Source organism: Carex rostrata, chromosome 27, assembly GCF_964058835.1.
Source record: "Carex rostrata chromosome 27, lpCarRost1.2, whole genome shotgun sequence".
Taxonomy (NCBI): domain Eukaryota; kingdom Viridiplantae; phylum Streptophyta; class Magnoliopsida; order Poales; family Cyperaceae; genus Carex; species Carex rostrata.
Window position 1 is genome coordinate 1,298,570 of NC_135944.1, and position 72,089 is coordinate 1,370,658.

Consider the following 72,089-nt stretch of genomic DNA (forward strand, 5'->3'; position numbering starts at 1 on the left):
TGACAAAATCAAACTCTCTATATAAGAAAAACCAAACAGACAACTCAAATAAGCTTAAAATGTAAGGACTAAAGAGAAAGTTCTTAACAATTAATACGAGTCTTCTTCTAATGAAATAATAGACTGCTAATTCTGAAAATTCTTTTCTGCAGACTGAGTGAGTCTTTGCATTTCTCTCTCAATGTAAGTCTCAGTCTGAGTCTTCATTATACCGATTAGAGGCCTTCTCACTTTCACGCGGGAGATATATGTACGTGGTGGGCCACACTTAATATTGACAAATCAAGTTGCAGCATCTATCAGCATCAAAATTTGACATAGCAAATCAGACCACAAGTGGCTCAGTCCATATGGAGGGGCCGAATAAGGACGTAATGGCTATTACGTCCTTAGTGGGGTACCAAATTATTGCACTGAACATTAGATACGCTACCAATTTTAGACTGAATTATACACCCATTCAGTTGTCAGTTCGAAAATTCTTTTAGTTTTTTAATTTTACTGTTGTGCTTTTTTCTATAATTTTATTAGTACCATTGTCTACAAAATTAAGTTTGATAGAGTATATCCATTATGACATTGGTGTTTAATCTGATCGTAAAAGTAGAATTGAAAGAAATGCTTAGCAAGGAAAAAGAAAATATATATATATATATTTTCCTTGCTAAGCATTTCTTTCAATTCTACTTTTACGATCAGATTAAACACCAATGTCATAATGGATATATTCTATCAAACTTAATTTTGTAAACAATGGTACTTAACACAAGAGTATACTCTATATCCTATGGGAATGTATATTAAAAAAGAAAAATAATCAAACTCTGAATCTTGGTCCAACCGTCTGGTCCAGTTTGAATTAGTTTCGATATGCATTATGTTACAAAATAATAATTAGTTTCTAAAACGCCTCACATATATGAACTAGTATTGTACGTGAGGGGGAAAGAAAGAGAGAGAGTGTGTAACCATTCTCATATAACCTTTCTCTTTTTTCTTTTGTTATAAAATATTTTCGAAAAAAGAGAGATGATTTGAGGTTTGTTATGTGTGTCAAAACCAGACCCTATCTTGGAAATTATTCTAAAACGCGCTCTTTTAATGTTGTTCTTTTTTTTAATAATTTTACTTTTGTAATTTATGCTTCCATTTTAGTTTATATATGTATAATAGCTTTTTGGGCAGATTTATCCGTATTTTCATGATAAGAACAATATCATGATAAATGACAAACTTTCAAATATATATAGGAAAATGTCCAATAAAATATAACAATATGACATATATGAAATGCCGCGCTCTTTATAAATTAGATTATCTTTGAATAATTTCCAACAAATTAATGATAATGTCATGTGACATGACAAATTTAAGTTTTTTAATGTAAATTACTACTGGTTCAGCAGCGGTGATTGTCAAAAGCATTTTTTTTTTCTTTTTTTTCTTTTTTGTGCTGGCCATTAACGGTCGAAAGTAAAAATTTCCGATTTGGTAATCTTTTCAGGGGATGACAAGTTACCTCATCTGACCCGTATTGCATGGAGACAGATCGATGGATCATCCTTATTGGTACTGTAGTTTATTAATTTTTGACATATTTATGCAGACATTTTGTTTGATAAAATGTTAAGATCAATACCGTGCATTTATCGGGTAACATTTTTGACGTATTTTTATTTTTATCTTTGTTTTTTCCTGCAAATTAATCAAGAAGGGTCGAAAGCTATTCCAGCAAATTAATAGTCCTGTCAAAATAGAAAGAATTTTCTATTCAAATTCTTACAAGGAATTTTCAGAATCAGCATTCTTGCTAACATATTGTATATATGATGTTGGCTATAAGTGGCCAAATAAATCTCTCTATATAAGAAAAACCATACAGACAACTGAAAGAATTGTCGTCATCACATAACAATTAGTATGAGTCTTCTTCTAAAGAAATAAGAGACTGGTAGTTCTGAAAATTCTTTTCTGCAGACCGAGTGAGTCAGTCTGTAAGTTCCTCAGTGAAGTTGATGGGGCCCACTAATTAAGGAGGTAATGGCTAGGAGGCATTACCTCCTTAGTGGGCAGATTTATACGTATTTTCATGATAACAACAATATCATGATATATGACAAACTTTCAAATAAATAAAGGAAAATGTCCGATAAAATATATATGACAATATGAAATATAAGAAATGCCGCAGTCTTTACAAATTAGATTATATTTGAATAATTTACCACAAATTAATGATGATGTCATATGACAGGCCATCTTCTGAAAATCTACGTTTTTTAATGTGAAGTACTACTGGTTTGGCAGCGGTGATTGTCAAAAGCATGCATTGTTCTTTTCTTGTGGTGGCCATTAACAGTTGAAAGTAAAGAATTTCCCATTTGGTAATCGTTTCAGGTGATTAAAAGTTACCTCATCTGACCCATATTAAAAGTTACCTCATCATCCTTATTGGTATTGTAGTTGTTTATTATTTTTGACATATATATTTATGCAGATGTTTTGTTTCATAAAGAGTTAAGATCAATACCATGCATCGACAGTGCAATATTTTTGACGTGTTTCTAATTTTATCTTTGTTTTTTTGTTACAAATCAAGCAGGGTCGAAATAGAAAGAATTTCTATTCAATTTCTTAGAAAGAATTTTCAGAATCAGCTGTGTTTGTAACATATTGTATATAGGAAGCGTCTAATTGTCCACAGTCTGTTGTCCACCATTTGTCCACAGTTTTGACTTGTGCGAATACTGTAAAATTACTTCTGCATGCTGTATAATTATACAATATATCACATAAAATATATCAGTTAATCATAAAACATCCAACAACTATTTGAAGTGATCTCATGATAGTTAGAAAAAGATTGCAACGAGAAAAGAAATGTACTTTCAAACTGTACTTTCGGAATTTGCAGTTATTGGAAGTTATTGACAGTTAAAGTTAGTTATTAGCGGTTATTAGCAGTTAGAGTTAGTTATTAGCGTCTGCACTGGGTTGAATCTTGTATACTGTAAAATTGAATCTTGTATACAATAAAATTTTCGATTGAATCTTGTATACTGTAAAATTGAATCTTGTATAAAGTAAAATTTTCAATTGAATCTTGTATACTATAAAATTTTCAAATAATACTGTAAATTTTCAATTGAATCTTGTATACTGTAAAATTTCTAAATCTAAACCATAAAATAATACCATGTATACTGTAAGATAAAATGTAAAAAATGCTACATTTCAGCTTAAACTACAACCTGCAAATAATCATCTATACTGTAAATTTCAAAATATAAACCATAAAATAATACCATGTATACTGTACAATTTCTAAATCTATACATGCATCCATCACCTGTTCAACAAAAATCTGTTCACCACACAAAAAATCTATTCACCACAAACAAAATATGTTCACTGGGTTGAATCTTGAATACAGTAAAATTGAATCTTGTATACTGTAAAACTACAAAGTGAATATTGTAAAATAACTCGATTATGCTCCAGACCGTTCTTCTCTGAGCAAGTTAATGTCGTTGTCAAGGGCCCCTTCGTCCCTCTCTTCCTCTTGCTCCATTGTCGACCGAGTTAGCATCGATTTTTCATTGATTCTTCATATTCGATCTTTCTATTTAGTTTTTAAATTATAAAATATATAATGGTAATAATAATTAAATTAAATAAATTATACGAAAAGAATGGGAAACGTAGAATTGAGCCAATAGATATGGTAATAATGAGCACGAGGCATGAGCATGAGCGTAGAACAAGGACAAAATAAAAACAATTGATATGTTGACTAATTGGACTAGCGCTGACTCACTGGAACTCACTGACTGAGAAAATCAGATGCGATCACCTTAAAACTTGGAAACGTAGTTAGTTATTGCCATCACTGCTGGAGCAGAAGAGAAGAGATCAAGAGAGAGAGAGACAGAGAAGCTACTAGAGGAAAAAAGTAGAGAGACGGAGATTTGGGAGAAAAAAATATCTAATTTATAAAAGGAAGGTAGAGTCCGTTAAAATTAGTTAAATGGGAGCAGATAAGGCTTTGTGGACAAATGGTGGACAAAGATCAGTGGACAAAGACCTTTTCTCTTGTATATATGAAGTTAGCCATAAGTGGTAAAATCAAATTCTATATAAGAAAAACTAAACAGACAACTGAAACAAGCTCAAAATGTAAGGACTAAGGAAAAATTTCCTATGAAGAAATGTCATCACATCACAAATAATAGATTTATAATTATGAAAATTCTCTCCGAAGACCGAGTGAGTCTTTGCATTTCTCTTTCAGTCTGGGTCTTCATTATAACGAGTAATGGCCAACATTGTAACTTTGCCTATAAGGCCCTGTCGTCTTCACCTTTTCTGCACGCATGAGATATATGTACATGGTGGGGACCACTAAAAAGTATGAGTTCCTAGTTCTTTCACTGTAAACCACAAATAAATATGGCGTTGAAGTTTCAGCACAATTATCTAATTAAATTTGTAATAAGTAATGACAAAGACCTCTGTTAGGCTAATTTTTGAGTTAATACACCCATTCATTCTTAAGTTGTAAAATACTTACAAAAATGACAACATTTTTTTTTTCTTTTTAACAGCAAAAAAATTTTGTGCTTTGGAATTTCAAAACAACAAAAAAAAATTGTGATTTGGGTCAATTTTGAAATAATGCAAACACGGATGGAAAATAACCTTATCTGACCTTTATTACTATATCCCGCTAGCTCAGTTCTTTTTTCCCTCCATTCTGCATTTTTAACTGAGGAGGGTTCAAATGCCTCCATTTTTTGTGCATTCATCATGCCTCCAATTTTTAAAACTTAAATAACTCAAAATTTAAAACTTAAATGTCAAAATGAAACCGTTGGATGTGATCTATGTTATTTTCTCTATGTGCCCATAAAAAATTATTATATTTTGATTTTGCTTTTATGTAAATCAATAAGTTAAAAAATTAACGTCTATAAATTATCTACATTAGTATACATTTTTACAAGCTCAAGATGACAACCAAAACAAAGTTGAAATAATATAATTTTTTACACATGCATAGATAAAATGATGTAGTTCATATCCAACTATTTTATTTTGAATTTTAAGATTTGAATTTTGAATTATTAAAGTTTTTAAAAGTGGAGGCATAAAAAATGGAGGCATTTGAACCCTCCTCTTTTTAAATTGATCTTTTTTTTCATTTACAAATGAAGCAGGGTCGAAAGCAGTTTTGGCAAACAGTTCTGTCAAGATAGAAATAATTTTCTATTCAAATGAATACCGAGTAGGTCTTTGCATGTCACTCTCAAAGTCTAAGTCTTTGTTATAACGATTAGAGGCTGACTATGTACATGGTAGGGCCGACTATGGAGTGAAAAATCAATTTTCAGCATCCTTTGGCATCAAAATTGACATAGGAGTTAATGCAACCTAAAAACATAATAAAAAATCCTATTAAATATTGCAGCGAACATTCTTGCACGCCTATCTAATTAAATTATTGCAGCGAACATTATGTTTGACTAAGACCTCAACCCAAATCTATGACTGAATACACAGACAAAATTATTAGAATAGTATAACAGAGAACACAATCACTCCCGTGATGCTCCCTTCTCTTTCTTTGTTTTATTATTCAGAATAAAATTATAGAGTATTTTTGTATTACTTTTTTTGGACATCATATCATCATATGCAAATCTGATTGCTAATTTATCCTGCCTTAATTCATCTTTCCTAACCAATACATATTTCATTTTCCTCACTATTTTCTTAATCTAAGATTGCCTAATATTACATTGAAGCTAGGTAAGCAAATCTTTTGCAATCTTTTACCTTGTTCGCTACTCTTATCTGATTTCATATGACACACGTAAACATGTCAAGGTGTATATTCCAACACACCCATTCATTCTTGAGTTCTAAAATACTTTTTGTTGGAAAAACATAAGAAAATGTCCAGAAAATTATAACAATGTGACATATAAGAAATGCCGTACGTGTTCTTTTAGAAAATCGAATATCTTTGAATAATTTCCAACAAATGGTAATGTCATATGAAGGGACAATTTTTTGAATATTTAAGATTTTTAATGTAAAAAGCTGGTTTGTTGGTAATGATTGTCATAAAGCATTTTCTTTGGGATGACAATTAACAGTCAAAAGATATCATTTTGGTTTTGGTAATTATCTTAACATGTGACAATTAATAAGCTATATATGGGAAAAGAAAATTCTTAACAAGTTAAGATATTACGTAAATAAAACTATATTGAACAAACAAAGACAACGTGCCGCCCATATTGGAACCTGCTCAATTCTGTGTTCTCTCCATTCTCTATTTCTCGTCTCCCATTTGGTTCTCTAGGTTTTGCTCTCCTCACATGGCTCCACTCACACATATTCTTGCAATCACACTCTTAATCCCCTATTACACTTCTACAATACTTGTGATTGGAAAACAAACTAATTTGAAAGATTGTCTCCCATTAAGATGCAGCAAGCATGGACCCATAGTCAGATACCCGTTACGGCTTGACACCCATGCACCTCACTGTGGCTATGATACCCTCGTCCTCTCTTGCGCAGGTGACAACACGGTGTTAAGCCTCCCCTATTCTGGTGACTACAACGTGACGGCAATAGATTACAAAAACTCAATGCTTGCGATAACAAGATACTCGTGGACCCTTAATTGTTCATGGTCTCAAATTTCCCAGCCCAATGTAACCGACTCTCTCTTCTTTAGTCCTTCGTCAGTAGATCTCAGTTGGTTTGATTGCTCAGACTATCTCACCTATTTCTCAGAATATGAGTATTTAGCCGGTCCTATCTCGTGCCTCGGGTCTCAAGACCACTTCATATATGTGGCCTGGGCTGGAACCGACAATGAAGAGATTCCTTCAACCTGCACCAAGACTAGAAACAACACCTTCTTTACTGGGCCCCAAGTACCACTACAGCTCAATACTTTCACAAATGATTGGTACTACTACCCTTCATCATTATCTGAATTTCAACACATGATTGGAGATTTTGCAGAAAGACCAGTCATTGCACTCTATTGGCACCATGAGATGATCAACTGCAGCATGTGTGAAAAGAAATGGTGGTGTCGCTGTGAATTCGACATGGAAACAAAAAAATCATTCTGTCGAGGTGACCTTCTAAGTTGATATTTCTTCTAATACTTTGATTCTTTAATTTCTTCCGATGACTGTGGGAGTTACATTGTTTATCATATCATGTATCTTGAATTGAAGAAAATGACCATTTTGGCTATCACCATTTTGGTATCCTATTTGTTATATTTGGAATCTGGACAACCTATATATTATGGAGTGCAAATTATATGACACCAAGTACTTCTCAAATGTGTGACCCTAGGTCCTCACCGCTTGTTTCGATCTTAAGTTTTAAAATCTTAGTATCTGTTTAACATCAAAATGTCCCACTGTGCCATTCAGTCATTTCTTTGATCTTCAAGCAAACAGTTGGAAGAAAATCTCAAATTTACTTTGCTTTTTTAGGTTTTGTAACCATAATATGCCTGCTAATTACATGCAAAACTAATTTCTTCATTTAATTTTAAATTAGTTTATAAGAGAACTAAAATTAACTTGCCCTGGATACTAACATATAAACATTTTTCTTTTTTCTTTTCAGATTCACATATGGTGCTGAAAGCCAGTATGATTCCTCAACAACTTAATTTTTCTATTTTATGCTCATGGATAAGAGTAAACAACATTATTTAACTTATGATCCTAACTTTTTTAAATTTTCTGTTAGGTATATCCGTAGGCACAATATCCCTTCTCCTTTTGGGAGGCTTTGTTCTTTTCTACGTACATCGTCAGTCGAAGAAAAAGAAAACTGTTCGTCAGAAAATTGAAAACTTCCTGAGAAGCTACAGAGTGATGAATTCAACACGGTATACATATGACGACCTCAAAAAGATAACAAATAGGTTCAAGAAAAGAATAGGCACTGGGGCATTTGGGACGGTATATAAAGGGGAGTTACCTAATGGAATTCCAGTAGCCATTAAGATGCTACATAGCTCAGCTGGGAGCGGAGAACAATTTGTAAATGAAGTAGCCACCATTGGAAGAATTCACCATGTCCATGTTGTTCGCCTACTGGGGTTTTGCTCTGAAGGAACAAAGCAAGCACTAGTATATGAATTCATGGAAAATGGATCACTAGATAAGTACATATTTTCCACAAGATGGAGAAATCGCCAATTTAGTATGGAAGAGATGATTGCAGTTGCTACGGGCATTGCAGAGGGTATCGAATATTTACACCAGGGCTGCGACCAGCGCATTCTTCACTTTGATATCAAGCCTCACAATATTTTGCTTGACCATAATTTAGTTCCTAAGATCTCCGATTTCGGTCTCTCCAAGCTCTGTCCCAAGGATCAGAGTTACTTGACCATAAGTGCTGCTCGGGGTACAATGGGTTATCTTGCTCCAGAAATGTACTCCAGAAACTTTGGAGCAGTCTCTTACAAATCAGATGTTTATAGTTTTGGTATGTTGATTTTAGAGATGATAAGTGGAAGAAAGAATATCGACCCATTAAGAGAGGGGAGTATTCGGAGTGAAGATGTATACTTCCCAGAGTGGATTTACGAACAAGTAGCTCAAGAAAAAGACTTGTTTCTAGTTCTTGATGTGGGTGACAATGAAGAAATTGCAAAAAAACTGGCTATTGTGGCATTATGGTGCATCCAATGGACGCCGGAAGATCGTCCTTCCATGACGAGAATTGTTCAAATATTGGGGGAGAATTTGCAAAACTTGCAATTGCCCCCAAAGCCTGTAATGTCTTCTTATTGTGTTGCTACTTCTGGCCAAGGTCTCTAGGTATTAGTCATACATGCATGCTTTGTATTATCTTTTTCTTTTATCTTTTTTTTTTTTTTCCTTTGAAAAGGAGGGTTCTTTGCCCAAATTGTTACTTGGTATTGTCTGGAAATAAATAACAATATATGAAGTTATTTTGATGAACCGTGAAATTAGTTAAAATTTAATTGATTAAGTTCTTTTAAGCTTTGTCTGCTATTTGGCATTTTTGTCTTCTGAACAATTTGGGGTTGAAACATTTAATTCACTTAACTAAATTATCAGAAATAGCTCCTATCTAGAATCTTTTAAAAACAAAAAAACTAAACCATCAGAAACTGAAATCAGAAAAGTAAACAAATCGAAATCCAGTACTTTGTAGAACGGTCATTGCTAAATCTCAATGTGTTATACTGTTTGCACATTTAACTGTACGTATTAATTATGCTAGAATAGGAATGAAAGTCTAATGACTCAAAATTAGATAAAATTTGCATGTGCATTTTGTTTGTAATTTATCCCAGTTTTTATCATGGCTCGGAAAATCGGTCGATTTCTAGTTGACTCGGCTGAGTCAGATCGGAATTGGCCCAGATACACAGTGGGCGAGTTTTGTGGTGAAAATTGGTAGAATCGGTGTAATTAGAACAATTCAACCGAGTTTCTTTTTTTCAAATAAGGACAGTTCTCATAATTTTTGTGAAAAACAATATTCTTTTGCATCTCTATTCAAGGAAGGTAATGGTGCTCCAAGAAATTGCAAATGGCTTGAATTGGAAGGAAGAATGTTTAATTAACATACTTTTGAATTGACTTGGTGCATTTATTTTTACTATACTAAATTTTAAGTTCTTGAATAACCTTCACCATTTTATATTTGAACCCAATAAATTGTTTTGGTTGTGCTGGTGAATTAATATGTGGTTAAGTGTGAGGTTGACTCATTCACTAATAATCGCACTTCTGAACAAGCTTATAAATCTTATTCATAACTATCAAGTTTTGTTTCTTTTTTATTCTTTTCCTCATGTTACTTCTCTTATCTATTTTTATGTTAATTGGACATCTCCATTTCACTCTTCATTTTTTAATTTTTAATTTGTATTTAATAATTTTCTTTTGTTTTTGTTATTTTTTTCCTTTATTTTCTCGTAAATAAACTTTAAGCATATAGCATTCCAGTAGTCCAATTTTTTTTTTCAGCACCTTTCATTTTGGACAAATTATATTTTATCAATCTCTGACAACAAAAAAAAATATGAGTTTCCGAGCTGATTCGGTAGATTCCTACTAATTCACCCGATTTCAGTTCTATGCATAGTAGGAAATATTGGTATCGAGATCGGGATCGGTCCTGGCCGATACAGATCCGGGATCGGGGTATCGGCCGGTATCGGCCAATTCGGATTGGAAAATCGGACTTTTTGGCCAAAAGCTTGTTTTACACTAAAAAATACGAAAAAATTGATAAAAAATTAATTTGTCAATAATTTATGTTTAGATAAATAATTACAATCAAATAATCCACTAATACAATATAATACAATCATTACAACTATAAACACACTATTTCACTGCCAGAAACTATGTCGTGCTGGCTAGATCACTTCATCGTCGTTTGTATTATAATAAAAATGGGTATATTGTTGTCTGGAACAAAAAAAAAAAGACATTGTAGAACCAAATGAAAGATTGTTAACTTCTTTAATCACGGGTTCATATTTCTCTATTTCAGCATAATTGATACTTTATACTCTGTTTAATCAATGAATGTGATGAGTTTTCAGCATGTGCATAGTTTATACTCTATTTAATCAATCACAGGTTCAAGTTTTCAGACGAATAATGACCAAAATCAGACCGAAATAGCAGAATTTGGACGAAAAACACAAAATCTGAGAATATCGGCAAGGTATCGGATTGGTGTCGGCCGATACCGATACATATCGGCTGATCAGGATCGGTAGCAGCCGATATTTCCTACTATGGTTCTACGGTCAACTTATACCGATTCCGATACCAATTTCCAAAGCCTTGGTTATTACTCAATAGTTTGTTTGTTGGATGCTTCTTTTCTTTTCTTTTTATTATATTTTTAGACACTTTTTGGTGATTAGGCATATTAGTTCTTAGTAATAGTTCATTATTATTGTAATAGTTCTTCGCTCCGTAATAAATTGATTTTCTTTATGTGTTGGAAATTTAGCAAATAAATGTAAAGGAATTTTTTTTTAGAACTGTTCCCTAGAGGTCACATCAAGCTTTTAGTAAATTTCTTTAGAACAACTCCCAAAATATCTTTTGTAGTCTGAAATAATATGCACATCAGCATCAAGGAAAATTCTCAGATTGATAATTATTTGACCTCATTTTCATTGATTCTTCCTCATCATTTACATCATCTATATAGAGCATTTATTCAGCTGGCTCATATTATAACCAATAACAAAAAAATAAGAGCCATGAAATTCATAAACTTGCTCATTTTTCTCTTCCTCTTTTACAATTTTGAATGTTCCAGTTCTTCTTCATTTGGAGAGCTTCATAACATCACTTATCCTTATCATCTTCCTGGAGCATGCAAGTGGAAGGCCTATGAGTTGCAGTGTGATGGCAATGACACCGTCTTATACATCGGGGCCACCAAGTATCTTGTAAAAGATATGTCGGTGGAAAACAAGACACTTAGGATTGTTGATCCTGACTTGGCAGCAGGGGGTTGCCGCTTACCAAAGCAGACTCTTTCTTTGAACAAATACCCTAATTTAGATAATTGGTATAGCATTAAAGAGTTTGCGCTCTATGATAATTGGTATTATTATAGATCAGTCCACTTCTTCAATTGTACCGAAGAAGTAGAAGACAATAAAATGTACAAGCTAATAGATTGTATGGATGGTCCTCGTTCAAGAGTTTATGCAGCATATTCCCATGATGCTGGCAGCACCCCCAAATCATGTAGGTATGTAGGAGGCACTGTATCCAATTATGAGGTGTACAAGCATTGGAATGACAGTAATGGTGTCGATATGATGAAGATGCTGAGAGGTGGATTTGTGGTAAGCTGGAACAGAACAGAGTTTGCTATTATTGCTCCAGAACTTGGGGTCAACAACAATAAGATGTGTTCTGGTTTGGAATTTTGCTGGAGTATTACAAAAAGGTAAATAAAATTATCTATCTTTTCTCCTAAATGGCCTTGCAGCTATTATGGTCAGATATTAAGATGACTAATTTTAAATGGTAATGGTTTTAAATAGGGCTGGCAACGAGCCGGCTCGGTCCGAGCTAGACCAAGCTCATGGCTCGCTCGTTTTAGCAACGAGCGAGTCATGAGCGAGCCAACATTCAAATCCGAGCTGAAAAAGTGGCTCGTGGCTTGCTTGTTTTGACAACAAGCGAGCCGAGCCAGCTCATGAAAGCTCGTGGGCCAAAAGCCCAAATATATTAGATAATGTAATATAAAGTTCACTATCATAAATTAAGTTTGTAATTAAATTCATACATACTAAAATACTAAATTTCCAAATTCATACAAACATAGTTCATAAAATAAATTCATACATACTAAATTCACATAAATTCATATCATTTTACAAATTCATACTTAGACCGAGCTAGGCCCCAGCTCAAACTTGTTAATTTTGGATCGAGCTAGTAATGAGCTGGCTCGTTAATAGCTCGGTCCACTAACGAACGAGTTGTTAGCAGGCGAGCCAGATGCGAGTCACGAACGGTCCACGACCTACGAGCTTTCTTGCCACCCCTAGTTTTAAACATGGTTTGGAAAATCGCCCAGTCTGAGTCAGACCAGAAATAGTCAGGGGCTTCCAATTTTCACACAATTTACATGCCTAGACAATTTTTGCACTAAAACTCGGTCAAATTGGTGTTTACAAAAATCTTATTTAACTGGACAAGTTTTGTAAGGAAACTCAATGCAATCGCAGTAATCCATGGAAATTTTCTGATTTTTAACAGATCCATAATTTTTGGTATATAGGGAGGAGTTAGAACTGAGAAACTGATCAGAATAGAACAAAATGAAACAAAAGTGGGACTATAATTGAGATGGTTCAAATTAATGGGCCAATTTTTATGGGCTTTTTTCTTAGTTATTGTTACTTCATGATTTAAGTCTTGAATTCTGCTGTGTTCAGGTAAGATTCGGTTAGAATAATTTAATTTATTAAATCTATTTTTATTTTCATTTACCCATAAACTAGTGCGAGGGTATATAAAATAATCTAGTATAGCATTTTACGTTTTAGACTCAAAAATTCTATGCTATACAAACCTTATTTTTCTTCTAAAATAGCCCAAAAAATGTTTTACTATCTATAGAATTTGTAATTAATTCCGACAGTTTTTTTCTTATTATTTTGTTACATTAGTATTTTTCTACAATAGTTTATTACATAAATGAATATATATTTTTTCCTTAACATAATTTTGAACATTTTTTTTATTGTTTTTTTATCTTGTATTTGTAGCACGAGAAACAAATCAGTTTCCTAAAATACCAGTTTTTTTATCCGAATTATAGCAACAGCATACCAAGTCACCTGATTCCTATACCGGAGACAACATGACAATTACAATTTCGATTAATTTTGAGTTTTTCAAACATGCACAAATGCCAAATATGAATGTGGGATTAGATAGCCTTCTCCAATTTATTTATAAATCTGTCTCCGTCTCACGAATCATATTAATTTTAACAATCCTTCTAAAAAAAGGTTTTTACTTTCTTTTAATGTACGTATACTTATCATCTACCCGATTGATGTATATACTTCAGAAACACCATTTGAACTGTCGCTCGTAAAAAAATTACTTGAGAATCATCTAAGATTACTTTAATAGTGACAATCAGCTAAGAAATAAATCAACAAATAACCTTTTCTTTTCCCATTTTTTTGGTTGTCAATTCAGTGGCTTGATGATGAGAGATCCTATTCGCTACAAACTCCTTGAACTTGTTTTCCTTCAGACAATATTTTTGGATTGCATTTATGAACCGTCAGAACTTGGAACATACACTACTTCGCACGTGCTTTTTGGTTTCATGCTCATATTGGTTGTTATTTTGGAAATTCTACTCGTTTTATTGGGTAAGCAACCTTTCTAAATGAAACTCTCTTCCGGACAAAACCACACATGTTATATAAATCTACTTTATGTTATAGTTACTGGTCATAAAAATAGTGGAATCTCCATATTTACACCACTTCAATTTCAAAATTAACAAGGATTTGAAAATTAAGTTTTATGTCTGTTCTATTTGAAACTGTGTTGTGGTTTTAGTCCACTGTTTGGCTGTTGATATTAATTAAAAGCTTTGGGCCCATAATTACAGTCAATTGATTTTCGCACTGTCCTCTGGAAAAAACAAAAAAAAAAAGGAAACAAAATGATCTCCGAATCGTGGTCTCCTTCTACCTATACTTGACTTTGCTACTGCTAATTTCAAGTTTGGTAAGAAAAGGCAAAAAAATAAAAACAGTCCCTTTATTGTATTCATCACTCATTTTGAGTGCATTTCATTTGTATATTCATGATCCTTTTTCAAACTATTTTGCAGCACTACGGCTTACATTACTTCCACTAGCAACGTTATTGTTTCTTCTTCACAAGTACAAGCGAGTATCTCTATCAATGAACTCTATTGAAAAGTTTTTGCGGAAACATGAGATGCTTTCCGTTAGACGGTATGATTTCATAGAGATCTCTATAATGACAAATCACTTCAGAGAAAAGCTTGGGCAAGGTGGGTTTGGATCAGTTTACAAAGGTAAACTCTTCAATGGTTGTGAGGTTGCTGTGAAAATATTGACCAATTCACTGGGCGATGGCGATGATTTCATGAGCGAAGTGGCAACAATTGGTAGGATTCACCATGCAAACATAGTGCGTCTTATTGGATTTTGCTCGGAGGGTTCAAACAGGGCACTCGTGTATCCTTATATGTCAAAGAGTTCACTTGACAAGTATATCTTCTCTTCTGGGAACAGTTCTTTTTCCATAGAGAAAAAAAGAGAGATAGCCCTAGGAATTGCACGAGGTATAGACTACCTTCATCGCGGGTGTCAGATGCAGATATTGCACTTCGACATTAAGCCACACAATATCCTACTGGATCATGATTTGACCCCAAAAATTTCCGACTTTGGACTTGCGAAATTATACTCTAGAGAATTCAATTTGGTGACACTCAACACGGCACGGGGTACAGTTGGATATATAGCTCCTGAGCTAATATCTAGGGCCTTTGGTGTGATTTCATACAAAGCCGATGTTTATAGTTTTGGGATGCTACTGATGGAGATGGCAAGCGGAAGAAGAAACGTCGATAATCATGCAGAGAGCTCGAACCAAGTCTATTATCCGTCATGGATTTATGACCAACTCAACCAGGCAAATGAGACACATAATTATAATTTGAACAATAGTGTTGCACAATTTGGTGAAACAGAAGGAATCCTATATAAGGTTGCCTTGTGGTGCATTCAAATGAGGGCATCTAATCGTCCTTCCATGAGCAGAGTGATTGAGATGCTGCAGTGTGGGGAAGATAGCTTGGAGATGCCGCCAAGACCTTTCATGACATGCTCGCCTGAGAATGTTTCAATGAGATGCTCTCAAGTTGATTCATGTAGCATTAAGATGTCAGAGATTTCAGAGGAAATTAGTTTGCTTTAATTAAGCAAAGTAAATAAATAAACATGTGTTGTATCTTGAAGTATCTATGTAGCTAATGTAACTAGATTAATGAAAGCCACCTTGCTGCTTTTTAGTTAATATAAGGCAGAGATTTAATAATTTAAAAGTATTTTCTTACATTCATTTCTTATAAAATTAAATTATTCAAATTTTGTTAGGTATTATTAAAGATATATAGCTGAATTTAAAATTGCAGGGGCTTATGTGGAAAAATTTCCTTCTACCTAGTACGTATGAAGTATGAACAGTAGAGAGCGCGGTACAGGAGATGGCTACAAGCGAAAAAATAGGAGATGTTAAAGCAAGTGCACGTTTCAGTACTCTTCTATAAATTTGGTCCTTGAACCCCACTCCATTTTCTAATATGCAGGATCAGATTTGAATAGCCGGGATGTGCTTTTCCTTTGATCCAAGGGCTGAGATCCGCAGGATCAGTTTTTTCTATGAACCACACGAGTTTTGCTTCCTAGTTAACGCAATTATTACATAATTTCTAATTGGGAAAAGGTGCTGAACTTTTTCCCACTAGTGGAGACTGGAGAAACACTAATTTGGATCGGTTTTTACAAATAACCGATCCTAATTCAAACTTTTAGTATCGCCTACATGTTTAACTGATTCATATTAGTTTCACATTTATATTGCCTGGATCAGGATTGCCTCTAGATCCAATCCTAATGTGCGTGAATAACCGATCCAGATTAGCATTTTTCCACTAGTGTATCCAGATTATCATTTTTCCACTAGTGTCCTATGATCCCTATATATTTATAATTTTATAACAAATTTGAAACCCGCCTGCCTTACGTGTGATGTATCTACATGTGAAATTTTTAGACATTCGAATTAATTTAGTATAAAGTCAAGCGGTCAAAATTAGAAGGTTAATAAATTAATTTTAGTGCATTCATTTTTTTAACGTTTTTTGACTGCTTGACTTTATACTAAATTAATTCGAATGTTTAAAGATTTCACATGTAGATGCATCACACGTAAGGTAGGCGGGTTTCAACGGTTCGGATTCGTCATTTGAAATTGATTTAATGAGTTTTAGAGTTAAACTCACCAAAACTTTGATGAGCTTAAGAGCACCCTAGTTCTACTCAGAAAACAGAGTATTGATTGTTATTATTATTTATAAAACTTTTGAAATAATTACAAAAAAAAAATATTTTTGTTAGTAAGAAGACCCAAATTAAATTCAACCCGATAAGAAGAAAAACAGAGGAGGACAGCTGAGTAGTTTAATTCAGAATAATTCAGGAATATATTTAAAGGGAGCCCAGGGATGACTAAATTAGTAATTGCATCTGCTAAATGTGTTGTTGTAATTTAGTGATTAGAACTTCACTTTATAACTGTAAAGACTTGAGCTTAAATTTTAATTGTCACACATTATGCATTTTTTTTTTTAATTCAGCTCCCTAATTTTAATTTTGAATTATGTGGTTCGTTTTCAAACAATGAGAGATGACTTGGTGACTAGTATTGCTGCTTTTGATGCGTAAACTTCCAAATCAATGCAGGTATCAATTAGTACTGTTCCAATTACCAATTGGTCAGCACTATTTTCTTGCTTCTCCTTCATTATTCATTATTTTATACCTATCTATTAATTATCTACTATATGTGACAGTATAATGATCTGGACGTAAAGAGAGATGAAATACAAGAAAATAAAAGAAAACTGAACGGCATGCTATAATCTAATTTTTCAAATATAATAATGGAAATATTAAAAAACTATTGCATATCATATTTTAATCATGTACGATATGTATAATATAATTAAATATGGTAAAATTAAACTTATTTTTGCATATGAAAAAAATACATTCTTCCAATAATTAAAAAAGTAAAATTAAAATTAAACTTATTTGTACGATATATAACTGCTGAATCTGAATGATTGAGAATCCGTCTTGTCTATTATAGAAATAGGTGACAAATTACAAATGAGCAGGTATGGGCCGGCACAAATTATTTTATTTGCAAGCCACCCAACTATATATATAATATTCACAAAAAAAAAATATATTTTTTTAATTTCAAACCTACAATCTCAAACACATAAAGCATTGTCTTTGCCAGGAGACAAAATACTAGTTCTCAATGGGTCGGCACAAATTATTTGCTTAGCTTCTATTTATTATGAGGGTTCAAATGCCTCTATTTTTTGTGCTTCCATCATACCTCCATTTTTAAAAACTTTAATAACTAAAAATTTAAATCTTAAAATTCAAAATAAAACCGTTGGATATGAACTACATCATTTTATCTATGCACGTGTAAAAAATTATGGCATTTCAACTTTGTTTGGGTTATTATCTTGAGCTTGTAAAAATGTATACTAATGTGGATAATTTCTAGACGTTGATTTTTCAACTTATTTATTCATATAAAAGAAAAATCAAAATGCGGTAATTTTTTATGGACATAGAAAATAACATACATCGCATCTAACAGTTTTATTTTGACGTTTAAGTTTTACACTTTCAGTTATTTAAGTTTTCAAAAATAAAGACATAATGGAGACACAAAAAATGGAGGCATTTAAACCCTCCTCATTTATTATATACTTTATATAAGTTTTTTTAATGTCCTATACTATCATCATTTTTTTTTTAAATTTCATCCGATCATCAGTGGGCCGGTATTCTGATTTTGTCCGATTTTCTCTAAATTTCTAGCTGAGATATTATATGGCGAGAAAAGTGTACTTAAACGTGACCCACCTAAGGATGATAGACCTCATGGGTAACTAAATTTTCTGCTTCGTAAAATTTGTTAAGTTGCTGCTGTATTAAATCAGAGAGGAGGACAGGGAAAACGTGTAATGGCCTGATGGCCACATGCTCCTTTTGGGGCCCACACTGTCTCTATTGGCCAGTACATGCACAAAAGCAGAAGAGAAAAAGATAAATAAAGTATATGTCAGGATCTTTTATGGAGGAGTAAGCATAGCCATCCGTGTTGAAAACAAATAATAATTAATTTTTAAAATTGCAAAAAAAATAGTTAACACTTTTTTGGTGGTACTTTATAGTGGATTAGTATTTACTTATTTTAAACATGTATATCTCTGTATATCGGTTTAAGGTACTAAATATATAGAATATATAGTGTTGAATGTAATGTACCAATCATAACAATTTCATCGTTTGAGTAACATTTGAAGGCATCATTTACGGCGATTTTTATTAATATCCCTAAAACAAATCAAAATTTTAAAAATGCCCCTGCTCGGACCCCAGGGCATATAATTGCTGGATGAATCCATCAGCCTACGTCGTAGGGTCTCGCCATAATGGCCTGTCAGGTAGACTGACGGCATGCCCCATCTCTGGTACCATACGGCATATCTCAGATCCCCGGGACCAGCACCCAACGATGTAGTATCTGGCGGGCTCCATAAGTGCTGCTCCGGATGTCGAGCCCAGTTGTACTGCATGACGAAATGCTGGCTCCAGTCGACTTTAGCCTTAGTGTGCGCCGTTCTGCAAGTGCAATTAATTAGAAAGTAGAGAAACAGTGGATATATTAAAGTTAAAAATTAATTAAGTAGATGGTACTTACTTGTGGAACTTGTCGGTAGCATCCTTGCCCATCAACGGGTGCTCCGGGATGAAAGCATCCAAGCCAAACTGTCGGGATACCCGATCGGGGTAATGGTACTCCACTATCCAGAAACAGACGACCGGTCCCCGATAATACCATAGATGAGTCTGCTCTAATGTCAGCGGGCTCAGCCATCTGCGCTGATACCATGCACGATACGGAAACCAATCGATATTCCCATCTCGGAGCATCTGGAGCTGACCCCGGACATAAGAAATCCCCCTGCCCCTCTCTTCATGATCGTGATGACTGCCCCATATGTCGGCGTATGCGGGGCATCTGGCTGGCTCAGGGCCTCCCCAATCGGGATGCGGCAATGGTATGACTGGCCGGTTTATGGGCAGATGTGACCACGACCAATGCTGAAGCAGAAGCAGTGGTCCAAAGAGCTGTTTATTCTTGACCTGAAAATTTAACTTACAATTAAATCTGGGTGCTTCTTATCCATCCTTCAATAACAACGTATATTAATACAGACTTACCAGACAAGCATGATAGAGGCCTCTGTATAAGTGGGCGAGGACAGCTCCACCCCAGTTCCATCTCGATTCTTTCTCCAGGTCCCTCAGCAGGGAGAGGTACATCATCGGAACCGCGTCACCGCTGGAATCCTCGAACATGACAGCACCGCACAAATCCAGCACATATGCTCTACTATACCTGCAATATAAAATAATCAATGTAAATAATTGAGACTGTTGAGCAACTACTAAGTTAATTTAAAGAGTGTAATAGTACCTCCTGACCGCCTCAATGTCATCAGTATCAACATCTATCTGATTCTGGAAGAAGTGAGACCGGAGTGCCTTTAGAGAAATGCAGTACCCGGAATAACGAAACTCCTCCTCCTCCCCCTTCTTCTTCTTATATTTCTTCTGCAGAGTCTTCGGATCACACCCTAACAACTCCGGTATCATCCTCTGCAGCTCTGGATGGTCTGAGATGCCACCTATGGGGTCGCCATCGATACGTAAACCCCATAAGGCGCTCACATCACCAAGGGTGACTGTCATCTCCCCGACCGAGAGATGAAATATATGAGTCTCAGGTCGCCATCTCTCCGCTAGACCCTGCATCAGAGACACATCAATCCTACTCTGCGGCATGGTGGCAAGCTGATACAAGCCGAGGTTCAAGATGTATCGCTGCATTTCTTTATGGGGGACGTACGGAATCTCAGACCTGCGGTGCCTCACCGTAAGCATGACATCATCCTGTATTTATTATCAATTTGTCAGACTCAAATCGTGTATTTTTTTAAGTATGAAAATCACATACCTCAAGAGATGCCAATGAGACGCTGTAATATTCCATCACGTTGATTATTATTATTATTATTTTTATTATCCTATTTAGTGTTCAAATTTTGAGGACAAAATTCTTTTTAAGGGGGAAAGAATGTAATATTCCTTGATCGTTGATTAGTTGTATTTTCTTATCGAAATAATTCTAGGAACAAATAATATTTATACTTTATATAAATATATATGATTAAGCATAGATAAGAGACATATGTCATGGAACGTAATAAATAACTATTAAGAAGCTTACATAAAGATCTACAAATATTACGTTATATGATATTACAAAATTCTAAGACATTATGTTCAAAATATTGTACCTAAGTAGAATATATATTTACGCGCTGAAATATTCTGAAAAATAATTGATTGGGAGTATATTTCTCATAACTTTGTCACAATAAATAAATATATATAGAAAATAATGTTGTCCAATATAGTATACAGAATTGAAATATATAGAAATCTAACAAGGAGACCAACGACTTTTATGTTTTGTGCTTTTCCATATTTTAAACATACAAGTGTCAATATGTGTATAATCGATATGTACATATTATGCTTCTGCTCATATCAAATTCTCCTAATATACTTACTATACGTGTAATTTTGAAAAGATTTCATCACCTATCTAACTGCTGACAATGAAATTACCATCTCTCAAAATTAAATAAAACAAAAGAAAAAAAGAACAGCAACACAAAGAACTGTGATTCCATCTCATATGCATCAAACATTAAAACTTTCCATCTTCATTTCAAACAAAAAAAAGAAGAAGATTATTTTCTTTAATTCTCCTTCCTTAAAATTCGGTCTTTCCTCCTTTGTTTTCCCGCCTACATGACCTGCACTCCTTCGCCAGCTAACAACCTAACGCCAGATCCCTCTCTATAATAGCCCCTTACTACCCTCTAGCATGATAACCCTAACAGCCCCTCACCTGTCCTCTCTCTCTCTTTGTCCTTCTCTGCCTAGAACCCCAGCTGCCCGAGATGCACAAGGAGCTGTAAGAATAAGAACATCCGTCGCTGCTGCACGTCGTGCACTGCCCCCCTGCACCACCAGCCACCGCCAAAGAAGCTGACCACCGGCAGCCACCACGGTCCATGCACCACCCTTATCTTTTCTCCCATGTGCCTTGCTCTCAAGGTAAACCCATATCAAAAGTTCATTATTTAACCATTGTCCGATGAGTACTTGTTTAGATGACGTTATTATATTATAAACTTAGTGGTAAAGATTTGTTAGTTGTTAACATCGATCATACGCCAAAGCTCCTTCTATTATTCATGTTTATGTTTTATATCTATATATTGAACCTATCTTTACTTTACTACCCTCTTCATATTATTATACCTTTTAAATAATATCAAACAGTAGGTTTATTTTTGTTTTAAAGTATATAAAAATCTATCTTAGTTCTCATATATTTTAATTATCTTTATACTTTACCATTATTCAGTGACTTTTAAATCTTTGTTGAAGATTTAATGTAACCATATTAATTTTTACTATGTACTCTAATTATTTTCAACAAAGAGAATATAATCGCACTTATTAAATAGCTATATTTTAAAGGACTTGGTTAAATAAAGTTATGATGCATATATGTCAAGTCTTTATTTGCCTTTTCATCTCTGATTTTAAAACGGATTGTTAAGTAGGTTGTAACTGGCAAAACATATTAAGTATTATAGACAAGTGTTGTCAAGCGATGTTAAATATAATCATGTTTATGTAATTTAGGTTTGAATCTTGAAGTATTAGAAGAGTGGAAGAACGAATAAATTACTACAATAAGAGGTGCGGGTTTCCTAGACTTTATAAAACTATTTTACTTTCCTATTGTCATTAAACTGTTTATTATCATTGCATTAGTTGGATTTATGCATGTTGTTGTCGAACCATTCGTATGACTTGAGTAGACACAAATAACTTGCATGAAATAATAGGATTCATATATTGACCAATGGACTTGCATGAATAGGATGTGTTGAGCATGACATGAACTGTGTGATTGAATAAATGTGTTTTTGAAAAAGAACGAATATGGTAATTGAACAGGGGCCAATATGCTTGCATATTGGGATGTATACATTGGGTTTAGTTTCGACTGGACCCCTCGTTAACGTGACTGTAGGCGAAAGCGGTCCTGTCACGGATGTGATTGTAGGCTGACGCGGTCCCTTCACGGACGTGATCGTAGGCGCAAGCGGTCCTTTCACGGACGTGATTGTAGGCGGAAGCGGTCCTATCACGCCAAGACCTAGCGGCATATGAATTCACCGTCTAGTGAGGCAAACGAACAAGATTAACGGATTTTTCTTTAAATAAATGAAAGTAAATGAATGAGGTAACAATAGGATATACATTGCATTGGAAGAAGCATACGCATTTTATTTATGTATTTTCATATTTGTGAATATAAGTAAATGTTTTATAAGCTCTAGGCTGGAACTAAATCCCGCACTGAGAGAAGGTTCGATCTCTCACCCGTTCCACTTTTATGTGGGTTCCAGGTAATGACGCAGAAGGATTCGAGCAAGGACAAAAGTGAGACTAAGCGGGAAGGCTTATGATTAATAAAGTGCCACATGTTGTTTACTTTTTATATTTCTTTTCCACAATTCTATATTGATACATTGAGCAGGCATGGCAGTGTCTGTGTTACTAGCCATGTCTGCCATGATCGTTTGTGAAAACTCTTTTGCTTATGAAATAAATGTGGCTTTATTTATATTGTTATTGATAATGTATGTGATGTGAATACGCCTTACGTAGAAATACGTGGCGGGTTGTCTCGGGGTGTGACAGACGCGGTGCTTAACATGATGGGTCCATAGAAGAGGACTAAATGTGTCAGGATCATGCACACCATCTGGAAAATCGGCCTGAGACGACGGATCCGCTCCAGTCGAATCCTCAAAACCCCTACCAGTCGTATCATCATACGACGACGGGCCCTCTCCAGTCGGATCCACCGAGGACGTGCCAGCTCCACTCGGATCCACAGGATCTGCACCCTCTGCAGGCTCAGCTCGTACTCCCCACCGTCTAACTTTAGGCATACTACATTTGCCAAAAAATATTAATCAAAACATACAATTTATATAAATTTTTTTTAATAAGAATTGAATGTATATAATCCCAAAATAATTGCATGTATATGATTTAAAAAAAAAAATTTTGTTGAAAATAAATAAACTTTACCAAAAAAAATGCATATACAACTCTGGGTTTACTTTTTGGGTGTATATGCAATTTTTTTACAAAATTAATTTTGCATGTATATGCATTTTTTTTGTAAAAAAAAAAAATTTACAAAAAACAAAATTAATTTTTAAACAAAAAAAATGCATATACATGCACATGCAATTTATTTACATGCAATTATTTTGGGTTTATTTTTTTTAGATTTATTGAAAATCACTGTTTTTGCATGGTCCACAATTTTGATATACATGCAATTCTTTGAAATTTTAAACCGCACAAAATTTTTGCAGACCTAAATTTAAAAAAAAAAAAATGAGATATACATGCAATTTACTTACAATAAAAAAAAATATATATGTCATTTTTAAACAAAATTACTTTTACTTCAAATTATTTTGTATTGATATATACATATTTTTCATGAACTATCACAAAAATAATTTTCAAAAAATAAATATGCATATTTTTAAATCATAAACCCAAAAAATAAATTCTTAAACCGTTCAACCATTTGAACCATAAATTTCAACCCTAAATTGACAAACATAAACCCTAAATTTAACTATAAACCCTAAATTTTACCATAAATTCACAATTGACAACTATAAACCCTAAATTGAACCATATGACATTCAAGCAATTTTACCATAAATCATAATCCTCAATTCGAGTAATTGAACCAATTCAAGCAATTGAAGCATCTAATTTAAGCAATCAATCAATTCAACCATCTAATTCAAGAATCCAATCGAACTAATTCGACCAATTCAATCAATTCAACTAATTACTCACATTTAACCCTAAACATCGAATCAAACCAAACCGAATCACATTACATCATTTAATCACATTTAACCGAAACCCTAAACCCTAATCGAATCAAAAAGAAGAAAACTCACTTGTTCGATCGAGAGAGAAGCGAATCGAGGCGCGAGGCAGTGACGAGCGTGGTGCGAGGCAGAGAGGGGTCGACTCGGCAGGGCTTCTTTCTTCTTCTTTTTTCTCTTTTTTTCTCTGTTTTTTTTGGCAGAGAGGAGGGGGAGGGGCTCACGGGTTTAGGGTTTATTAGATGGGCAGTGGGGCGCCAGATGGGGGGGGCGCCTCACTTGTGGTATGGGGCGCCAGATGGGGGGGCGCCTCACGGGCTTTTTTGGGCCGCCCGAAGCCCAGGCGGTCAGGGCAGATTTGATAAAAATTTGGAGACAGGGGCATTTTTAAAATTTTGATTTGTTTTAGGGATATTAATAAAAATCGCCGCATCATTTACGTTGTATTAATCTATTATGTAGTTAAAAAAATGTTTGTTTATTTTATCAAATCATTTTATTGGTACCACTCTACTATATTACGGGAAATTGATGATAGTAACAATTTTTTTTTTTTTGGCTTCTTGAAAAGTTTTTGTGTATATTTTTATTTAGTATAATTTTATTGAATATTTTTACAAATTTATATTTAAATTATTTCTCAAATGTTGTCTTTTTTTTATATTTTATTTATTATATATATTATAGATACAATTTTTGTTGTTTGTTTGATATCAAAGAGACGTACATAATTTTAATAAAAAGTTTTTAATATAATAAAATATAATATATTACAACAATTAATAAAATTTAAAAATCTCCATGTAATGCAATTGCAGAATACTTATTATTAACTAAATACATTTCAAATAATTAATGCAAGACTTCGCATCTAGTCAATTTAATAATTGAACGTATCATGAAAAGTAAGAGCTAGATTTATGCTTGTATCTTTTTCCTCTCTCCTCAGAGTTCTCACAAAAAAATGCTCCCAATTGTTTTCAGCCTCCAATTAATATTCTTTCTTGCTTACGCCCAAGTTGGTGGAATTCTTAAATATCTCGGCAAGAACAATTAATAGAGGATGCTTGTGAATACTTAAGGTACATTCAACTTTTACATAATTTCAGTCCTAACACAGATAGTGTTTATTGTTGCAATTTTTATACCTTAATTAATGCTTCAACTTCCTTTCGTTTACTTAAAAACTTTAAAATCAAACCACAAGCACCAACTTGTAAAGAAACTAATTTTGATAATTCGTTCCGTGTATGGTGCAGGCAAAAAATGAAGCCCTATGAACCCTCCTCAAACAGAAATTGGGCCATAAATGTGTTCTTGAAAATATATTGAAAATATCAACAAGCCCACATCAGCGGTGTAAAATTTGTTTTTTTATTTCGTGTCTTTTATTGGGCCAGTGCCAGTCACTGAAACATATATTGGGCCGGGCCTTAGATATGATAGTAGAAATGCTCGACCTGTTTTGAATATTTTTTCCATACATGTGAACTCTTTGAATATATTTCCAGCTGTATATTTGCAAAGGACATAAATTTGAGATTATTTTTACAAGAAAAAAATAAACTAAAAATGAATTTTCAAGAAATTTATGTACTAGTGTATTAGTTGAGTCACATCAGGATGACATTGCGTCCTTCAAAAGAAATTCTCTCTGGCACTTTATTATTGTTTTTCTTTCTTTTTTAAATTTATTTCTGCCTCAGAACACTGTAAGCAAAATGCAAGAGGATAATGCATGCTTTTTGTTTCTTTAAACAACCGAGTTGAACTTTTGTGGAATTTTGGCAACTCCACTAATTAAGAAAGTTGACAAAATGTGTCGTATTTCTGATTCATAACATATCTCTCAGTAGCTTACTATATATAATACATATATATACCAAAATATTTTGTTGTGGAGGAATCAATAGATACAGTTTCATTAAAAACGGTTAAAATTTCTCATCCTAAATTCGGTACACCTAGGAATTACCTGCGGCAATGTTATTGGGTAAACATTCACAATTGATTTACTCATTTAATTATATTTTCATTACAAAAACATTTGAGTGTGTCCTGGGTAAAAGAGGTGAATTGAGTGCATCGAGACATTTGAGTGTGTACGTTGTTTATTTATTTATTTTTTTGCATATTTATGAAGATATTTTGTTTAATCAAGAGTCAAGATCAATACCGATGCAGATATTTTGTTTGATTTTGTCTTCTTCTTGTTTTTTGTTGTTCAAATCAAGCAGGGTCGAAAGTAGTCCTGGCAAACAGTCTGTCATGATGGAAATAATTTATATTTAAATTCTTAGAAAGATTTCAACATAAGTACAGTCTATGTTTTCTTTAGAATAAATCTCACGTTGATTGTGATGTGATAAAGACATCTCTTGGTAAAATATTTCTCCTTAGTCGTTGCAGTTTGAAGCTTACTTCATAAATCTGTTTGGTTTTTTCTTATATAGGGTCTGGATTTGCCACTTGTAGCCAACTTCATATTTACATTATCTAAAGAAAAAATAATTAGTTTCTGAAATGTCTCCCACGAACTACTATTCTATGTGCGGGATAGAAGAGAGGATATATAAAAACAATTTTAATATCCTCTTTCCCTTTTTTTTTTTTTTTTAGAAAAAAGATTTTTGAAAGGCAGAGAGAGGATATATGAGGTTGGCTATAAGTACAAATTAAAACCATGACCCTATATAAGAAAACCCAAATAGAGAACTGCAACAAGCTTAAAGTGTGAGGACTAAGGCGAAATTTCATATAGCAAGAGTTGTCATTATTACATCACAATTAATGTGATCTAGACATCTTCTAAAGAAAACATATATTGCTGATTTTTAAAAATATTTCTGGAAATGAGAAGAGATATTTCATAGAGAAAGGATTACTAACGAGTGATGGTGCAGGAAGCTAAAGACCGAGTAAGTCTTCACATTTCTCTATCAGAGGAGTCTAGTCATTAAGACTAAGAATAAGGAAGAGGGTGAGATAAGGAGGACTGAGTGAGTGTTGGAGATGTGTTCTGGATAGAGGCTAGCTGAGATTGTATCTTTTGTCGATTAGACCTTCTCGACCTTAACCTTTTCTGCACATAGCAGATATATGTACATGGTGGGACCACTTAAGATTAACAAATCAATTTGCGGCTAAAATATCCCAGCAAACCTCTAATTCTTTCACTTTAATTTATTACTAAACATGACGCTAGACTTATAGCACACTTATCTAATTAAATTTGTAATAACTAATATCACATGCACCGTTAAATTATGGCACAGAAAATATATTTGTCAAAGACTTCCCAATTTATGACTGAATACACATTCATTTTTTCAGTTATATAATTAATATCTTTGTTGGAGAAAAGTTACAAAAATTTCACTAATTTTAATTTTTGACAAAGACTGAGTGAGTGTTGGAGATAAATTCGGGGTAGAAGCTGAGTTTGGATCTTTTGCTGATTAGACCACCTCGTCTCCACCTTTCTGCATATGGGAGATATATGTACAAGGTGGGACCCACTTAGTATTGACAAATCAATTTGCAGAATCACTCAAACTTGAATAATTTTTTTAGCATAATATATTATTCATAAAATCTGAATATATCATATTAGCTTGAATGTAAAATCTTTCTAACAGATGAATCCTTTAAAAAAAACTTTTATGATATATGGTATTTGTTTCTTCTACAAGAAAATCTTAGTTAACATACAAATCATTTGAACTAGGTATTCTATCATATGTATTTATTTATTATAAAATTTCATAAATCCTGACTTTCATAATTAATAAAACATTTAACACATAGCATATTAAAAACAATTTAGTGAGATAATCATGCTTGAATAAACACACATACACACATACATATACGTACATATATGTACATGCACATATACGTATATACGTACATATATATGTACTTATATGTATATAAACATACTAGTCAAGTGTCGGCCATGTGTTGTTGTGGAGATTGAATTGAAAAACTGTTTTGATCACTTTTTTTAAATGTGATTAATTTAAGAATTGATTGCATAATAATGTATTAGTCAATAATAAAATCAAACAAGAACCTTAGAATTTGATTCTAAAACTATATATACCAAGATGATTACAGATTTTTAAAATTACATCACATCCAAAACTTATTTTCTTGTTCTTTTCAGAAATACCCGTGCGCTTCCAATCACAATGATATAAAATACAAAAAAAAATTATACTAATTCTAATTGACAATTCATAATATAAGTCAAAACATTGTTCTCATACATTTATAGCAATTACCATTAAAAGAAAGCACATACATAATTTCAAAAGAAAACAACACTCAAAATCTCAACATGAAACATCATCCAAAACATATTAAACATCTAACATAATCCTTTCTCTGAGGTTCTTAGCTACAATAATAGTTATATATTCCTACAAAATAACATAAGGTGTGTTACATATTAATTGTAGCATTAGATTTGGAGAACGACCATAACTACATATTTAAACAATCTTTAAACAATCTTTAGAATCACAAGTCTATGTTTTTCAGAATCAGCAGTCTTTGTACCATATTGTATATATGAAGTTGGCTATAAGTGACAAAATCAAACTCTCTATATAAGAAAAACCAAACAGACAACTCAAATAAGCTTAAAATATAAGGACTAAAGAGAAAGTTCTTAACAATTAATACGAGTCTTCTTCTAATGAAATAATAGACTGCTAATTCTGAAAATTCTTTTCTGCAGACCGAGTGAGTCTTTGCATTTCTCTCTCAATGTAAGTCTCAGTCTGAGTCTTCATTATACCGATTAGAGGCCTTCTCACTTTCACGCGGGAGATATATGTACATGGTGGGCCACACTTAATATTGACAAATCAAGTTGCAGCATCTATCAGCATCAAAATTTGACATAGCAAATCAGACCACAAGTGGTTCAGTCCATATGGAGGGGCCGAATAAGGATGTAATGGCTATTACGTCCTTAGTGGGGTACCAAATTATTGCACTGAACATTAGATATGCTACCAATTTTAGACTGAATTATACACCCATTCAGTTGTCAGTTCGAAAATCCTTTTTGTTTTTTAATTTTACTGTTGTGCTTTTTTCTATAATTTTATTAGTACCATTGTCTACAAAATTAAGTTTGATTGAATATATCCATTATGACATTGGTGTTTAATCTGATCGTGAAAGTAGAATTGAAAGAAATGCTTAGCAAGGAAAATATATATATTCCTTGCTAAGCATTTCGTTCAATTCTACTTTTACGATCAGATTAAACACCAATGTCATAATGGATATATTCTATCAAACTTAATTTTGTAAACAATGGTACTTAACACAAGAGTATACTCTATATCCTATGGGAATGTATATTAAAAAAGAAAAATAATCAAACTCTGAATCTTGGTCCAACCGTCTGGTCCAGTTTGAATTAGTTTCGATATGCATTATGTTACAAAATAATAATTAGTTTCTAAAACGCCTCACATATATGAACTAGTATTGTACGTGAGGGGGAAAGAAAGAGAGTGTGTAACCATTCTCATATAACCTTTCTCTTTTTTTCCTTTGTTATAAAATATTTTCGAAAAAAGTTAGATGATTTGAGGTTTGTTATAAGTGTCAAAACCAGACCCTATCTAAGAAAAAACAAATAGACAACAGAAACAAGCTTAAAATGTAAGGACTAAGGCAAAATGTTTTAGCAAGAGATGTCATTATTAAATCATTAATGCAAGCTAGACTTCTTGTAAAGAAATCATACTCCAGGTCTTGAAAATTTATTCTCTCTTAAAATTAGGCTACAATTTTTAAAGATAAAGAGTCTAGTCAATTAGGCTTCTAAAGACCGATCGAGTAAGCGGAAGAAGAAGATGGCAATTAGCCTTTGGTGTGATTTCATACAAAGCTGATGTTTATAGTTTTGGGATGCTACTGATGGAGATGGCAAGCGGAAGAAGAAACGTCGATAATCATGCAGAGAGCTCGAGCCAAGTCTATTACCCATCATGGATCTACAACCAGATGAAACTTGTAGATGAGGCACTTAATAATAATTTGCAAAATAGTGTTTCACAATTTGGAGAAATAGAAGGAATTCTATATAAGGTTGCCTTGTGGTGCATTCAAATGAGGGCATCTAATCGTCCTTCCATGAGCAGAGTGATTGAGATGCTGTAGTGTGGGGAAGATAGCTTGGAGATGCCGCCGAGACCTTTCACGACATGCTCGCCTGAGAATGTTTCAATGAGATGCTCCCAAATTGATTTATGTGGCATTGAGATGTCAGAGATTTCAGAGGAAATTAGTTTGCTTTAATTAAGTAATGTAAATAAATAAACATGTGTTGTATCTTGAAGTATCTATGTAGCTAATGTGACTAGATTAATGAAAGCCACCTTGCTGCTTTTTAGTTAATATAAGGCAGAGATTTAATAATTTAAAAGTATTTTCTTACATTCATTTCTTATAAAATTAAATTATTCAAATTTTGTTAGGTATTATTGAAGATATATAGCTGAATTTAAAATTGCAGGGGCTTATGTGGAAAAATTTCCTTCTACCTAGTACGTATGAAGTATGAATAGTAGAGAGCGCGGTACAGGAGATGGCTACAATTGAAAAAATAGGAGATGTTAAGGCAAGTGCACGTTTCAGTACTCTTCTATAAATTTGCTCCTTGAACCCCACTCCATTTTCTAATATGCAGGATCAGATTTGAATAGCCGGGATGTGCTTATCCTTTGATCCAAGGGCTGAGATCCGCAGGATCAGCTTTTTCTATGAACCACACGAGTTTTTCTTGCTAGTTAACGCAATTATTACATAATTTCTAATTGGGAAAAGGTGCTGAACTTTTTCCCACTAGTGGAGAAACACTAATCTGGATCGGTTTTTACAAATAACCGATCCTAATTCAAACTTTTAGTATCGCCTGTTTAACCGATCCAGATTAGTTTCGCATTTATATTGCCTGGATCAGGATTGCCTCTAGATCCGATCCTAATGTGCGTAAATAACCGATCCAGATTAGTGTTTTTCCACTAGTGTCCTATGATCCCTATATATTTATAATTTTATAACAAATTTGTGTTTATTTATCTCTTTATGTTATGCATCTCAATTTGAGATATTATTTTGGAATGTCCGTCTCGCTTTTACGAAAAAATATGAGTGAAACATTAATTTTCTTTTATAAATCATTTAAATACTTTTCTAAATTTTTTGCTGATTTGAACAACAAAAATTGAATGTATGAAGTATTTAGTCGCTTGGATCCTACTGGATCTCCGATAACCCGTTTATGACCCTATATAACTGTTGGGATAAACTCAACAATACTGCACTGCTTTGTGCCAGTATGCAAAAGATTGAAGAGAGAAGAATATTTTTCTGAATAGAAACAACGCTTTATTTCCTTTCTCTCTTACTCAATTACATAAAGTTATGCAGTATTTAAAGCAATACAATGTTCCTAAATTAAGCACCCACAACTTCCCTAAATTAAGCACCCACTACACAACATGCTGAAAATAACTAATCACTACGCTAACTAGTCCGAAAATAACTATGCTTAAAATAACCAATGCCTAAAATAGTCATTGCAGTTTTCATACGTCTAAAAACTGATTCTAACTAAACTAAACCAATGCAGAGATTATCTAAAAATAATTTTGAATTAACTTTCAACAATAACAAGTAACTAATAACTATCAGATAAAAACTTGCTTCTAAAATTTAGTATAAACATTAACTATTCAAGTAGTCACAAACTTTTTTTTTCCTTCTATGTTATCTACCTAAATATAACTTGATCGTTAATATATATATTTTTTTTCATTTTTTTGGTCCTTGCTAGGCATTTTTTAGTGCTACTTTTACGATCAGATATATTAAACACCAATATCCTAATGGATATATTCTAGCAAACTTAATTTTCTAAACAATGGTACTTAATTAACACAAGAGTATACTCTATATCCTATGGGAATGTATATGAAAAAAGAAAAATATTCAATCTCTAAATCTTGGTCCAAGCATCTAGTCGGATCCGAATTTCTAACGTTAATAACAATAAAATTTCAACCGAATTTTAAACTTGCAACTTCCCACTCGTAGAATATTGCCTTAGCTATATTTAGTCCAAAGAAAGAATCTCAGTTTTATTATTTCTATCATTATTTTTTTATTTAGCTTTTAGTTAAACTTAATTTACATAAAATAAATGATTAAGCTGTGAAATTAAATTATAACACAGTTAAAGTAAATAATAGCAGAAAAATATCGGCACATCAACTTAATTAGTTTCAATTGTTCGGTACGACTGTACGTAACGTAGCTCATTGACCTCGAAATCTTAAATCATCGAAGACCATCTACACACAGAACAAACACCAATTTAATACTCTAGTTCATTGACACACAGAACAAAGCCCTATTTACAGAAGGCCATTGCTCTCTAATTTTTATATTTGGGAAGTTATAAATGGAAAACTATATAGAATTCCATATCGTATTAAAAATATGCATCATGTGCAATAATATGTTTTTTCTATAGATTGTAATAGTATATTTTTAATTTCAATCTATACTTTCCAGTCACACCAAAGCCAGCGGAATAAGACAACAGAAGACCATTTTTAATCCAGAAATTAAGACCCAATATGTATCTGCTAAATGTGTTGTTGTACTTCAGTGATTAGAACTTCACTTTATAACTGTGAAGACTTGAGCTTAAATTTTAATTGTCACACATTACACATTTTTTTTTAATTTAGTTCCCTAATTTTAATTTTGAATTATGTGATTCGTTTTCAAACAAGCAGAGATGACTTGGTGACTAGTATTGCTGCTGTTGATGCGTAAACTTGCAAGTCAATGCATGTATAAATTAGTACTGTTCCAACTACCAATTGGTCGGCACTATTTTCTTGCTTCTTGTTCATTCTTCATTATTTTCTACCTATCTATTAATTCTCTACTATATGTGACAGTATAATGATCTGGACGTAAAGAGAGATGAAATACAAGAAAATAAAAGAAAACTGGACGGCATGCTGTAATCTAATTTCAGTACAACGTCATTCCGAAAAAAAACTCGCACTGCCCTTAACGGACGTTTTTGGGCCCAAAAAAAATCAAAGTCAGAAAACTTGAGTTCAAGTTTCTTAAAAAATATGCAATTCAACACTTTAATTTTTCACATTGTAAAAATTGTTTAACTTGGTAATTAAATTTGGGGATTAATTTCGAAAAATTGCTCATTCTAGCAATTCAATTTTTAGATCTACATATGTAATTGAAATATTAATTATAACATACAAATATTTGTCGAGAAGGAAAATATTTGACTATAATTTTTTTTGTCCCAGGGGAGGGATTTAATGTGCTGAAGGTAAGGAACATTCTGAAGTTAAGAGATGTAATCCGGATGTAATGCTTCGTTCTAGTGCATTGAAAAAGAAAGAGTCATTGTCCTCCTTTTCAACAAAATAATTAATACATTTCAAAAAATAAAAAATTCTGTGTATTGTATCCAGGTCAAGTCTCTTTTCCCTATCTTCTCTATTTTTCTTCTAGCATTTGGCTTCCTAGGTTTTTTTTCCCCTCACATGGCTCCACCCAAACATATACTAGCAATCGCACTCTTAATCTCCTATTGCACTTCTACAATTCTGGTGCTTGGAAAACAATCATACTTGAAAGATTGTCACCCATCAAGATGCAGCAAGCATGGACCCATTGTGAGGTTCCCATTTCGCCTCGACACCCATGCACCACACTGTGGCTATGACACCCTCATCCTCTCTTGCTCAGGTGGCAACACGATCTTAAGACTCCCCTCTTCTGACAATTACAATGTGACCTCCATAGACTACAAAAATTTGATTCTGGGGATAACAACATACTCTTGGACCCTTAATTGTTCATGGTCTCAAATTGACAAGCCCAATGTAACTGGCTCTCTCTTCATTCCTCCTATTCCAGTAGGTCTCAGCTTGCTTAATTGCTCAGACGTGCCCACCTCTTTCTCGGAAGAAGAGTATTTAGCCGGTCCAGTCACGTGCCACGGGTCTGAAGGCCGCTTCATCTATCTGGCCTGGGCTCATACTGACACTACTGTCCTTCCTTACACCTGCACCATGATTAGAAACAGCATCTTGTTTCCTGGACCCAAAGAATCACATCGAGATTGGGGATACCATCCTTCAACATCTTCTGAATTCCGACATGTGATTAGAGACTTTGCAGCAAAACCAGTCATTGCGCTGTATTGGAATGATACGTTGATCAACTGCAGCATGTGTGAAAAGAAGTGGTGGCATCACTGTGAATACAACCTCAAAACAAAAAGATCATTCTGTCGAGGTGAACTTATAAGTTGACCTTTCTTATAATAATTTGGATGAAAATTTTCACTTTGATTCTCTACTGCCGATGAGTACGTACGAGATTTACAATGTTTATAATTATAATCTAGCTCGAATTAAGGAATATCAACCATTTTGTCTATGACCCAAGGCATATCCAAATTATTATACTAGTGGAGTCTGGACCATGGTATATATTTTGATCTTAAGTTCTAAATACCTAATTTTCCCGTTTGACATCAAGTGTCCATACTGTGCCATTTGGTCCCTACTATTTAACATCAAGCAACAGATTGAAAAAAAATCCCCATTTTACTTTGGTTTTTCAGTTTTTATGCTAATAATATGGCTGCTAGCTACAATTTAACTAATTTCTTCATTTAATTTAAAAAATATTTTACACAAAGAACAAAAATTAACTTACTCTGAATAACTTTTGCTTTTTCTATTTCAGAATCACAGGTGGTGCTGAAAGCTGGTATCATTACTCATCTACTCATTCTATTATACTAAAGTTTCAGTTTTGATAAAATTCTATTTAGGTTAATCCTAATTTTTTTTTATTAGGTGTATCCCTGGGGGCAACTTGCCTTCTTCTTTTGGGAGGATTTGCTTTCTTCTATGTATGTCACCAGTCTAGTAAAAAGAAAAGAATTTGTCAGAAGATTGAACACTTCCTGAGAAACTACAGGGTGATGAATTCAACACGATACACGTATGATGATCTAAAAAAGATGACGAATAGGTTCAAGAAAAGAGTAGGTGCTGGGGCATTTGGGACTGTCTATAAGGGGGTGTTGCCTAATGGAATTCCAGTAGCTGTTAAGATGCTACATAGATCTGCTTGGGGCGGAGAGCAATTTGTAAATGAAGTAGCCACCATTGGAAGAATTCACCATGTACATGTTGTTCGCCTTCTGGGATTTTGCTCCGAAGGAGCAAAGCATGCACTTGTCTATGAATTCGTGGAGAATTGGTCACTTGATAAGTACATATTCTCCACAAGATGGAGAAATCACCAATTTAACATGGAAGAGATGCTTGTAGTTGCAATGGGCATTGCCGAAGGTATCGAATATTTACATCAGGGCTGTGACCAACGCATTCTTCACTTTGATATCAAGCCCCACAATATCTTGCTTGACCATAATTTGGTTCCAAAGATCTCTGATTTCGGTCTTTCCAAGCTCTGTCCCAAGGATCAGAGCTACTTGACCCTAAGTGCTGCTAGGGGTACACTGGGTTATCTTGCTCCAGAAATGTACTCAAGAAACTTTGGAGCAGTCTCCTACAAATCAGATGTTTATAGTTTTGGTATGTTGATTTTGGAGATGATAAGTGGAAGAAAGAACATCGACCCATTAAGAGAGGGAGGTGTTCAGAGTGAAGAGGTATACTTACCAGAGTGGATTTACGAGCAATTAGCTCAACAAAAAGACTTGTGTCTACTTCTTGATGTGGGAGGCAATGAAGAAATTGCAAAAAAGCTGGCTATTGTGGCATTATGGTGCATCCAATGGAGTCCAGAAGATCGACCTTCCATGACAAGGATTGCTCAAATGTTGGGGGAGAATTTGCAAAATTTGCAAAATTCCTCCAAACCCTGTAATCCCTTCTTCATATTGTGTTTCTACTTCTGGCCAAGGTAGCTAGGTATTAGTAACACATGGATGCTTTGTATTATCTTTTACTAGATCTTCTTTTCCTTTAGAAGGAAGGGTCTTTGCCCACACAGTTGTTTCAGTATTTTGTTCTTTTTTTTTTCTTTTTTTTTTTTAGTTTTTGAGAAGAGGCTGGCGTGAAGCCACCCAACTGTCTAATATCGACAGAGAATATCTCATCCCTCATGCGATCCTACGACCTTCTAGACGGAGAGCATTGTATTTTGCCATTATATTAAATGCTAGCTCTTCCTTTGCCCATACTGTTACTTCGCATTTTATGCAAATTAATAACATTGTACAAAGTTCTTTTGATGAAATTTTAAATTAGTTAAAATATTCATTTTTTTTTGTTTGCAATTTATCCAGGTTATTAATCAATATTTGCTTGTTGGATGATTCTTATCTTTTGTTTTATTGGAATTTAGAAACTTCGGTGATTAGGGTTTATCTTTTAGTATTCTAGTTAATTATTACTGTAATATTTCTTCACTTAATTAGAAATTTGGCTTCTTTTTTCTTTTTTTTATAGTTGGGTTGTATCAGTTTGTTTATGTGTTAATCGAAATTTACCAGTGGCTCTACCAATCATTTGGGGAAAAAACATAGTAAGTCTACAGGACTATTTAAATAATAGGCTATAGGGATTCCCTACAGGTCACATCTAGCAATTAATAAAAGTTCGACTCAGTAGTCAATATATGACTTTGATCATCCAAATTCTTTTCTTTAGTCCAAAATAATGTGCACATCAACATCAAGCTAGGAAAATTCTTTGATTTGATAATTATTTGACCTCATTTTCATTGATACTTCCTCATCATAAACATCATCTACAAAAACCATTACTCTCAACTGGTTTATGTGCTAACCAATAACAAACACTAAGAAGCATGAAGTTCTTAAACGTACTCATTGTTCTCTTCATCTTTTACAATTATTTTGGTGGTTCCAAATCTTCTTCATGTGGAGACCTTCGTGATATCTCTTATCCTTATCATCTTCCTGGAACATGCAAGTTGAAGGCCTATGAGTTGCAGTGTGATGGCAATGACACTGTGTTATACATTGGGGTCACCAAGTATCATGTAAAAGATGTGTCAATCGAAAAAAAGACATTTAGGGTTCTTGATCCTGAGTTGGCAATAGGGGGCTGCCACTTACCAAGCAAGAGTTTTTCTTGGGACTCTAATATATTTACTTTGTACAAGATCAGTTCTTATGCTCGTCGTAATTTTGTCCATTTCTTCAATTGTACCGAAGAAGTAGAAGACTCAATGTACAAGCTAATAAATTGTATGGATGGGCCTCGTTCAAGAGTTTATGCACTAAATACTTACAATATTGAGGTGCAAAGCACCCCCAAGTCATGTAGGTATGTAGGAAACACAGCAGCCAATTCTGAGGTGCAAATGCGTTGGAACCATACTGATGGTGTCAAAATTATGCAGATGCTGAGACAGGGATTTGTGGTAAGCTGGGACCAGGGCAGTATTGATGAGGGCTGCCCTCGTTTGCAAGATTGCTGGACTCTTTCCAAAATGTAAGCAAAAGTATCTATCTTTTCTCTAAAATACTGTGATATTAAGATAGACTAATTTTAAATGGTCGTGGATTAAAACATGGTTTTGAATTATGTTGTTTCAGCTAAGGTCCGGTTATAACAATGTAATTAATTTTACCTGTTTTATAGCACAAGAGCATATCATGACTTTGGAAAAGTTTGAGTTTGTGATCTCTGTCACCTGATACCTATTTCATATATACACAACATGTCGATTGCGAGTTTGTCAAACATGTACGAAACCCTAATATAAATCTTCTCCTTCTCACAACATGTCAATAAATTTTAACATTCTTGCTGAAAAAAGTTTATACCTTCTTTTATTACATGTTTGTTAACATCTATCGACTGCCCTGTAGACCCCATTTGAATTGTCATTGATAAACACTTACTTGACAATCACCTAAGAAATTAAGCAGCATTTAACCCTCTCTTCCAAATTTTGTTTGTTGTCAATGCAGAAGGTTCGAGCATCAAACAGTTGATTTTTCAACTGCTTCAACTACTGGCATCGTCACAGTATATTATTCAACTACTGGCTACCAGCTCTTTGAGTTTCTTTACGTTCAGCCAGCATTTTTGAAATGCATTTATAACACGCAAGGAAGTGAAATGTATCCTGATTCTAATTCACGTGTGGTTTTTGGTTTCATGCTCATATTGCTTGCTCTTTTGGACATTCTTCTCCTTTTATTAGGTAAGCAACCTTTCAAAATGAATCCCTTATTCCCGACATAGCCACACATGGAAATCTCCTTGTTGTGAGTAACAATGTTTGATTGCTTCCATAGTAGGAATTATTGGTATCGGGATCAGGATCGGTCCCGGCTGATACCGATACGGGATCGGGGTATCAGATCGGTATCGGCTCAGGATCGGAGTTTTTCTTTTTCTTTTTCTTTATGATTTGCTACATGAGGATCGGCTCAGGATCCGCCGATCCGTATCGGTATCGGCCGATATTTCCTACTATGATTGCTTCTCAATTTGAAACTGTGTAGTGATTGTAGTCCGGTGTTTGAAATTCAGTTGGTATTATTAAAAGTTTTTGGCCCAAAATTACAGTCAATTAATTTTCACGCTCTCCTCTGTGAAAAAAAAAACAGAGGAAAAGTAACAGGCGACCAAAGCACCTTCATAGTCTTAATAAGGACCAAATGGGATCAATTTTTAGTGCATTGCTCAAAACAACCAATTACACAATTAAACGTGGCTAACTTCATTGGATGAAGCCATGAAGTGGGATAGAATGAGACATAATTTCATAATTATTTTATAATTTATTAATAGTTTTTTATAGTTTTTTGTGTTTAGAGTTTTATTTTAGAGGCATAGTATATAAAATTTTAGAGCCAAGAAGCGTGTGTTTGCTAAGAAAAAAGGGCAAAAAAACAAGTTAATAGTTGCTTGTTTGATTTCAATCATCGCACTCTTTGAATCCCCACTTCATTTCAATTATCCATGACCTTGTTTTTAACTTTATTGCAGTACTAAGACTCACATTAGTCCCACTGGCAATACTTTCGTTTCTTCTTCACAAGTACAAGCAAGTTTCTCTATCAATCAACTCGGTCGAGAAGTTTTTGCGAAAACAAGAGATGCTTTCTGTTAGACGGTATGATTTCATAGAGATCGCTATAATGACAAACCACTTCAGAGAAAAGCTTGGGCAAGGTGGCTTTGGATCAGTTTACAAAGGAAAGCTCTTCAACGGTTGTCAGGTCGCTGTTAAAATATTGACAAATTCGTTGGGTGACGGTGATGATTTCATCAGCGAAGTGGCCACAATCGGTAGCATTCACCATGCAAACATAGTTCATCTTATTGGGTTTTGCTCGGAGGGCACAAAGCGAGCACTCGTGTATCCTTATATGCCAAAGGGCTCACTTGACAAGTATATATTCTCTTTGAGTAACAATAATATTTCAGTAGAGAAAAGAAAAGAGATAGCCCTAGGCATAGCGCGTGGTATAGATTACCTTCATCGCGGGTGTCAAATGCAGATTTTGCACTTCGACATAAAGCCTCACAATATCCTATTGGATCACGACATGACCCCAAAAATTTCCGACTTTGGACTAGCAAAATTATACTCTAGAGAATATAACTTGGTCACACTCAGCACGGCACGGGGTACAATAGGATATATAGCTCCTGAGCTAATATCTAGGGCCTTTGGTGTGATATCATACAAGGCAGATGTTTATAGTTTTGGGATGCTACTCATGGAGATGGCGAGTGGAAGAAGAAATGTCAATAATCATGCAGAGAGCTCGAGCCAAGTCTATTACCCATCATGGATCTACGACCAGATGAAACTTGCAGATGAGGCACTTAATAATAATTTGCACAATAGTGTTTCACAATTTGGAGAAATAGAAGGAATTCTATATAAGGTTGCCTTGTGGTGCATCCAAATGAGGGCATCTAACCGACCCTCCATGAACAGAGTGATAGAGATGCTGCAGTGTGAAGCAGATAGCTTGGAGATGCCACCGAGACCTTTCATGACAGACTCGCCAGACAAGGTGCCTGTCAAATGCTCTCAAGTTGATTCATGTAGCATAGAGCTATCAGCTATTTCAGAGGAAATTAGTTTGCTTTGATTGAACAAAAAAACATTAATAAGCATGTGTTGTGTATGAACAATGAAGTATCTATGTATACCTTATGTAACTAGATTAAATAACGCTGCCTCAGCAGCTTTGTTATTAACTTAAAACAGATTTGAAATAATTTAGAGTATTTTATTACATTGATTTCTTGTAATCTAAAATATTTAAATTTTATTAGGTATTATTGTAGATATATAGCTATACTTAAAATTGAAGGGACATATGAAGAGCGGAGAGCGCAACAGAGGAGGGTGGCTATAACTGAAAAATGGGAGATGTTAAAGCCTTTATACATCCTTCATTTGAAATTAGAAAACTGAGGCAAGTGCTCGTCTAACCCGTCCATAAATGTTCTGTATAAACTGTCGCTTTTCTGATATGTACAATCAGATTTGAATGGCCGTGATATGCTCAACCCTTGATCGAAGGGCTAAGATGTGGCACTATTAAAGTATTAATTCCCTTCTGTTACTAGAACAGTGTATAGTAGTGTTTTCAAACACTCAATAATTGAGATTTAGATTCAACACAAAACAAATTACCCAGATTCGTTAACTGCACTATAAAAATTGGCATTGATGATGAATAATATATTTAATACAATTGGCCAATCTATTTTGTCTATTTAATTTGTTGATCCCTAAATTGGTCGCTGAAAATATTCAATAGCCATCAAGCCCGTTTGATCAAATTGTGAATTGTCCAATAAAGACATACAAATCAAATTCATAATGTTCACCGTATTAATTTCATTAAATATCCCGCACTAAACCCTGAATCACGACATTAAACATATTTAATTACATGAATGGCCTAATGACAACCAAACAAGCATACTCAAACTTTGATTCATGAATATGGCCATAGTGCCATATATTGGGCCGGTGCCTGTCACAAAATAAAAAAAATTAGAAATTAAAAAAGATTATTCCAGTTTTTCTTTAATCTGTTTCCCAAATTAAACACATCTCACAAGCTGGGCCTGGCCTTAGATCTGAAAAGAAAAAATTACTCGGTTTCCTACACCACTCAACGCATAACACATGAAAAGTTAATTTGCATGGACGACAAACGGGTGTAATTCCATGCTAACTGGCCACAAAGATGTGAATCCTTGAAAGTATGTGCACAAAAGAATCCAAAAATTGTCCTTTAATTGGATTACAGAATTACAAAGGAAGAGTAGCCTCAAACCTACACAGGAGAAATGAACGGATATTTATGCCTTTTTTTCAAAAAAAATAAAAGTATATATGACTGAAAATTAACAAAATTTGTAAAAAATTTACAGTTTAGATAGTGTATCTTTTTTTTTCTTGACATATTTAAGATTATTTAGTCATTGATCAATTATCGATAAAATTGAAGCATTAGTTTATCAAATTTTTCGACAGATGATAAAAAGATTTAAAAAATTTACCAAATTATGCACAATCTGTCTAATTTTATTTAGTCATCAATTCGATATAAAACATAGCTTGATTCTACATATTTTATTTCATTAACTGTTTGGTCTGTCAAAAAAATTGTTGTAATACAATTTTTTTCCAAATTGTAATCATTGTAAATTAGCTTCAAAAGCTTGTCATAAATGATTTGCAATTTGCACGGCTGAGTTTAAATAGCAATTTGATTATTTGATAGATTTTCTTATATTTTGGTAGCTAGGAATAATCCATGAATATGCCAATATGTTATATATATACTTCTAGTTCTAGAAACTTTCTTGATTTTCTCAGAAAACTTGTACGGAATGTGATTACCAAAGTGCACACACGATTTAATCCGAAACAATATCGAAAACAACATTGTTCAGAGTTCAATAGACACGATTTATCATACAATATAACCTTACTATTTTAGATTTAGCTGGGCTAATTTTGGGCCAGGAAACAGGCCGGATATGGGCCTTGCATGAACATATGGATGATATTGGATTGTAAACTTTGAATTTCAGTATTGTTTTTTCTCGAGTCAAATGTTAAGTCTCTCCATATCTGCTATTTTTTTATCAAGGATTAAGGCCTTGATGTAAGAGGGTTTATATTATTATACATGGGCCATTTCTCATGGAAAATAGAACACTAGTTTGCATCCTATTCCATCCATTCACCAATTAACTATCCTGATTTGTGTCGGTTATTTTTATATGATTTACCCATATTTTATTATAGTTCACGTCTCATTGTTTGCATACACCACCTTGTATTTGGATCTCTTTTCTTTGGATAAGATGTGCATCTTTGAAGCGCCTTCTTCCAATGTGTGCATGTTTCCACAACACAAAACTAATTAAAAAGTTGTCATCATTTTTTATTAAAAACTAAATTTACGATCAATTTTATATGAGAAGTCATATGTTTGAAATTCGAATGAAGATCCCTGTAAATATTAATCCGGTTATGTGACTTAATTTCAAACTTCTTTAAAAAAAAATACTAATTTTTTTATAACGCATGGAAAAAAAAAAAGGCTCAAGTCTCGTTTTTATCCAATATTCCACGAGTATATATTTTATACATTGCATAAAATTTCATTATATGAAATCATCAATACTTGTTAAAGTTTTAATAGGAATTATCATTTTATGCTTTCGGAAAGGAGGGACGTGATTTCAATTCAATTTAGTTGAGATTTGACATGAATTTAGATCAATTATTTTTTAATGGAATAGAGCGTCTCAAAGAGAATTATTAGCCGAGCCTTCATAATTAGATATTTAGATAGCTATCTCAGCTAGGGCTGCAAACGAATCGAATCAAATCAAACTTACTTCAGTTTGAGTTTGAGTTTGAATAATTAAGACTTGAACCAAACTGGTTTGATTTGTTTATGAAAGAACTTTAATCGAACGAATTAATTGTGATTATTTTCAAATCGAATTAAAGTCAATCGAATCACGAACTATGAATTTTTTTGACAACCACCGGTAATTTATGCATTAATTTTCTTCATGCAGAACAAAATTCACATGATTTCCTTTTACCTTTTATCTTTCACGAATTTATACTGATTAATTATAACTCATCTTTCCTTACCTTTTACGCTGCTGGATTAATACCTGATCCTATGATAGATAAAGCAGATGGGAGAGGGGGAGAGGGCGTTGTGTATGTGGTTACATCTAAGGAATATAACTCATCATATGTAGCAATTCGGGTCCATGATGCGTGCACCCATTTTATTCTTTAGTAAAAAAAATATGTATCATATTTAAGACAAATTAAAATTCAGTCTTCTTATCATTTAGTTTTGAGAAAAAATAATTTATTTTTTTACTTGTGGTACGCACACAAGTATATACATAAATGTCAATGTATAAGTAGATAAATAAAATATTTTCTCATAAAAAGCAACAAATTAGAATGAACACTTTTCTTATACCGACTACATATTTTTATTATTTAATAAAGAATAAAATTAGTTCTAATAGAAAAGGCAATAAATAAATAAAATTTAGAGAGGTCAATATAATATTATGAATTTTAGAGAGCAAATATGTAATTTTGGGATTTATTTTTAAGGGTATACATGAAATATCCCTATTTTTTAGATTTTAAGTGTAGCGTGTAATTTAAAATTTAATGATGGGATATTGAATTCAGTCGACAGTTTTTTCACCATCTAGATGGCGTGCCACAGTAAAATCAGTGTAGATCATATGGTGGAGTCTATATTGACGGCGGATATTGAATTGTTGACAGCAAAAATACGATTCCATTCAGACCTGATTGCGTTCACAATTCACATATGCCGAAGAGTGCTAGAGTATTCCTTGTCCACCGCGAACTTTTAGCTCCAAATTCCAAAACCCCATTCTCCATATATCCCCATTAATTCCAATCTCCCTTCCTCTGAGCACTAAAAGCAGCTCTCACTCTAACAAACATGGCGATGATACTCGATGCATATATATGCCTTCCTTTCAAAGTTTAGCGAATTCCTCGTGCAAATGGTGAATGAGGAGGTGGGCTTGCTACTGGGTATCCCTGGCCAGATTGAGAAGCTCGCCGTGACCGTTCGTGACATTCAATGTGTTCTTGCTGATGCTGAGAGGAAGCAGAGCAAGGGCCGTGCTATTGAGCACTGGCTCATGCAGCTCAAGGATGTCATGTATGATGCTAACGATGTAATGGACCTCTGTCGGATCAAGGCAAAGGAGTGCCTTGCCGCCTCCGGTTCGTATTCCTCTTCAAATGCTCGTTGGGGCTGGCCTTTGCTGTCTTACTTCCGCAACCCGTCCTTTGAGATTGGTTCCAAAATCAATGATATCAATTTGAGGCTAGAGAGTATTGCCAAAAGAAGGAATGATCTGGGTTTAACCGAATCACAATTCTTTCCTAGGCCTTTTGATCGAGTTCGTCGAGTGGACTCAATCATCGACCACGAGACTGATCCTTTATTTGTGGTTGATGATATTGTTGGAGAGAAAATTGAAGAAGATACTGAGATGCTAGTTAATTGGCTGACTGAAGAAGAGAAGGGAGTGAGAGAAAATATTTGTGTTGTTGCTATTGTAGGGATGGGAGGAATTGGGAAGAGCACACTAGCTAAAAAAGTCTTCAGTGATCAAAGAATTATGGATGAATTTCAGTTTAAAATTTGGGTATGTGTTTCGAAGGAGGTGAAAGGAGTAGAATTGTTAAAGTGTATGATCCGAGAGGTAGGAGGTGAGCATGGTGCCGCCCACGAAAGATCGGAGTTGGTTCCTCTACTCGAGAGGTTCATCAAGGGGAAAAAGTTTTTTCTCATTCTCGATGATGTTTGGGAAGAAAGCCGAGCAGTTTGGGACGGTCTGTTGCGGGCTCCAATGAGCAGGGGAGCACATGGGAGTAGGTTACTTATTACCACTCGAGATGAAAGAGTTGCGAACGGAATGAGAGCAACAAAATTACATCGAGTGGAGAAGTTATCTAACGAGGATGGATGGTTCTTATTAATTAAACAGGTATCACTGAAAACTATGTATGATTGTACTTCAAAATTTTCTCCTAATTTATATTAATATTAAATGTGGTAACTTGTTCAGATTTTCTCTATCATTATTCTTGACATAAAAAATATCCACAAGTAGTTATGAGTTCGAAACCGGATGTGAAAAATCATTTATTGTAATAACGAGGATATGGTACTTGCAAGCTTAACCTTCATCTTTCTTTTTATATATCTCTGCGTGTGTGTGTGTGTGGTTGTTCAAATATTGCAAATAAACTAGGTTGTTCTGTAAAATTCATGCTTTAGCAAGTGACGGAGGGAAGGTACGCAAAGGGGGAAAAAAATCTGCTGTGATTCTAATTATGGAATAACAGGGTCCTCCTATTCCAATCTCAACCATTCAAAATTTTCTTTACGTTAATCTCAGTGGAACTTTTTCATACACGAATTTCAAAAGTTGAATAATTGAGATAAGAATAACAGGACCCTGTTATTCCTTTGAAATCACAGAAGATTTATTTCCCGCAAAGGAGGGCATGAATCAAACAATGTAAATGTTTGTAGAGGTACCACTGATTTTTGGGCCTTTCTTACTTCTGAGGCCCATCTGTTACTATTATGGTTGTTTTTGTCTAATTATGCTGCAAAATGTTAATCTACCTGAACTCATTTTAAGTCGACCAAGCTTTAGTTTGATCGATATATTTGCAAAACAACCCAAAGACATTATTTTCTTACACTGGTGAGGTAAAAGCATATTTATCTAATAGGGCCAATTCAATTCTGCTAGATTATCCAACGGAATTATTGTTTCTGAAAATATTCCAAAAGCAGGTCGTTGTTAATCTGTTTAATTTGATTTTTTTTTATATGTTATTAATAAAAATTCGGATTTTAATGTGTTCTATCTACTGTTTCAATGTGTGATTCAAACTAGTAGGCTAATTTTGAACTCTATTCTTAATCTTTGTACCTCTATATTTTCTTATGCATTGGCGTTAATTATGAATACTTCAGTTCTAGAAACATTCGAAGTTACTAACTTCATGTTCAAATACTTATATGATATATAGGTATTTCCAAATGGGAGTGACAGTGAGATTCATGATCACAAGGAAATGGGAATGCAAATTGTTCAAAAATGTGATGGTTTGCCCCTTGCCATAAAAAGCATAGGCGGTGTACTTTGCACAAAGGGTAATTCAAGGGAAAATTGGCAAGCAATTCTAAGAAGCACCGTTTGGTCTATGGATGGGCTACCGGGAGATGTCCATCATGCAATCTATTTGAGCTACGAGGACCTTCCACCACCTTTGAAGCAGTGCTTCATCTTTTGCTCCATCTTTCCTCAAGATTTTGAGTTTCGCAAAACAGATTTAATATATGGTTGGCTAGCGGAAGGATTTTTACCAGATAATGATGATTTTTGGGAGTCGGGAAATGAGTACTACACAGAATTACTGCAGCGCAATCTTTTGGAAGATACCGATGCATACTATAATCAAGCAGAATGCAAAATGCATGACATTTTGTGGTCTTTTGCCTGTCAATTAGGAAAAGATGAGAACTGTCAATTACGGGGGGGACAAGTTTTATCTAAGTATGACGGTTCAATGAAAATACGAAGGCTATCAATAGAAGGAAATATGGTAAACATTGAGGTAATTAAAAAGGAAAAAGGATTGAGAACATTGATCTATTATGAACCTGGAATTGCACTTGATGATATGTGTAAAGCCTTTTCAAACCTCCGCACCATAAATCTCGGTCCATACAATTCCAATTTGTCAAGCCTACCAGATTCTTTGTGTGACCTCATGCATCTAAGGTACTTAGATATCAGTAATTCAGGGTTAGCAAAGATTCCAAATTCCATAGGAAATCTAAGAAATTTAGAATATTTTAATTGTTTTGACTGCAAAAAGTTGTCATATGCCCCCCCAAGCATTGGTAATCTACGTGAACTGAGGTTCCTTAATTTTCTAAATACAAATGTCAAGGCAATCCCAACGGCATTAAATAATCTAGGAAAGCTCTCCCATCTAATTGGCTTTGTGCCATGCAAGGATAGTTTGGAGGGATTTAGTAGCCTAGATGGGTTAGAATTTTTACAAAAACTAATTTATCTTTGTTTAATGGGCCTAGAGAGAGTATTTGATAGGAACGTAGCAGAAAGAGCTAGCCTTAGGAGCAAAGATCTTTTGCAAGTCTTATACCTTGTGTACACGGCATTGAGTTCAGAAGAACAACTTTCTCAAACTAACGAGAAGAAGATGACAATAGAGGATGTTTTAAAAGAGCTTTGTCCTCCGCATTCTGTAAAAAGAATTAGAGTTGAGGGTTACTTTGGTAGATGCCTTCCTAATTGGTTGAATTTGGGAGCAGCCCTTCCAAATTTGCGAGATGTTGAAATTTTGAATTGTGCTTGCTTTAAGGTGCTTGCCATGTTAGGCCAATTCCCCAATTTGCATAGACTTTCAATAAAAGGTGCATATTCAGTGGTGAGGGTGGGAGAAGAGTTCATGCAAGGAGATAGCAAAAGCAGAGATCCAACAGTTCATACAATGGGTTCTTATGTTATACCGGCATTTCCCAAATTAAATGATCTAATCTTTGATAGGATGCCCAATTGGAAAGAGTGGCAGTGGAATAGAGGACAACCAGCTATGCCCAAGATGAAGGAATTATTTATTATAGATTGTCCTCAATTGAGATCTCTTCCGGAGGGTCTTTTGCTCTATGCTACTTCCTTGGAGTTCCTACAAATTGAAGGTGCTGATAAGCTTACTACCGTAGAGAATATCCCGTCAATCAAAGATATTCGTGTTCTTAGAAATCCAAACTTGGAGAGAATTTCAAATTTGCCCAGCATCTCGCATGTTCTAATCAACCACTGCCCAAATCTAAAAGTAGTAGGGAACCCAAAAGCTTTACAAACCATGGTATTAAGTGATTATGAAATGGAATTCCTGCCGGATTACTTGACGACCATAGTGACACATAAGCTAATAATCTGGTGTCATGAGAAGCTGTTGCTGAAGATTGTAAACCAAAGAGAAAGTTGTTCTGAGTGGCACAAATTCAAGCACATTTCCAAGGTGAAGATTGGCACAGGGGATGAATCGCTCCATGCCACCTACCAGAAGACACCATTCAGTTTCACAACCAACGTCAAGTGAAGTTCAGATGAACTGACAAGAAAAGTAGAAGCTTGATCTTGGCATAGTTACTTTTTTCATTCAGGTATGTTATTTCTGCTTGGTCTAACTAGCTTAATTTATCATGTCATGTGTTCTATTTGGATTTCTGATTCGTTTGTCATATTTATAAAACGTCTATGGCATATGAGCAGATGCATATATGAGCTACTTTTATTGTTTTTATTTTGTGTTGTATTTGATTGTAAATCCAACAGTTCGTTTGATTCTCCATATATGGAGTATAGTATTAACAATTTGAAATAGTCTGGTTTGTTACTTGGTATGTACCATTACTAGTTACTACGAAGCAATCACCACAATTTCCATACATTTGAATTACCAAGTCTTGTGTTCAGTTAAGCTATAAGAGATAAATTAGGATTATATTATTAAGCAAGGTAGTATAAATATAAAGTTCCATAATAAATAATAAAAAAGGTCGACATTAGAAACAGAAAAGTTACAGAAATTTGCCTGATTTCATAATTGTAAAATTTAATGCACAATATATAACATGTTTCAGAACTGAAATGCTGAACTATCTTCTGTTTGTGTTTTGTAGATTTTGCAATTAAAAGGAGTCAAAGCTTGAGAACTGCACAACAAAAACAGTGGTACTGGGGGTACCATGTAACACAAATTAAACAAATCTGATAGAAGGGTGATATTTTTTTTCAATTTTTTATTCTGCTTTGTTATTCCCATTTTGTAATTCTTTTGTGTGGGATTGCCTTCTTAATTTTTAATTTGTCATATTCTTTGGTTCTCCTTTTGCAAATTTGGATGTCAAAATAGAGTTTAATCGCGACGCTTGGTTGTTTTTTCAAATTTTTAATTAGGAATGCAAGGCCCATATCTGAATCACTATTGTTTCCTGGCCCAAACTTAGCCCAGCTAAATTTAGAATAGTAAGGCTGTTAGAGTTTTATGCCAATCTTGGTGCTGCATGATTGTCTGATAATATATATAAATTAGCATATAATTTTTTGTTATTATCATCATATCATTAGTACTATTAATAATTTAATATACATATTTTACTAACACCATTTTTTCCTTGGATGTAGTTCCAAAATACATTTTTGTGATATTTGATCATGCGGTTATTCATGTTTCCTAATTAGATTGGCTTCTTAAACTCATTCGGTGGAACATTAATTCAAGTCATGATTTTCATATAATAAAGTGAAAGAATAAAAAGATAATTTTTTCTATGTTAATATTTAGTAGAGAGATAAGGTGGGCTGGTAAGAGAGTAATTTAAGTCATAATATTCATATCCCTTCATTGTGAACTTTAAAAAAAAATGTTATCTTTCTACAACTTCCCAATTCTTTTATCCTTCCTCTTTCAATCATAACTTAAAGGTTGAATGAAAATTCATGTGGGAGAGGCTCATTTTCTTGTACATCTAATATATATATATTTTTTTTATATTTAACCCTTTTAAAGAAGGTCAAATAAAAATAAAATATTGATGATGTGTCATTTATCTTTTAGATATGGTGTATTTTCTCCAGCAGCAGAGTTCAATGTATGAGGTCAATTTGATTCTCATTTATTTCAAGAAAATTATTGTACTTCTTGATTTTCTATATATATATAGTTTAGATCAAAATATTATAATTATTGTAAAATTGATCCCATGAATATTTTATTGATTGACCTCTATTCACATTTGATCTCATAGCTTTAAATACTAACCCCATCCATATTTGGAAGGGAGTTTCCAACACACCATATGACATTGTTGATTTGATCAGTTGATCATTATTTCACAAGAATGTATTCCGACAAAGTATTATGTGTGAGGCTATGGTAGTGTGCATAGCGTAGATTGGTCCATACTACATAGTAATGTTTTTGTTTTAGAGTTTATATAGTCGATCTAAACCGTTTGACATAATTTCTATATAAAAATATATGTACTTGCAGACTTAATTTTACATGTTTTATATATTTTTTTCATATTTCTTTTTAGATTGGACAAAAAATTATTACTTTTTAGTGGTCTAGAATATTTAGATCGAGTGGTTTTCTATCTATCTAAAAAATAACAAAAAGTGAATTTACAGATATTTAAATATCATGTTAAAAGGTTCAAAAAGAATTTTTTGGATTTTAAAAATTAATATAGTCATAGTACGTACAAACCAAACAAATGCATGCTATACATATTACCATAATATCACTCAAATATTATTATAATATTGCAAAATTGGTGGCCCTTTATCTCTTTCTATTTGCTACTATTGTTAAATTACCCCGTGCAAGTACAGAAAAAGAATTAAAAAATCTTCTTTTGTTAGATAAGCAAAACAACAAAATGAACTAAAAAAGTCACATCAATTGATATGTACAATAGTGCCTATGAAGTTGGTCGAATATTTTTATATAATTTACCCTCATGCCTCACTGACCTTGTATATATTTGGTTGAGGAGGATTCAAATGTCTTAATTTTTTTGTCTTCATTGTGTCTTTATTTTTAAAAATTTAAGTAGCTTAAAATTTAAATTATAAATGTCAAAATAAAACCATTAGATGTGATCTATGTTATTTTCTCTATATGCTAATAAAATATTATCACATTTCAATTTTGTTTTTATGTGAATTAATAAGTTGAAAAATCAACGTCTAGAAATTATCCACATTAGTACATTTTTTTACAATCTCTTGATGACAACCAAAACAAAGTTGAAATGTCGTAATATTTTACATGTGCATAAATAAAATAATGTTTATCTATGAAGCGCCTTCTATCGATGTACAAAATGTCTTAATATTTCCAAACTAGTCAATTTATTTTTTAAAAAAATGTTGTCATCCTTTATTAGTAAGTATAAATTTTCATGTGACAACGCAGGAAAAGAAAAAACAAAAAGCACAAGCTTCTTTTTTATCCAATATTTCATGAGCATTTTATACATCGCATATTATATATAAAATCATTACTACCTGACAATGTTTTAAATAGTAATTATTATTTTAAGTAGAACTAGGGTGCTCCTAAGTTCACCAAACCCTTTTGTGAACTCAACTCTAAAATTTATTGAATTGATTTCAAACGACCAATCCAAACCGTTGAAAATTTTAGAGTAGAACTAGGGTGCTCCTAAGTTCACCAAATCTTTTTGTGAACTCAACTCTAAAATCTATTGAATTGACTTCAAACGACCAATTCAAACTGTTGAAATCCTTCTACCTAATAAGTGATGCATTTACATGTAAAAAATTTATAGTTTTGAATTAATTTAATATAAAATCAAGTGGTCAAAATTAGAAGGATTATAAATTAATTTTAATGCATTCATTTTTTGAATTCCTTTTGACCACTTGACTCTATACAAAATTAGTTTTAAATTTTAAATTTTTTGCATGTAGATGCATCACTCGTAAATTAAAATGATTTCAACGGTTTGAATTCGTCATTTGAAGCCAATCTGATAGATTTTAGAGTTGAGTTCTCAAATGAGTTTGGTGAACTTAGGAACACCCTAGTTTTACTCATTATTTTATACTTTCGGAAGGACGGGCATGATTTCAATTCAATTTAATTTGCTGAGATGATTCAATTGAGATTAAAAAAAAAATTATCAAATTTTTCATTAGCCAAGCCTTCATAAATAACTATCTCAGCTAATAGAAATGAACAGATATAAGTTTTAGGATGATCATGTGGTAGGTAAAAACACTAATTAAATAGCTAAATTAAACATACCTAGTTTTGAGCTAGCCTACTACTCCCCATAAGCATTAGCACAACAAGTCTTAAGAATATTACAAGTGTATAAAGACAGCATTTTTCATAATTATCTTTCACTTTGTAGCTTTTGAACTCCAATTAATTTATTATAGCACAGCAGCTAGAAGCCTACAATAGATTATTTGTACCATTGTTGCTTTAATTGGCTCAGAAGAAATGTTTCTAACAGTGTTGTAAATAACGGTATGTGCTTATCGGTTAATCGGAAATAATCGGCCGATTAGTCGAAAAATTCCGTAACGGTTTAATTGCTGTTAATGACTAATCAGCCGATTAATCACCCTAAACGGCTGTTTTTTACTACACTGGTTTGTAGTTCTTGGCTCATTCAATATCGGTTTGAATTAACGGCTTGCTCGATTATAGTTCGGCTCGTTTCTCTGTTTTTCTAAAAGAAGATGAAATTATTTTATGTTTCTTTCACTATCTTTTTGTTTCTATCACTAGAAGATGAAACTTGTTGCAAGAAGAAGATAATTTTTTTTCCACTCAGGTTATTGGGCAGCTTAGGGCACTGAATTGACAAAAATTGGTCTATGCAACACAGCACGAATGAGCTGTTAATGAGCAAGCTCGACTAAAATAAGCTATGTTGGTTCTGATACGATTCGAATTTAAGTGTTACTTAACTCGAAAACCAGCATTTAGTTTAGTGATAAAGAAAAAAAAACTTTCATATGAGATGTCGCAGGTTCAACACTCAAATAAAAAATTTACTTTATGAAATATGGATAATAAATATTTAAATGACTTAATCTTTGGCCTTTACTTTAATAAATAAATAAATAAATAAATAAAAACTTTAACTCGACTCAGTTCTGCACTTCTGCTCATTTATTGTTGCCTACAGTTTGCTCTGTTTTTTTTTTTTTTTAAACACGCTTACAGTTAACTTGCATCAATAATGATATTGGCAAGTAAGCATAGCTAGCACTATTGGCCTACTGCAGAGCTGTCTAAGTGTTGCAACATAATCTCAACCGCCTGAGTTCAATCCAACGGCTGAGAGGAAGTCAGAGACAGCTATATCTGCTCTCCCCCCAAATCTTCTAAAAGCTTTTTGTCTGGAAAAGTTGGATCAAAATTAGAAGTGGGTTTGTGGAGACATGGCAATGCTGTTCAATGGACCCACAGTAAACTCCATCAAGTGTTGAAAAAGGTACAAAAGGGAGTTCAATGTACCGTCAATGGTACCCTTTTTAAATGAAATGATCACCAGTTAAGAAACTTAGCTTTGTTTAACTTTTACCATTATTCAATTAGGTTGGTGGTGGTCTGGTGCAGAATTTTTACTTTTAGAAATATATAAAATGTTTTGTTGGAAAAGAGAAAAATGATTTTTTTTTTTTTTATGCACTGCAAGGATTTCAAAATTTTCATTCCTGATAAAATAAATTGATTCATTCGGTTCTTTAGGCTGTGCTCCAGTAACGAAGGGGAAACTCTCATTAAAGGGAAGGAAGGGGAGAGGACGAGGGGGGAGGCTACCCTCGGAACAGTAGTTTCTACACCCCGATTTGGGGGTGACAAAATTCGGAGAAAATCAAGACTACGCGGTACCGCTCTCCCCTCCGAACAGTAGTTCTTCACCTCCGCTCCCTCTCCGATTTTTCTCTTCTGGAGCAAGGGAAATCTTCGGGCAGAAACGGTCTGGGGTGAGCGTCTCCCTTCCACAGTGATTTTCCCCTCCCTTTCTTCTGTCTCCCTTCGTCTGGAGCACGACCTTAGAGTTTGTAAATGAATCCATTTTTTTAATTTTAAAAAAAAAAAAAAACAAAGGATCCCAATCAGATTTCGAAATTGCAACCTCCTATACAGAGATAATTGTTTTTGAATCTCAATGCTTAATTACAAAAAATACCTGATCTGAATACAAACTTAAAAAACCAAATCAATAATTTGAGCACACAAAAAAAAGAATTTACATCTTTCAGATTTTTTACAAAATATTTAATACATTTCTAATAATGAAACAATCTGGTCCTAATGGATTGGTTCAAACACAATTATTCAGATGCTAATTTTCAATTTCTTGTTGAGTGGACAATGTTTCAGCCTTTCAGGCAGCACCCAAAAATAAAAAAATAAAAAATAAAAAAGAAGTGTAGTAGTACCTTTTTGACTTGGTGTTGCAAAATCATACTATTTTAATATGGCATAGCTTTTGTCTGGGCCTGTATACATCTTCCATTAATTTTAAATAAGTTTTAGAGGCAAGTTCATGTATACTAAAAAAAATTCGAAATTAACTTTTTTCCCCTCTAAAATTCATAATATAATTTTTACCCTTCTAAATTTTAAAATCTCACAAATTTATCTATTTTATTGTGTTTTCTATTACATTTTAAATTTATAAAGTACTCATTTACTCTTTATTAATAAAAATATAAAATATGTAGTATATTTTAGAAAAATGTATGTCTTCTAATTGGTTGATTTTCAAGGACAATTGAGTTATTTTTTTATTTCTCACGCTTACACAAGCATATACGTACCTCGAAAATTGACCAATTAGAAGACTGTTATTTTTGTTAAGCATGCTACTTTTAATATTTCTTAATATAGTGTAAAATGGGTACTTTATGAATTTAAAATGAGTATTAATATAAAAGATAATAAAATGAGTAAGTTTGTCAGTTTTTGAAATTTAGAAGGATAAATATGATATTATAACTTTTAGAGAGTGAATACATAATTTGAAGTTTTTGAGGGGTATACATGAGATTCCCCTAATTTTTATGATCCCTACCCCTTTGGGACCCTACAATTTCTTACATTATTTTTTTGCTAGTGTTTAGGTTAAATTTAGTTCCAGGTCAGAAATGCATAAATGGATTAGGCAACCAATAAGGTAGCATACCATGTGTGGATATAATTTTGTACTAGCTAGTTGAGTAATTAATCTTATAAAATCATACTTAAATTAGTTAATTTGTACACCACAAAATTAATTAAGCTGAGTACTTGTTTATTGCTTATATAGTTATATTGGTGTTACAACATGCATTCACAGGATTTAGATCTACATTCCTGACTTAATCAGAATCCAAGGCGAATTATGTACAAATTGGGGATAATCAATTGGATATCATACAGTACCATATCTCACCTTACTTGTAGCTTCACTTATTTAATTATTTTTATAAATAATAATGATTCATCTTGTCTTCTCCGTTTGAGACACCTTCATTTTACTTTCTTTTATTTTTCCTGATTTGTTTCTTATTTTCATCATGTTTCTTCTCTGTTAGTTTCCAATTTATATTATTTTCGAGTCTATCTTATTTCTTTATTTTATTTTTTATTGGTTAATAATAATTTTAATTTAATTATGATGACTCAATTATCTGATAATTATTCATTTCGTATTCATCCCCTCTGTATTTGTATATGTTTAAGACAGATTTGATTTTAAACTCAATTAATCAATTTTCAAATAAATTGAAAATTAATATTTTTCAAATAATTTAATGTCAATAAAATATTTCCATCTTTTATTTACCGTCACTGAATTGGAATTACAATTGAGATTCCATGTGCATACCAAAGAAGAATGATTTCATTAAGCATATCTTAATTAAATATGTCGGACAAGTACTAAATGTAAGAATCTTTAAATTAATAAATGTTAAGTTTAGCTACTATTCATGTCGAAAAAAAATGTTGGCAAATAAATAATATACATGTTGCTGGTCGAACATAAATAAAATTTATATAAAAAAATCATTATTTATGAACCATCTAAAAACAGTGATTCTGTATTTATATAAAAAGATAGTAAAAAAATATAAAATTTTGTCTCCAAGTATATTTTAATATACTTATCATATTGAGTATTTGAAATTGACTGTATAAATTTTTAAAACCAAAATACATGATATGAGAAACTATGAGACATGAAAGGCACGAAGCTTTTTAATATGAATATCATATTGAGCGATACTTATTTTAAATTTGGAATCCTGACCATCTAATCATAATCCGATCTAATTTAATTTAATTTGTAAATTCATATACCCTTTTAATATTTGTTTAAATTCTTTCTGCAGTAATTTAAAATTTGAGGAGCAAAGCTAGAGTGTGATGTGCTCGCCAATAGAGTTTGGTGAGCACAACTTTAAAAGTATATCGGATCGACTTCAAACGCCGAATCTAAACCATTGGAATCCATGTACTTCATGAGTGATGCATGCACATGCAAAATTTTGAAAGTTTCGAGTTTATTTGCTACAAAGTCAAGCGGTCTTAAAGAAATGATAAAAATTGAATATACAAAACAATTTATAAATTAACTTATAAAATGTTCATTTCTACATAATACATGACTACATAATACATGACTCAGACTACATTACTACAGAATACATGACTCAGACTTTACCACTACAAATTAGATTTTTTTTTTTTTTAATTTGAGAAAATATATTATTAAAATGTATGTGCCCCCACTGATTTATTATATATAAAAAGAGATAATAAATAGGTATTTAAGACTCTATCCATTTAAATCCGACTGTCTGTAAACGGAGCAGCACTTACAGTTCATTCTGATGCAAATTTAATTTGAGCACAGTAGAAAGGAAAACACAATTCAACTAAAAAGGTAAAAAAAATTAAGAGGTAAACAAAAGGCAAAAGCATGTGAGGTGAGGTGAGTAAGCTGACCTCTCTTTCAAATAAGCCTCAATTAATTGCTCTCCATACGACCATACCTGATGAAAAGGATACCAATGTACCAACCACCAACAAAACAACACAATTTTACTCCCTTATCCCCCTTTGTGGGCCCCACCTAAGAGAATCCAATGCTAATTAGCTGAGCTGGAGCCCGGATCCCCTGCATTACTGATTCATATCACCAGAGGTAACATAATATTTTTGTTTAGATTCAGACCGTCCGATCAGAATTCTCGCAAATATTAAAGGGTCTATGCATTCCACCTCGGATCGGATTTGTCCAGACGATTTGGATCTAAACATAAGTATTTTGTTACCTCAGAGGATATAGACTCTTGCATAACCTTACCACTTGAGTTCTAATTAATCGGGACCGTTTGATCAGAATCCGATCCAAAGATAGATTCAACTGTCCAATCAGAATTTACACAAAAATTAAAGGATCCTATGTATTCCATTTTGGATCAGATTGGCTCAGATTCTGATCAGACGATCCAGATCTAAACAAAAATATTATATACCTCAGAAGATATGGGAGTCTATCCTTTATGGTACCGTAGGAGGTCTAATGAGTTGAATCCAGCTGAGCAATTTGAATTCGGTGCCTATTTAAATATAGGGGTTCGTTTTTTAAATTTGTGTCACAGTAAAAGAATCGTCTGAATTTAATAATTCTACGTCATGTACCGACGGTGATCCGAATTGGAGGATATGGACTCTTACATTGCTATAGTTCCAATCTAGACCGTCTGATCAAAATCCGGCCCAATGCAGGTCCATTAAAATCTGTGCATGTATATAACGAACGGACAGGATTCAAACTCAAAATATGAGGTACCTTGGGGGATATGATCAATTCAGCTAAGCACCGATTGCAATATTAAATGTTATCCAATTCAGAAAACAGAGGATCTTGCATTTATACTGCAAATAATTTGATCCGTTGGATATAAATCAGATGGACTGGATTGAAGAAACAGGATCGTGTAGTACTGTCTGGGTAACTGGGTTGCAGTGCAGATTAGATTCTCTCTGTTAATTAACAGTGATACATTTGCACTTACATTAGAGACAAAATTTTGTACTGTCATGTAAGAAGGATGTTTTCAGGTCGGGTCCAAAGATAAAAAAAGAGACAAGTAATAATTATTTGAGTGTAGGGTTGTAAATATAGAGAATGGAGTAGGTTCAATGGATTTCCAAAATCGTTTGATTTATTTTAAGATTCATACGCACAAAAATTGAAATCAGTCGCACCAGAAGAGCGTACGGATCTTAAAGCAGATTGAATGGTTCTGGAACTCATCGAATCTAAAGAATATATGATGTCCATCAAATCTACTCTACAGTGGTAACTGGATTGAATCCAGATTGGGTAGTGGTAAAACTATATCGATCTGTATTTTTTTTTTAACACAGATACGAATTGAATATTAAACAGATAAGAATAGAGATTGAATATTAAATAGATATGAATACAAATATATATATCCAATTCAAATAACTACTCTAAATATTGTAACAAAATTAATTTGATATTCAATAAATTACTTTTTTATTTGATAATAAAAAAACATAAAATACAGATATAATTCAGATATTCAATTATTATGATGAGCAAAATAATTTTCCTCATGTATAACTTGTTATATCATTACAAAATATATATCACCTTAACAAAAATTAATCACCAACATAACTATATTTATAATCAAAAGATATCCCAAAAATTTAAAATATTGATGCAGATAATTATCTGTATTTTATTCATATCTGCTTCTAAAACTAAGACCATACACTTATAGACACACTGACACACACACGTATCAACATATACTATATATGTATCTACAAACTATCTGTATGCGAATATCTGAATCTACAAAATTTTGAATATAAATCCAGATAGAAACATATAATATTTAATATTTTTGCACCCTTATTTGCATGGTATATCAAACAAATTATACTAAGGTTAGTTATTTATATTTGATTGTGAAGTAAGAAGTGAAATAAAATGTTTATTTTATATTTAAATGAGAAGGGTTCAAATGCCTTCATTTTTTTGTGCCTCCACCATGCCTCCATTTTTTAAAACTTTAATAACTCAAAATTTAAAACTTAAAAGTCAAAATAAAACCGTTAGATGTGATCTATGTTAATTTCTCTAAGTGCCCATAAAAAATTATGACATTTCAATTTTGTTTTTATGTGAATCAATAAGTTCAAAAATCAACGTTTAGAAATCATCCAAATTAGTGCATTTTTTACAAGCTCTTGATGACAATCAAAATAAAATTAAAATGTCATAATTTTTTACATGTGCATAAATAAAACGATGTAGATCATATCCAACGGTTTTATTTTGACTTTTAAGTTTTAAATTTTAAATTATTAAAGTTTTAAAAAATGGAGGCATGGTGGAAGCACAAAAAATGGAGGCATTTGAACCCTCCTCTATTTAAATTGTCAAACAAGAAGTAAAATAGAATGAGTAAGATAGAGTTAAATGTGAATTAATCCAGAATAAGTTATTATCTTCAATAAACTATACACATAATAATTATCTTCAAGGGAGAATTTTATATATACCACTCAAAAACTGTGAAATTACATATTTACCATCCAAATTTTTGTAATTATATATTTATCATCTAAAAATCTAATAACTCACATATTTACCCGATATAACTTTAGTGTATATCAACCCAAAACTTAGATTTATTATGTTTAATTTTCTTAAAACTATAATTAATCAAGGATTAACTTAGCAACCTCTCTTTCATTCCTTAGAACTGTTCTCCTTTATACTCAATATAAAATATTAAAAACAGATATTCCAAACTGAGTCAGTAACAAAACACAGATTTTCAAACTCAGTTACTACTTTGATAAAGGGTTGCGATATCAGCGTCGAATTCAGTATGAGTTATTTTGTTGGAAAAGTTGGAGTGGTTACCTTGTTTTTAGACAATCAAGCTGGAGTTAGAATACTTAAATCTAAGTCTGTTGCCCCTTCTATCTGAGTTTAAGCGGGAGAGACGAGATGAGGAAAGAGTTTAAGCAAAAACGGGAAGTTACGTCAAAAAAGACGGAAGGATAATCTATGCGCAAAAGAGAAAGGGGCAGAGAAGAAGAAGTGACTAAATAACTTGTTAATTATATTTTATATAATCTTAAACTTAATTAATCTATTTTTTTGATTAATTGGGTAAATATGTGAGTTATTAGATTTTTAGATGGTAAATATGTAATTATAGAAATTTGGATGGTAAATATGTAATTTCACAGTTTTTGAGTGTTTTATACAAGGTTCTAAATAGCGTTTACCGCGTCATAGCGGGAAGCCTACAAAAAAAGCTATAACGAATAGCGTCGCTGTAGCGAAAGTTATGCCACATAGCGTTTTTTTTTATAAAAATTATATCATATATTTGTACTAAATATCAACATTATCTAAGTCTCATAGAATAATAAATAACATCAAATTGATTAAAAAATTATAATATTCATATTAAACCAATACAAAGTCCAAATTGCGACTCAAAATATCCATAGTAATACTAATATCATAAACTATTGATATTTTTCTATTAAAAATATATTCAGTATCATGACATAATCTATATTTTTTCTATTTAAATTTCAAAATAATCTAGACATCATTGCATAATTAACTATCTTAATCTATTCAAAATATTCAAACTACCATATAGTAAGTATCATTTTGTTACTTCAAGAAATATCTTAATATATTCAATCTGAGCCTTTATTTAAAGCTCATATAAATTGAAAAGAAGAAGAGAAAAAAACAGCTCATGTTGCATAGCGCGCTGTAGCTTCTTTATTTGATTTCGTTTGATGGATCTCTCATTTAATAATTAATAATTTAACATAAAACTTAGTACGTCAATTGCAAAAAAAAAAAAAAAATCACGAAAAACTCATATTGCATAGCGGGCGCTATTTGCGTTATACACTATGCGCTATAGCGGACCGCTATTACCGCTATAGCATGTGTAGCTCAAATAGCGTGTTTTGATGCCATAGTTTAGCGTTTAAGCTCAAAAAACGCTACAGCGCGCTATTTAGAACACTGGTTTTATATGAAATTCTCCCTATCTTCAATAAACTACAATATAGAATCGCTTTTTTCTCGTGGGTCCCTGCCAAAGTACAAAATATCAGAGTTCATCATAGTTGCGTGAATAAATTATTTCTAATTAGTTAGAGCAATCCATAGAAAGCTCTTGAAAAAAATATGTCGAATAAGTGTCTCACCAGTAAAATTATCTTATTATCCATAACACGCAAAAGTTATATTTATAATGAATGAGAGACAAACTACCAACAAGTCTTTCCCCTTGTCTCCGGGAAGCATGAACAAAACAAAATACAGCATGTCGTTGATTTTATTTTTGTTTTTGTTTTCTTTTTTCTTTTATTCTGTGCCAGTGAGAAATTCCACCGATTTCTTTATCCGTAGCATTTTAGAAAAATAAATTAAAATTTATGACATTATTTTTTAATTGTTTGACTACAGTTTAAATCTTATAAATATTGTAAATTCCTCATAATGGAGAGTTGTGTGTAGGGTGTAAATATGTCATGTGTCGTGACTTTATGTGTCATGCGTATTGTGATAAAGGTAAATTTTTACGTGCCGTGACTAAATTTGAAAGAATGATCACAACACGTGAATAATTCCATCTTGTTAATTACGTCACGATGACACATAATGTGTCCAAATATAACCGGACACATTTTTCACATTTAGTCACATTAAACTATTTTCTCATAATTTAAATCAGTTTATTAAAGATACGTCATTCGATCAAGATCTAAGTTCTAACTATACATGAGTTGCGTGACCACATGACATGCAGTGATCAGATTTGTTTACATGCATGTCGTACTGTGTTAATTTTTTAAATAATAATCACGTCACACAAATTATCACAGTATAAGACAAACAAATCGTTTCATATATGATGTGACGTACCGTAACAAAACCGTATAATGTCGTGACGTATCTAATTAAACTGACTTTCTTACATCCCTATTTAAGTGCCTTTTTAGTTGTTAATTTATAAATTTTGGATGGATAAGTGCTTTTTTACATCCCTATTCAAGTGCTTTTTTTATTTGTTGATTTATAAATTTTGGATGGATAAGTGCGCTATGCTCGAATTTAGCGCCGAGAAAACCAAAAGAAAAAGGTTAAAAAAAACAAAACAAATAAAAAGCTAACAGTCAAAGGCTGTAGAAAAACGAGCTACAACAATTTACTGCGGTGCGGGTACAAAGTTACAAACTACAAAAACCAAGGCGTAATTTCAATAATTATATACTACGGTCAAAAGAACAAAAAGTAAAAGGTTAAAGTAAAAAACGAATATTAGCTGACCTTTTTCTCGTGAAAAATCGAGACTTAGAAAATATGTTATATAATGCGACACAGACGGATTTTATCACATTTCGTGCATAAGAATTTGTTGAAAGTTGAAAAAAAAAAAAAAAATTATTAGTAGGTGGAATTAAATTTTAATTCGCGCTAAGAAGTTCTTGTTCAGTTGTCTTAATTCAGAGAAAAAAAAGTTAAAGAAGTTTAATCTTAAAGTAGAAATGTTTTAAGATTTAGTAGAGGATTAAGATACACACAAAAAGAGATAAAGGAGGATATCTTAATTTTCGCTAAAAAGCCAGTGTTTGAAAAGAAACGACTAAGAAAACTAAAGAAGATAGAAAAAAAGCTTAAAAAAGCTTAATCTTGTGTTGTCGAAAGGTTTAATCTTTCTTATTAATTTCTTTTAATCCTTAGTATATATTGATATATTTAAGAACTCCCCATCATAATATTGAATTTGCGATCTTCCGTATGGATAACATCGTATTAGTATAAAGCAATACTTTTTATGTGAGAGATTGCAATATCAATTTTCAGATAAGGCTTAAGAGAAATTATATAAAAAAAATTCTATTTTTTGTTAATGATATGTACAAATTATAAATTATAATTTTTAAAATACAAATTAACTTTTACAGTTGTCACAATTATCAAATTAGTCAATAATTTTCTTTTATTAAAAGCCCGTAGGCAAATTAGTTCATTAAAATATGATGTGGCTTTATGTATAGTTTACCTTATATTAAGTGACTTAAACCATCAACACTATGAAATTAATAGTTTTTTATTTATTATCAACGTAGAAATTTAATTATTACATTTATTTTTTTCAATTTTACTCTAATTTTTATTTATTTATTTTTAAACTTTTCCATACATAGGTAGTTGCACCGGTAGTCACGATCAGATTCTCTGTGTCTCTTTTTCTATGTAGAATATCTGTGTGGTTAGTTCCTGACAAACGAATGTTTGTCCTTGAGTTATCTGAGGACCCACCTGTCGGTGATCTTGAGGGGCTGACAGGGTTTTCTACAAAGAGATTGCAACAGAGAGTGTGGGATCGTCGTGACCTCGTCCAACAACGAATTCGTATCCTCTGTGATATCTCAAACTTTGCGTGACTTTATGTAAAATCCCAACCGTTTAAAGATGCTATGCACGAATCTCAACGCACAAATAATACTGACCCCCTACATCATCCCGAATAGGCACCGGACACGTCGGTCACGCAAAAGTTGAGATATCTCAGAGGACACGCACTCACAACTCCAACAACGCCGTGCAAAAGCTGCCAAACCAACCCCAACCTCCTACGTAGCAGCTGTATTCTCTCCATTACATCAATAACCGAATACCTCCATTTTTTAAGTGGAAAACATAGATAATGGGGAAAATTCCTATCAAAACACTGTAATGTATGCTCTACCTTTAATTTTTAAGATTTCTGTTACACCGACAATGGTTAGCTTTTGAGTTTAAAAAAAAATTGTCTGTTGTCTCATCTAAATTGTCCGAATCGAGATTTGTGCAAACAAATTTAAATATGTACTAATTTCAACAAACACATTCTAAATTTAATTTGTTCGTACAAATTTCAATACAAATCGGACGACTTAGATCAGACATCTGACAAATTTCAATCAAACCCTTCTCCTCTAGCCTTTACGTTGGTTCCAAATTTTGATTAATATCAGATCTAAGTCGTTTTATTTGTACTGAGATTCGTCCTAATAGATTCTGATTTGTATTAATTTTAATTGTTTCTTAAATTCAAATTGTGTCTACAAATTTCAATACAAATCCAACGATTTAAAAGAAATATATATGGGACGAAATTTTTTATCAGATAACTGTTCGAAAACCCTCCTCTTCGCAAATTTGTATCATCGACATTAACTTAGATTTTGAGGTAATAAAAAATAAATCCAGATCATCCAATCTGTGTTAGCAAAAATATTAGGGCATGTTCGGCAGTCCAGGAGGGAATATGAATGGGATATAAGAATTGAAAATTTTGAATTATATTTTACTGTTCACGTAGGAAAAAAAATTCAATCTAAGTGAATTTTTTTTTTCTCACATAAACAGTACTTCTGAGATTACTGTCTAACAGAGCCTTAAAGAGAACCCGTGCATTCCACTTCATGCCATATTAATTCGAATTCTGAAGACTTAATTCTACATCTGAGTTAATGAAGAGGACATGTGACATTTTGTTGCGTATTTAAGATTCATTGGCATTTCATGTTTCCAAAGAATATATCTGATATATCTTGTGGTTTTACAGTGACAGACTTACTGTGTTTCCTGACAAATGGAGAGAAGAACTGACGCCGTTTAATTTTTCTGAATAAAATATGTGAATCCCCATACACTACAATAGGAACCTGTGGACCTAAGAATGAAATACATAGCTCACAGCTCTTTCATTTTTTTGTGCTCTTTTGCCTCTGCATGCTGTTTAAATTTATATTTAACTAAAGATTTGTTCAGATGTCACGGATATGTACTGACATGAAATATTATGGATATGACATCTCGTAAATTAATTTGTCATAGTTGTAGGAATTTGTATTTACAAACCAAGCATGATGTTGCGGCCATTTTTATTAATAACCCACAAAAAAAAGTTTTTTACAAAAATAACCTCAAAATCTAATTTTTTTCAAATATAACCAAACCGCCAGGGTTGCTGGCGGTCCACTTCTATAGCGGACCGCCACTATTCCTGGCGGTCCACTTTTTTTTTTTTTTTTTTTTTTTTTTTTTTTTTTTTTAGAGATCTGATTTTTTTTCTTAATATTTTCATTTGTGAAATTTTAGTTTTTTTTTGTTTAGGGTATTTGTCAAAAAATTAAGGACTTGGCATTTATTAAAATTTTAAATTTCAAGTTCTGACAGCTTGGGCGGTCCACTAGGGACCAGACCGCCAGTATCCCTGGCGGTCCGCTAGCTGTCTTATAAGCACGTTTTCTCTCTCTCTCCATCACACAGTCTCATTTGTTAAACCACAGAGAAGAAAGAGAGAACGATTTTGGCGATTTTGAAGCGATTTTAGGCGATTTAGAGGCGATTGCTACAGGTATTTTATTTTTTATTTAATTATTTTCTGTTTAATTTTTAATTAATAATTATTATACCCGCAGTATGTAAATACTATAAATTAGTCTTTAATTAATATTATAATTAACTTTTAAATTGCAAAAAATAATGAATCTATTATACTGTAATTCTTATGAATTTTTTTTTTAAATGTAGTTTGTTAAGGAAAAAATGCTGGTTGCACTGTACGTGGGCGGTAAGCTAACTAAGGGTGTAGAGGGCGTGTATTACTCGAAAGATGCCTCATTCGGCTTGCAGGTTAATGAAAGAACCACATTTATTGAACTTAAGCAACTAGTATACGAAAAGACTGGTGTAAACCCCAACCGGTATGACTTAGAATTGGCTACCCGAATTGACACACAACGGGCTGGGGCGGGTAAACCTTACTTTGTGAGTTTTCCTATAACAGATGAGGAGTTGTGGAAGGCTGTGTACCAACAATTTGAGTCTAGGGGGGTCGCGATGATAGACTTATATTCCAGGAGGGTTCCCCAGGCCGGGGCTAGACCTTTTAGTGCGGCTGGGGCTGGACCTTCTAGGGCTCCCCCTGTTGGACCTTCAGGTTATGACAATTCGGCTTATGACAGCCAGGGGTACCACCACTCCCCTCATGACAGCCAGGGGTACCACCACTCCCCTCATGACAACCAGGGGTACCACAGTCCCTGTTATGACAACCCGGGGTACCAAAACTCCTGTGAGTTTACTGAAGTTGTACCACCACCACCACCACCCAGACAGGCACCCATAATCCCTACATTTCCAGCTATACCAGAGTCAGTACCGATACAGTTATCCGTTAATCGAAATGATACTAATATTGATGTTGATGCTATTGATGCCATACCGGAAAGAGAAATGGAAACTGGAGATGAATACCAAGGAATTTGGGAATCTGATGACTTATCAGATGGTGATGCAAATGTACCAGGTTTGTCCAGGGAAGAAAAATTCCCAATCAGGGGTCGGGGGAATAGGCATCCTGTCGCCACATTCAACGATACCACAGCTTTTGAAGAGGCTGACATTAGTTTCTTTGGTCCTCGTGTTGTATACAATCGTGAACTTGCCCCAGGGCAAGTCTATACCAACATAGATGAACTTGTAAAGAAAATTCACGAGACTCACGTTCACGGCAACTGGGAATGTATATTAGAAAAAAGGGAATCAAAAAGATTGGTTGTGATATGCAAAAATGCCCCTTGTTGCGAGTTTCGCCTTTATGCAACCCCTGCGGGTTCGGGGGAAGCATGGATAATTAAAAAGTGTGAACCACCTCATACATGCAAGTCTGCGTCCACAAGGACAGACCATTCAAACCTGACAGCATCACTAATTGCCGATGCAATTGAGGCAGACATTAAGTTGGATCCATCGATGAGCATCAAGGCGGTGGCTATGGCCGTCAGACACAAATACATACATGTAATCCCAAAATATAACAGGTTGTGGAGAGGTCGTGAACTTGCGATTTGCAGAGTATTCGGTAGTTGGAAGGATTCATACAACTATCTGACACCATTGCTCCAGGCTATGGCAAGTACAAATCCTGGCACCGTATTTCAGCGGTGGCATGGCCCCATTTATGACAAGAATGGAGTACTAATAGAGGGAGTTCAACAATTCAAGGGCATAGCATGGGCTTTTGGTCCTTGTATCCAAGCTGTGCCATTCATCAGACCCGTTATCAGCATTGATGCATGCTTCATGTCTGGCCGTTACGAGGGGAGGCTACTGATAGCATGTGCATATGATGCTGAGAACCAGTTGTTGCCTTTGGCGTTTGCAATTGTTCGGAAAGAGGATGGTGAGAACTGGGGATTCTTTATGCAGTTTTTAAGAAGACGGGTGGTTGGGCCAACAAAGTTTTTCTCTGTAATATCAGACCAGCACAAAGGAATAAAATATGTTTTTGATCGTGAAGAATACGGTTGGTCAACACATACTGGCGAGTGTGTGCACAGGTTGTGTATGCAACACGTTGCGGAGAACCTTAGCAAGGCAACCGGAAACGATAGCTGGGTCCTAGAAACATTCAGACGTAATTGCAAAAAGAAGAAGCCGAGAAGGGTGGAAGAGATGAGTAGAGAATTTGCAAAGGTATGTGTTTGTTGATTGTTTACATGTCTTATTGTACTTTGTTAACATATTTTTATTTTAATTGTTTACTTATATTATTTTATTTCCTTATTTATATGTAGTATATGCCGAAAGCAAATCTCTACTTAATGAAGGTGGGCAAAAATAACCCCAGAGATGTCGAAGAGCCACCAGCATACGAGAAAATATTTCAAGCACGTGATGGAGGTTACCGTTGGGGAATTATGACCACCAACGGTTCTGAATCGCTGAATACATATGTATGTTTGTATATATGTATATATTATACATATATTATAAAAACCGAAAAAAAAAGACCAACAAGCTGTCAGAACTTGAAATTTAAAATTTTAATAAAGACCAAGTCTTTAATTTTTTGACAAATACCCTAAACAAAAAAAAAAACTAAAACTTCACAAATGAAAATATTAAGAAAAAAAATCAGATCTCTAAAAAAAAAAAAAAAAAAAAAAAAAAAAAAAAAAAAAAAAAAAAAAAAAAAAAAAGTGGACCGCCAGGAATAGTGGCGGTCCGCTATAGAAGTGGACCGCCAGCAACCCTGGCGGTTTGGTTATATTTGAAAAAAATTAGATTTTGAGGTTATTTTTGTAAAAAACTTTTTTTTTTGGGTTATTAATAAAAATGGCCGATGATGTTGTATTTTTTTTTAAACAGAACTAATTTTAATTATTTTAACAGAATATAGTATCCGTTTCGAATTGACGTGTATATGTATAGTTACGTACAGTCAGTGTTTTAAAAATCGATCTATTCGGCCGAATATTCGTATTCGCTTAGAATCCGAATAGAAAATGAGTATTCGGTCTAATATACGGTTTTGAATATTCGGCCGTATATTCAGCCGAATTGAGAACAATATATGAATATTTCAGTATTTCATTTAGTATAAGATGAGGATCAATATTTTAATATTTCATCACCAATTTAACATGTATAGTCAATCATAAATACTTTTTTTGTATACAAATTAATATAAATTTTTATTTTAAAATCTGCGCGCATATATAAATTCGAATAAAATTGTGTATATACAGTGTGCGGTGTCTTTTCGAATACCGCGTAAAAATCAATTTTTAAAAAACTGCGTACAGCTTTAAATTTAAAAGGTCAGAAAATGAATTCATACTTGTCTAGTTTAAAAGCGACGTAGTCAATTTCATACTTTTTGTCTAAAGTGAAACAAGCATCTTGACACTATTTGATTGCGACAATATAATTATCTTAAACTTTCAAATTTTATAATACAACCCATTTAAAACTAAAAAAGTTGAAACAAAAGCACATAAGAAATCATTTGGGGGTAATGATGCATAAGTTAAATTTAATATTTCAACAATAACATTTACAATGATAACAAGTGAAACAAGCATCTTCACAACTATTTGATTGCGACAAGATAATTATCTCAAACTTTTAAGAGTAAGGCTAGAGTGTGATGTGCTCACCAAGAAAGTTTGGTGAGCACAACTGCAAAAGTTCATCAAATTGACTTCATACGTTAAATCTAAACCGTTGAAATTCATGTATTTCATGAGTGATACATAGACATGTAAAATTTTAAAAGTTTCGAATTTATTTGCTACACCGTAAAGTGGTAAAAAAAATGAACATTTTATAAGTTAATTTATATATTCAATTTTTATTATTTCTTTGACTGCTTGACCTTGTAGTAAATAAATTCGAAACTTTCAAAATTTTGCATGTATATGCATCACTCATGAAAATACATGGATTTCAACGGTTTGGATTCGACATTTGACGTCGATATAATATACTTTTGGAGTTGTACTCACCAAACTCTCTTATTGAGCACATCACACCATAGCTTTACTCAACTTTCAAATTTATAACCCAACTCCTTTAAAAATTGACACTTATTTGAGTCAAAATAATTATGCTTAATTAAAATATATTATTTCAACGCGTGAGCTCAAATTACTATGCATAGCGCATAATGATCAATACTATGAATCAATATATTCACTTTTAAAGTTTAAATATTTAATTTTAACTGTTCTATGTATAAAAAAATATAATTGTTGAATTTTACGATTTTTTAGATAGATTAAAGTTTACTTATCTAAAATTAGTGATTAAATATTCTAAAAAAATGTAAAATTTTGTCTGCAAATATATTTTCATACCAATTTGCGCTATGCATAGTACTAGGACTGGCAAAAAAGCTCGTGGCTCGCTTGGTATTCGCTCGTGACTCGATCGGTAACAGCTCGTTCGTTAGTGGATCGAGTTAAAATTAGCTCGCTCGCTACATACTCGAGCCATAATTAATGAGTTTGAGTTTGGCCTGGCTCGGCACGAGCCAGCTCGGTCGTTAACGAGCTATTTAATATACATAGTTTAATAGTTTAATCGGATCCGTTCACTTCAGATTGGGGATATTATGGTCTATGGATGTTGTAGACAGTGTTATGGCAATTGCACTTTAGACTGTGTTTAAGTTGATTGGTAATTTTATATAGAATATGTGTGAATTAATTATAAGCAATGAAGTTAATTTGTATGAATTTGTTTGATTTGGTATGCATGAATTTATTCTGTGAATATATTTGTATGAATTTAGGATTTTTATATATTTGTATGTATGAATTTAGCTGTAAACTTAATTTATAATAGTTGATTTACTTAATTACAATTGAATTAAGAGCATTCCTCAGTAATTAGTCATATAAATATTATTTTGTTTTAGTCATAATTAATAAGATGTGATATGAAAATTTAAGATATAGCAGGAAAGAAAATATATAAATTTATATATCTGCCAAGCTACTAACGAGCTAGCTCGGCTCGCTCGGACAAGCCACGAGTCGGTCTTGAGCAATAGTTTTAGCTCGGAACCTAAAATCTAAACTCGCTCGCTCAGCTTGATACACTAACAAGCCGAGTACGAGTGTGGCCTAGCTCGCTCGTTAACAGCTCGTTGCCACCCCTACATAGTACCACAGGCGTACTCTATTTCAACAATAAAATATTTAAAATGATACCAATAATTACATAAATGAGAACAAATACAGGGACTACTTCTAAATTCTATACATCTAGTAGGGTTCAAAAGTAAATAATTTGGATATTATATTATTAAATATTTTTTATTTGTCTCCGGCGCACTGCAATCACTCTCGCGACCACATGGATCCATGATATCGGATATTCTGTGGAAATTAATCCATAATCTATTTCATCATAAAGAATTATAGACTACCAGTGACTCGCTACACAGTTAGATTCACCAATGTATACAACAAAACGACCTTTGACTCCATATGCAGTGTGGACGGCGTGATATGCGTTAATACTTTAACCCAAAATTTGATTCAACAACGAAAAAATATATTGGGAGAATTTCATGTATATATGACCCTCATAAATCTCAAATTGCATTATCCATTTTATCTTTATTAAATATTATGCAGCATGTTTAAGATAAATATTCAGATTTCTAATTTGCTTGTAGTGATTTTTTTATTTATTTTTATTTTTTTATCTTTTTACTTGTAACATCAAAACGTATGCCAAAATATACTATATATGCATCACAAATAGAAAAATAAGTCATATGTCTTCAAAAATCAACTAATTATTTGACTGAATATTTTTTTACACAAATACATAACTTTACTTTTTAATAGAAAAACTTGAACTATATAAATTTAAAATGAGTTTAATATAAAACACAATAAATTGATTAAATTTATGAGTTTTTTAAAAATTTAGTGGAATGAATATGATACGATGAAGATAAGTGGTTCTGACCTATGTCAAAGTGAAGACGAGAGTAGCAGTAGCAGCTGACAGTGATTATGGTTTTGTTAGTTTTAGTTAGTTGGTTGGTTGCTGTAGTAATAGAAGTTTTTACTCCTTTATTTTGATTTTTGATAGTTGATATAGTTTGTTGTATATTTTTGTTAAGACTGGTACCGGTAGTTTGATACCAGTACCCGTTAACTTTGTAGATTTCGTTTCTTAGAATGAAATCAATGAAGTACTCTACCTTCATCCAAAAAAAAAAAATGATATGATGAAGTTTAAAGGAGAAATACGTAATTTTGAGATTTTTGAAGGATATACATAAAATTTCCTCATGATCTCCCAATTTGTAAACATAAATATA

The 72,089-nt window shown here is 33.1% G+C and overlaps 5 protein-coding genes across 8 annotated transcripts; all 5 read left to right on the plus strand.

Moving 5' to 3' along the window:
* Positions 1-6,284: 6,284 nt before the first annotated feature.
* LOC144545237 (rust resistance kinase Lr10-like) lies at positions 6,285-9,017 on the plus strand. Of its 2 annotated transcripts, XM_078293823.1 has the most exons (3): positions 6,285-7,158; positions 7,666-7,689; positions 7,792-9,017. In XM_078293823.1, exons 1-3 carry the CDS (start codon positions 6,384-6,386, stop codon positions 8,871-8,873), a joined length of 1,881 nt encoding a protein of 626 aa, XP_078149949.1. In that variant the 5' UTR covers positions 6,285-6,383; the 3' UTR covers positions 8,874-9,017. The 2 variants fall into 2 exon arrangements, with proteins under 2 accessions (XP_078149949.1, XP_078149950.1); XM_078293824.1 differs by lacking the exon at positions 7,666-7,689.
* A 2,208-nt stretch (positions 9,018-11,225) lies between these two features.
* On the plus strand, positions 11,226-15,653 carry LOC144544965 (rust resistance kinase Lr10-like). Its single transcript, XM_078293525.1, has 3 exons — positions 11,226-12,015; positions 13,788-13,966; positions 14,437-15,653. The coding sequence occupies exons 1-3, from the start codon at positions 11,315-11,317 to the stop codon at positions 15,552-15,554; spliced, it is 1,998 nt and encodes a 665-aa protein (XP_078149651.1). The 5' UTR covers positions 11,226-11,314; the 3' UTR covers positions 15,555-15,653.
* An 18,357-nt stretch (positions 15,654-34,010) lies between these two features.
* On the plus strand, positions 34,011-36,811 carry LOC144545318 (rust resistance kinase Lr10-like). Of its 2 annotated transcripts, XM_078293907.1 has the most exons (3): positions 34,011-34,908; positions 35,365-35,388; positions 35,478-36,811. In XM_078293907.1, exons 1-3 carry the CDS (start codon positions 34,152-34,154, stop codon positions 36,557-36,559), a joined length of 1,863 nt encoding a protein of 620 aa, XP_078150033.1. In that variant the 5' UTR covers positions 34,011-34,151; the 3' UTR covers positions 36,560-36,811. The 2 variants fall into 2 exon arrangements, with proteins under 2 accessions (XP_078150033.1, XP_078150034.1); XM_078293908.1 differs by lacking the exon at positions 35,365-35,388.
* A 594-nt stretch (positions 36,812-37,405) lies between these two features.
* LOC144544966 (rust resistance kinase Lr10-like) lies at positions 37,406-40,743 on the plus strand. 2 transcript variants are annotated; one of them, XM_078293527.1, is made up of 4 exons: positions 37,420-37,946; positions 38,023-38,114; positions 38,597-38,832; positions 39,624-40,743. In XM_078293527.1, the coding sequence occupies exons 2-4, from the start codon at positions 38,023-38,025 to the stop codon at positions 40,739-40,741; spliced, it is 1,446 nt and encodes a 481-aa protein (XP_078149653.1). In that variant the 5' UTR covers positions 37,420-37,946; the 3' UTR covers positions 40,742-40,743. The 2 variants fall into 2 exon arrangements, with proteins under 2 accessions (XP_078149652.1, XP_078149653.1); XM_078293526.1 differs by having other exon boundaries at positions 37,406-38,114.
* Positions 40,744-44,543: 3,800 nt separating this feature from the next.
* Positions 44,544-49,634, plus strand: LOC144545207 (putative disease resistance protein RGA3). The gene is made up of 3 exons (XM_078293795.1): positions 44,544-45,698; positions 46,759-48,928; positions 49,448-49,634. Exons 1-2 carry the CDS (start codon positions 44,655-44,657, stop codon positions 48,862-48,864), a joined length of 3,150 nt encoding a protein of 1,049 aa, XP_078149921.1. The 5' UTR covers positions 44,544-44,654; the 3' UTR covers positions 48,865-48,928; positions 49,448-49,634.
* The last annotated feature ends 22,455 nt before the right edge of the window (positions 49,635-72,089 follow it).

Bases quoted from the DNA above. Each gene is read 5' to 3' on its own strand.
- LOC144545237 (XM_078293823.1), top strand. From the start codon at position 6,384: ATGGCTCCACTCACACATATTCTTGCAATCACACTCTTAATCCCCTAT. The intron at 7,159-7,665 runs GTGACCTTCTAA...TTTTCTTTTCAG, and splicing joins AAAAAAATCATTCTGTCGAG to ATTCACATATGGTGCTGAAA. The intron at 7,690-7,791 runs GTATGATTCCTC...ATTTTCTGTTAG, and splicing joins ACATATGGTGCTGAAAGCCA to GTATATCCGTAGGCACAATA.
- LOC144544965 (XM_078293525.1), top strand. From the start codon at position 11,315: ATGAAATTCATAAACTTGCTCATTTTTCTCTTCCTCTTTTACAATTTT. The intron at 12,016-13,787 runs GTAAATAAAATT...TTGTCAATTCAG, and splicing joins TGCTGGAGTATTACAAAAAG to TGGCTTGATGATGAGAGATC. The intron at 13,967-14,436 runs GTAAGCAACCTT...ACTATTTTGCAG, and splicing joins AATTCTACTCGTTTTATTGG to CACTACGGCTTACATTACTT.
- LOC144545318 (XM_078293907.1), top strand. From the start codon at position 34,152: ATGGCTCCACCCAAACATATACTAGCAATCGCACTCTTAATCTCCTAT. The intron at 34,909-35,364 runs GTGAACTTATAA...TTTCTATTTCAG, and splicing joins AAAAAGATCATTCTGTCGAG to AATCACAGGTGGTGCTGAAA. The intron at 35,389-35,477 runs GTATCATTACTC...TTTTTTTATTAG, and splicing joins ACAGGTGGTGCTGAAAGCTG to GTGTATCCCTGGGGGCAACT.
- LOC144544966 (XM_078293526.1), top strand. From the start codon at position 37,465: ATGAAGTTCTTAAACGTACTCATTGTTCTCTTCATCTTTTACAATTAT. The intron at 38,115-38,596 runs GTAAGCAAAAGT...TTGTCAATGCAG, and splicing joins TGCTGGACTCTTTCCAAAAT to AAGGTTCGAGCATCAAACAG. The intron at 38,833-39,623 runs GTAAGCAACCTT...ACTTTATTGCAG, and splicing joins CATTCTTCTCCTTTTATTAG to TACTAAGACTCACATTAGTC.
- LOC144545207 (XM_078293795.1), top strand. From the start codon at position 44,655: ATGCATATATATGCCTTCCTTTCAAAGTTTAGCGAATTCCTCGTGCAA. The intron at 45,699-46,758 runs GTATCACTGAAA...TATGATATATAG, and splicing joins GGTTCTTATTAATTAAACAG to GTATTTCCAAATGGGAGTGA.